We start from the raw sequence: 57,544 nt of genomic DNA on the forward strand, positions 1-57,544 counted from the left end.
TCTGGGTTTCATCCTCAATCCAATGGCCAGTCGGAGCATTCCAATCAGGACCTGGAGACAACGCTTTGGTTCTTTGTGTCAGCCAACCACACCACCTGGAGCCAGCAACTCGTATGGGTGGAGTATGTCCGGAACACCCTTCCCTGCTTGGCCACTGGGCTCTCGCCCTTCGAGTGCTCCGTGAGTTATCTGCCCCCGCTCTTCCTGGAGCAAGAGGAAGAGGTCAACATACCCTCGGCCCAGATTTTCATCCGCCACTGTCAGCGTACCTGGAATAGAGCTCGGTCCACTCTTCTCAAGACCACCTCCAGGTATCCTCGACAAGCAGACCGCCACCGAACCCCGGCTCCCCATTTTGTCTTGGGCAGAGGGTATGGCTGTCCACTCGGGATCTGCTCCTCTGGGTAGAGTCCCGCAAACGTTCCCCGTTTTATCGGCCCTTTCCCCATCTCCATGATCTTTAGCCCCTCTGCTGTCCGTCTTCTGTGCCCTGCACCCACCATATACATCCCACATTTCATGTATCAATAATTAAACCTCGGTCTCCTCTTTCCTGCCCTGATCCTGAGCCTGCTTGCCGTTCTGTACCTTACGGACTCTGCCCTGGATTACTGACCTCTGCCTGCCCTTGACCTGTCATTTGCCTGCCCCCTGTTTATGTAATAAACTTTTGTTATTTTTAACTGTCTGATAGGGGGTAGTCCACATCAGTAACACTTGCCACTGCAATAAAAAAATAAACCTTACATACAGTACCAGTCAAGGGTCTGGACACTCATTCAAGGGTTTTCCTTTATTTTTTTCATTTTTTTTATACATAGTAGAATAAAAGTGAAAAAATCTAAACTATGAAATAACACACATGGAATCATGTAGTAACCAAAAAAGTTTTAAACAAATAAACAAATAATAATCATATTTGAGAATTCTTCAAAGTAACCACCCTTTGCCTTGATGACAGCTTTGCAACACTCTTGGCATTCTCTCAACCAGCTTCATGAGGAATGCTTTTCCAACCTGAAATGCATTTCAATTAACAGGTGTTCCTTGTTAAAAGTTAATTTGTGGAATTTATGTCCTTCTTAATGCGTTTGAGCCAATCAGTTGTATTGGGACAAGGTAGGGGTAGTATACAGAAGATAGCCCTATTTGGTAAAAGACCAGGTCCATAATATGGCAAGAACTGCTCAAATACGAGAAACAACAGTCCATCATTACTTTAAGACACAAAGGTCAGTCAATTTGGAAAATGTTAAGTGCAGTCGCAACAATCATAAAGATCTATGATGAAACTGGCTCTCATGAGGACTGCCACAGGAAAGGAAGACCCAGAGTTACCTTTGCTGCAGAAGACAAGTTCATTAGAGTTAACTGCACCTCAGACTGCAGCCTAAATAAATGCTTAACAGAGTTCAAGTAACAGACACATCTCAACATCGTCTGTTCAGAGGAGACTGCATGAATCAGGCCTTCATGATCGAATTGCTACAAGGAAACCACTACTAAATAACACTAATAAGAATAAAAGACTTGCTTGGGCCAAGAAACACAAGCAATTAGACATTAGACCAGTGGAAATCTGTCCTTTGGGGTGACGAGTCCAAATTGTTCCAACTGCAGTGTCTTTGTGAGATGCACAGTAGGTGAACAGATGATCTCAGCATGTGTGGTTCCCACCGTGAAGCATGGAGGAGGAGGTGTGATGTAGTGGGGGTGGTTTGCTGGTGACACTATCAGTGATTTATTTAGAATTCACGGCACACTTAACCAGCATGGCTACCACAGCATCCCATCTGGTTTTAGTTTAGTGGGACTATTAATTGTATTTAAACAGGACAATGACCCAAAACACACCTTCAGGCTGTGTAAGGGTTATTTGACCAAGAAGGATAGTGATGGTGCTGCATCAGATAACCTGGCATCCACAATCCCCCCGACTTCAACCCAATTGAGATGGTTTAGGATGAGTTGGACCGCAGAGGGAAGGAAAAGCAGCCAACAATTGCTCAGCATATGTGGGAGCTCTTTCAAGACTGTTGGAAAAACATTTCTCCTGAAGCTGGTTGAGAGATTGCCAAGAGTGTGCAAAGCTGTCAAGACAATGGGGGGATACTTTGAAATGTATTTTGATTTGTTTATCACGTTTTTGGTTACTACATGATTCCATATGTGTTATTTCAGAGTTTTAATGTCTTCACTATTATTCTACAATGTAGAAAATAGTACAAATAAAGGAAAAACCCTAATTAAATGAGTAGCTGTGTCCAAACCTTTGACTGGTACTGTGTATGTATATATATATATATATTTATCAGTGGAGGCTGCTGTGGGGAGGACGTCTCATAATTATGGCTGGAATTGAGTAAATGGAATGGCATCAAACTCATGGACACCATGTGTTTCATGTATTTGCCAAACTTCCACGTATCCACTCATTACCAACAGCTAGTCCTCCCCAATAAAGGTGCCACCAACCTCCTGTGGTATATATATATATATCCATACTTTTGACTGGTACTGAACATAGTTACTAACTACCCCCTATCCCCCCTCCCTCCAGATATAAGCAGTTATTATAGAATGAATAACATTCTAACAACCACCAAAACCATGGATAATGTCAGATCTATTGCAACAATGCATCGTAAATAATAGTTCGCCACAAGAACTTTGTTTTGTTTGTTTTGCATGCATCTGTATAGGCTGTGAGGCTCGAGTCATGTGACTGTGACGTATTCCTTCGGGCCACTGTATATTGACCAGTGACAAACGCTGTTGGCAGTGCAGAAAAGACGAGAGAAGGTTGCTGGAGCTGTTCGGGAGATTTTATTGTTTTGCATTTGAACTAAAAAAAGGATTTTCGGCTAAGATATTTGTTTCCAACTTCAGCTACAGTGATAGCTAAGTTTGGAAAGGAGAAAGGGGAGCTTTGGCGTGCGTTTACCGACATTTTTATGCACAGTGTCTCCCATCGATAGCATTGCTTTACGAAGATAAATACATATTGGGCAAACGTTAATTATTTCCGGAAAAGTATTACAATGGATAACGCTGGATCTAAGAAACGTTGCTGTGGTAGGTCAATTTGACGTTTTCAGTTATTTTACAAGGACTCATTTAAACGGCATATTTGATCAATAAATTATGGCTGCCGATCTATTGACCACACAGGTGGCCATATGATATCAATAACAACGAATCGTAAACATTATTTTCCTTGCAGAATCGGTCCAAGAGTTCTTCACATCACCAAAGTTCCTTATTTACCTGGGACATGGCCTCTCGACATGGGTAAGTGAAACGAAGCCAAGAGAAACCATTTAAAGTATAATAAGGAGTAGGTAGGCCATCACCTTATTGCTCATGGTGGAGGGCCATTTGACAAAATATTTTAGCCTTTTTATGTTTAAGAATAGGTACACAATTGAAGGCGCTATAGGCTATTTCTCATCCAGTGGAGCGCATCTTGCGCGCGCTTAGTCTGGTTTGACAAGAATTGTTGATTAAAAAATGGTTGATCGGTAGACCCATGGATGGTTCGATATAGTGTGTAATATTCTATGTATACAATAGTTATTCTGTTATGGTATTTGTAAATAAGGTGCATGCGTTTGTTTAGGTAATGTTTATTTTGTGTAACAGTCCTTGGCAGTAGACCGTTATTAATTTATAAAGGGTATGATCACTTTATGCTCAGTAGCAAGGTCGGCATGATGGGCGAGCTTAGGGGGCCCTACCGTACCTCCTTGTCCATCTAGATAAAACATTCAATATTCATAATTTATTTGAGAAGATGCGCACCGACACAAAGACGCATCTGAGCGAGCGAAACAGGGCTCATCTGTCTCAGTATGTGTAACCCCAGCCTGGTCTGATAGACTAAACACAACATAGTACATGTAAATACATCTCATACGAAACGTAACATATCTTACTGAATGGAGTGTCTTGGATTTACGTACAAAATAATACGAAATGCTCTGAGAACAGCTTGGTATCTGATGCTGTCTGGACAAAAAGAGTATGGCATGTCATACTTATTTTTGTCCAGACAGCATCAGATACATTGGCTACACATAGGTTACACAGAGGGGAGCTGTTTCACTCGCTCGGATGCTTTCTTCGGTGACAGTTTCAGCCACTTGCGAATTGAACAGGGATGTAATGCTGCCTTTGCGCGGGGAGCAGGGCAGCCGTGGTCCCTGAATTTTTTATACATTTTTAATCAATTTGAGAATACACAGACCTGGTAAAAATACTTCTGGAGAATTAATTCAGATACATTCTAAATATATTACATTTACACTGAACAAAAATATAAACGCAACAATTAAAATTATGTTACTGACTTATAGTTCATATAATGAAATCAGTCAATTGAAATAAATTCATTAGGCCCTATTCTATGGATTTCATATGACTCGGGAGCCAGGCCCAGCCATTCAGAGTGTGTTTTTCCCCCACAAAAGGGCTTTATTACAGACAGAAATACTCCTCAGTTTCATCGGGTGTCTAGGTGGTTGATCTCAAACGATCCCGCAGGTGAATAAGCCAGATGTGGAGGTCCTAAGCTGGCGTGGTTACATGTGGTTTGTGGTCGAGGCCGGTTGGACGTACTACTAAATTCTCTAAAATGATGTTGGAGGCGGCATATGGTACAGAAATTAACGTACATTTCTCTGGCAGTAGCTCTGGTGGACATTCCTGCAGTCAGCATGCCAATTGCACGCTCCCTCAACTTGGGACATCTGTGGCATTGTGTTGTGTAACAAAACTGCACATTTTAGTGTCCTTTTAAGGTGCACCAGTGTAATGATCATGCTGTTTAATCAGTTTCTTGATATGCCACACTTGTCAGGTGGATGGATTATCTTGGCAAATGAGAAATGTTTGCTAACAGGGATGTAAACACATTTTTGCTCAACATTTGAGATAAATATTTTTTTTTTGTGGATGGAAAATTATGGGATCTTTTATTTCAGCTCATGAAACATGGGACCAACACTTTACATGTTCTGTTCAGTATAATTACCAAAATAATTCCACGAAAACTTGACCACTTCGAGCTGTAACAAAAACAGCCACAGACAACAAAAAAACTACCAGGGGTTGCTAAACCGTCTGTCCTCAAAACAGTTTGGGCTCGTGTATGACGCACTTGAACTCGCCCTGCTGTCTGTGTGCTGAGTTTACAGAAACGTACCACCTCTAATGCATATGCAGACAAACTGATCCACCGACGAAATCAAGGATCCAAATTCACAGTGCCTGCCTTGATGTTCATAAAACTCCACGGACCCACTCTTGCGCAGTGGGACCCAAAAGGATATGGGACCACTTGGTTATGGTGCTGTCCTTTCAGCACCATGATTTGACGCACACTCAAATTGCTTAAAATAAGTAGTAGTCCAACTCATCACTTATTATTATTATTATTATTATTACAAATGGAAGACTTTTACTTCTCACATTGGTGTGTGCTTAGTAAAGCTAGATCAAAGCTGAGTCAATGTCTCGCAAGATCACATGATGAATTAGTATTTTACATAACATAACTAAATATAATAGCATATACTGTAACCTAGTAGGCCAATATGTTACAACCAAAAACACATCCCTCATCATTTCTTATCCGAAGCTGAATAGTACATTTTTTCCCCCTCATTCGGCCAAAACTCATCAGCGCGCCTCACTTAGGCATTAAATATATGCTTTGATAGAAACAAAATAATCCTACATTTGACATTTTAGTCATTTAGCAGACCCTCTTATCCAGAACAACTTAGAGTTAGTGCATTTATCTTAAGATAGCTAGGTGGGACTACCATATATCTCAGTCAAAGGAAGTACATTTTTTCTCAATAAAGTAACTATCAACAAATTCAGTGCTAGTAGGGGGGAAAAGAGTCAAGTGCACGTGATAGTTCACGAAAGGGGGTGGGAGGTGCGAGGTGGGGGTGCTGTGGGATTATTTAATGTATTCTTTGAAGAGGTAGGGTTTCAGATGGGTTCAGAAGATGGGCAGGGACTCTACTGTCCTAGCTTTAGGGGGAAGCTGGTTCCACCATTGGGGTGCCAGGACAGAGAAGAGCTTTGACTGGGCTGGGCAGGAGCTTCCCTCCTGTAGGGATGGGAGGGCCAAGAGACCTGAGGTGGCAGAGCTGAGTACTCAGGTTGGAGTGTAGGGTTTGAGCATAGCAGTTGCTCTTGCTGCTCGGTAGACAAGTACCATGGTCTTGTAGTGGATGTGAGCTTCGACTGGAAGCCATTGGAGTGTGCAGAGGAGCGGGGTGACATGGGAGAACTTGGGAAGGTTGAGCACCAGGCGGGCTGCAGCGTTCTGATAAATTGCAGGTGTTTGATGGCACAAGCAGAGGGAGTCCAGCCACAGACGAGGTGCACTAGTCCAGACGGGAGATGACAAGTGTCTGGATTAGGATCTGTGCCTCTTTCTGTGTGAGGTAGGGTCGTACTCTACTGATGTTGTAGAGCATGGACCTGCAGGAGTGAGTCACTACTTTGATGTTTGCAGAGAATGACAGGGTGTTGTCCAGGGTCACGCCAAGGTTCTTTGCGCTCTGGGAGGGGACACTGTCGAGTTGATGGATTGTTCTTGGAGCGGGCAGGCCTTTCCCTTGTCGAGGTTGAGCCTGAGGTGGTGGGCCGACATCCAAGCTGAGATATCTGCCAGGCACGCAGAGATGCGTGTCGCTACCTGGGTGTCGGAAGGGGGCGAAGGAGAAAAGTAATTGAATGCCATCCGCATAGCAATGATAGCAGAGACAGTGTGAGGATATAATGGAGCCGAGTGACTTGGTGTATAGGGGAAGAGGAGAGGGCCTAGAACCGAGCCCAGGGGGACACCAGTAGTGAGACCACGTGATGCAGACTAGGGTTGGGCGGTATCTAGATTTTCATATCGTCATACCTTCCTTCTCTCATACCGGGATATAGGGTAATCCAGGCTTAGTAGACAATGGGGCGCCAAAAAAAGGCCATTGGGCGTCTATTGCCAAAATGCTTACAAAATTAGCACAAGTAAGGCACATTTCCATGGAGGCTGCTCGCGAAATATGCTAACAAGCGCAAACAAAAATTAACAAATTGCAGAGACAGGCAATCCAGCTCATAAAGTTATACATTTATACAGCCAAATGTCATTTTTGGTGAGTTTGGACATTTCCAAGCAAATGCGAATGATAGACATTGTGTAAATGAAAAGTATTGACACATGCTTGTCTGAAGGAAGAACAGTACTGGCTCAGGAGCAGCATGTGTAGGCTACACGCTGTGTCTGTGTGGAGCTGGAGTCAGTTTTTCAAGGAGGAAAAAAGATAAAACACAATAAATATCTTGCTGCGTTTTGTAAATGCAGATGTAAAATGCTTCCTATTGTAATTTTGGCATCCGACTCATTTTGTGCTTCAGTTGCACTTCTCCACTTGGATGAGAATTAACGAACAAGCATTCTTTTCTCAGTGTAGCCAGAAAACTTTTCGCCAATAAAATGCTAGATTAACCTTCCGCAAAACATTAGGAAATGTAGCTGGCTACATTCTTTCTATGATGAACATTAGAAATATGATGGCCATGAATTTTTTTTGCTAAAAAAACCTTGCTTATTCTTTGTAAACTAGTTTACCTGTGGCTGCCATCCATATAGCGTTGCACTTCAGAAAATGAAGCTATTTTCTGCCGAATGCATTGCACCAAGGTATATTCTGTGAAGGAAATCTATAGTTGCACGTCATCTCTATTGAAGGATAAATAACACTGTTGACTTTCCTTATAAAATGCAACCCCTGTCAATACACCGCTGGACTCACCTGCTGCCTTCTTTCATCCGCTGTACAAACACGTGACTGGCTCAAGTGTTCTGGGGAACTACAGTAAGCTTCATAATGTAAAATAATGTGACAGGTGAAATGAAGAATGCGATCTGCAGGTATTGAAAAACCATCCCGTGGCTATTTACAAATACTCCAGTATACAGCATACTGCCCAAGCCTAGTACAGAAACAGATCCTCTACACGTCACCTGGTAGGACTGGCCTGCCAAGTAGGATGCAATCCAAGAGTGTGCAGAGCCTGGGACGCCCAGCCCTGAGAGAGTGGAGAGGAGGAACTAATGGTTCACAGTGTCAAAGGCAGCGGCTAGATCTAGGAGGATGAGAACAGAGGAGTGAGAGTCAGCTTTGGCAGTGCGGAGAGCCTCTGTGACACAGAGAAGAGCAGTCTCGGCTGAGTGACCCGTCTCGAAGCCTAACTGGTTAGGGTCAAGAAGATTGTTCTGAGAGAGAGAGATAGCGAGAGAGTTGATCAGAGACAGCACACTCAAGTGTTTTGGAAAGAAAAGAAAGAAGGGATACCAGTCTGTCGTTTTTTAAGCGGTCAAGGTGTGCGATAGTTCTGTGCCAGTAGGGCCAGTGGAAACAATAAGCTGAGTGAATGAGGCCTGGATGTCGTCAACCTACTTTTCAAAGTGGTTGATAAAGGTGTCCGCAGAGAGGAAGGAATGAGGGGGAGGGGTGGAGGATTAAGGAGGGAGGAGAAGTTGGAAAAGAGTTTCCTAGGGTTAGCGGTAGAAGCTTGACATTTAGAGTGACAGAAAGTGGCTTTAGCAGATACAGAGGAAGGCCTACAAGAGAGGCTAACATTTTGTTAACACCATCTGCTTTCATTCGCTCACAAAACAGTCATTCAAGAAGATCTAAATGCATATTCCCATGAAACTGAAGTGATTGGCATGCAGTTTGGACATTTCACCGGTAAAACGTGAAGAATTACCCTTCTCAATTGACAGTGATGACTGATGACGGCCTATTTTAAAGTTAGGTAGGCTATGCCTAACTTGGTGTTTGAGGGTATTAAAAATATAAACATTTTCTTGAGATAATATGTGTGGGCATAGGCAGACGTTGCAATTGGAGGATGCATTTTATGCATAGGCCTATTCTACAATGATATTCAATAGGCTACACCTGTCGATACAAACTCTGATAGTGAAATTATGAAGTCTTTTTAAAAAAGTGTTCTTGCCACATTTAAAATGTAATATCGTTTTACAATTAAATGACATGTATTTACTATAAAAATACAAATAAATGTTTTAAATGCGCCCCCTACTGAAATCAAATGTCCATCCAACTGATTCCTTCTGGGGTCGGCCCTGCTTAGTAGTAGACAAGGATCATGTTTCTGCAAGCATTATTCATCGGCTATAGCCTAGTGTGCAGTGCATTTTAACAGCTGGCTGAAACAACAAAAGTTAACATGCATGTCTTTGTAGGGCGATCGTATGTGGAACTTCGCTGTAGCCGTATTTCTGGTGGGGCTGTATGGCAACAGCCTCCTGCTCACGGCTGTGTATGGACTGGTGGTGGCAGGGTCAGTGCTGCTCCTTGGAGCCATTATCGGTGACTGGGTTGACAAAAACCCAAGACTCAAAGGTATGCAGCCATAATTAGACCAAGTCTAAAGTTAGTGTTTCTGAACAGAACTGAATACATTGAACAGGAATGAACAATATACATTGTCAAAACATTACTTGATCATTCATTTTAAATGTTTGGGATTAGAATTTTTGGGGAATGTGTTAATTTAGATGGCAATTGGCATAATTCTCTATTCGAGACCATTCGAAGAACACATTGTGTCTTGAGGGAAATCTCCAATTGAGTGATTTACTCAGACATAAATAAACTGTTTGTGACCACCAACCCTATGTCTCTAATGCTTATCCTCTCATTTATAGTGGCCCAGACTTCGCTGGTTGTCCAGAATTTTTCTGTCATACTATGTGGGATCCTCTTGATGGTGGTTTTCCAGTTCAAAGAACAGATTGCAGAGTTATACAATGGATGGATTCTGGTAAGATTGCATTTCCTAGACTTTTCATACGGTCATGATCCTTAAGTGGTCATTTGCAGCGAAAGCATTTACCCGTTTGACAAGTACAACGTTCTATCCTAAGTCTACTATGATGTGAAATCCAGTGTGTCATTTCAACAACCTTTACATATCATTTGAGCTTCTGGACAGTAGCCTAGCCTACACATTGAACAAGGTAACAGTAAACATGTCGTCCCCCATGAATAATGCAGCGCCCCCTCCTTGGGCCAATTAGTCATATTATTCAAATTTACGTTACGTGGATTAATGCGAAAGAGGGGAAAAAACATGGTCAACATCAGACTGGCTGTATTTCTGTATAAGTTATATCTCTTGAAAACTTGATTGCTGACATGCAAAGCATTTTGGGACTCTATCAACAATGGACTAATGAAATAAATACCAAAATAGTTTTCTTTTAATTGTCAACTGTATCTGTATGGAATTACAGTGCCTATATATATATATAGTCTACACACACTTTAAAAATGTGCACCTTTTTGTGAATGGGCAGAGCTTAAAGAGCCTTATGGGAGACTTGTTTCTCATGAGGAGATGCATGTATGTACAAATTGTTTTCTATAGAAACTGACGGTCCTTTTATTAAAAAAATTAAATAAATGTACATTCTGCCAACAGAGTAAATAGACCAGTAGCTTACATAAAATATTTGACAGTTTAGGTAGGCTACGGTGTTGGTGAGCATTAGGAGCGCAACATCATTGTACTGTTTAATCTCAGAGCCTACACCAAGGCAGAGCAAAGAAACCCACTAATCTATTGATAAATAAAAAATGTAACAACAATTTGTCTTTTGCATAGAATTGTGGGCTGTAGCATTCATTCGCACACCGTTGTACGACCTGTCTGATTTATAACGGGAAACATACGTATGTCATGCGCCAAATTTGTAAATCTCAATTAAAAAAAAATTGGTACGCAGACTTCTCAGAAGTTGTTCAAAGTTTGGTGGGGGACAAAAAGACTCAATTTGCAGGAAATGTAATGGGCTCAGCTTATAGGTCCTTATGGGAAATGTGTTGCTCATTAGGAGATGCATATATGCACAGAATGTCATGACTGTTGCTCAAACGGGACAGGAGATATGCTTGTTCAAAGTTAGGAATATCCATTGATTACTATAGAGACTGATCCATAGCCCCCCCCCCCCCCCCCCACCCACCCACCCCAACCCACCCCCCACCCACCCACCCACCCACACAGGCAGGCTAGTGTCCTGCACGAGTTGCTAAATCAAATCAAGGAAAAACCTTTTGATTATTAAGATTATGCAAGGATTTGGCGGGAAACATGTTTGGCTTCTTGTAGAGGCTCTTTCTTTTGGTGAAATATGTAGACACAAATGAGCGGATTTCATTTATATTCTACAGCGAGACTTTGTCCCACGGAAGAAAAACTGTGCCTTGTTTTTATGGTCGATAGAAGAAGACTGTTGCAATAGCGAATGTTACAATCTGCTGGCTGCTACACTATCAGGATCATGAACAAAGTGTCTATCACGTGGTGTAGTCAGTGTATTGTGGGACAAATCGTGCATTTGTGAAGGGGCCTTTGGATTTTAAGGGGGAGTGGGGGCTGTGAGTTTTCTGGAGGTGCTGGTGAAACAGGAGATTGAGTGTCTTGTTCACGACTGTGTAGTCAGCAGGTTATTCTAGGGCCGTCATGTGAGGGAGAGAAATGCTGCCTGGCCAGTTGAGCCAGTCCATCTCTATTCCCCTGGTCAGAACAGCTGCAATTATAATGTACACAACAAAAACAAAAAACAAACAGCAGGCCTGTTTATTTCAGTCTCACGCTGGATTATGGCTGTAAACTGTTTCTAGATTAAATTATATGTTGAGGCCAACATTTTCATTGTATAAAGTACATTTGTACACGTTTTTTTTTTTTTTACCAAAGCAAACAAAAATGTATAGTTTTCTTGGTTTTCAGACATGCTGCTATATCCTGGTCATCTCCATAGCCAACATTGCTAATTTGGCCAGTACTGCCATGGCAATTACCATCCAGAGAGACTGGGTGGTGGTTGTGGCTGGACAGGACAGCAGCAAGCTCGCAGGTGAGTCTCCATGGGAAACTGGCCCTAAATCAATAGAGCTCATGTGAACGGACCTTTATCGTCTTGCAGTGGCGTGACCTTTGAACCCAATCACAGCTAAATCACTCATTTTTCTTTTAGAACTGTCCATTTCACCTTGGTTCACTAACGCTATGAATCAGATTTTTTTTACAGTAAAAATGCAACACTTCCGCACAGATAATCTCAAAGGAATGTGGCCATACACGCCATAAAGACTAACAGTTCATGAATGACCAGAACTGTGTGCTACATGTTGCTTGTCTGCACTAATGAAGTCAATTAACCGGAAGTGTATAACCTTCAGGAAACCTATAAAAATCCCTGACATTAATTAGTGGAAAAACCATCAAATAAGACTTTGGCTGTGTCCTATCATGTCACAGTCACTTAAAGCAGCTTCTCTACTTAAATCTGTCAATCAAGTCCTTTCAGATAAGGTTGTAAGGAAAGCAGATACAAATTAGAAGCCATGTTTGACTCCATGAACTTCTCCTGTCAGCAAATATTGTAATTCAGGGGAACGTGTAACTTAAGACAGGGTTAGGGTTGGGCGGTATCCAGATACTGTTCCTGCACCATACCTTTGGGATGCCCCAAACCCCCAAAAATGTTATGATTACTTTTCACAGTATTGAAAATCATACCGTCTATATTTAAAAATACCCTGGTATACGGTATACCACCCAAGCTTAGACAGGGTAAAGTAAAATATGAATTTATGTTTCCTGTGGACAATAATGTAATTATGCTCTTCTTTAATAGACATGAACGCCACAGTGCGGATCATCGACCAGCTGACCAACATCCTAGCACCCATGTTGGTGGGTCAGATCATGTCTTTTGGCTCAAACTTCATTGGTTGCGGCTTTATTGCGGGCTGGAACCTGTGCTCTATGTGCCTTGAGTACGGTCTGCTATGGAAGGTCTACCAGAAAACCCCGGCACTGGCCTTGAAGGCTGGCAAAAAAGAGGATGACCAGGAACTGAAACAACTTAACTTCCCGAAAGGTATGTTCTGGCCCTCAATGAACATCACTAACAGACATGTCTTAATGTCAATGAACATAAGTGTTGTAAGATCATTTTTGTCAAATATACATCTGTTGTTGAGGTGGTTAGTTGGGCTGGCCCTCCCTTAGAGAAATACAAAATTATGAGATCTATCTGTGTACGGTCTTGTGGCCCCAAAACAGTCAATCATGTATGTCTGTTCTTCCTCCTGTGGTCTGTAGAGCTAGAAAACGGCAAGGGCACAGTAGAGGGCTCCCAGCTCATGAACGAGATGGCTGTCGTCGAGGCCGACTCTCCCAAGAAGACGAGCTGCTGCTACCAGATAACAGAGCCCCTGCGCACCATCCGCGACGGCTGGGTGGCCTACTACAACCAGTCCATCTTCTTCGCAGGCATGTCGCTGTCCTTCCTCTACATGACGGTGCTGGGATTTGACTGCATCACCACGGGCTACGCCTACACCCAGGGCCTCAACGGCTCTGTGCTTAGCCTGCTGATGGGTGCCTCAGCCGTGTCAGGCATCTGTGGCACGGTGGCCTTCACCTGGGTTCGGAAGAAGTGTGGCCTAATCCGCACAGGCTTCATCTCGGGTGTGGTGCAACTCTCCTGCCTAGTTCTGTGCGTGGCGTCCGTCTTCGCACCGGGCAGCCCCTTCGACCTCAGCATTTCGCCCTTTCAGGACATCTACAGCCACCTGACCGGAGACAGCGGCAACTTACCAGAGGCCGACCATCCGGCTAGCATGCTGAACATCGATGGTCTGCTGGTCAACGGTTCGACTGCACTGCCCGCTGAAGAACTGCCGCCTCTGCAGTCCTACCTGTCAGTCAGCCTGCTGTTTGCAGGGGTTATTGCTGCTAGAATTGGTGAGTAACTCAAAAGTCCACACTGGGAAAAGTGCTTGATGAGTGCTGCTATGTCATGTGTTAACAGTTGGCGTATGAACTTTGTTGTATAAAAGGCACGCACCACTTGGAGGGAAGTTGGCTGCAGATCCGGTGTTAATGTCTCCACAGAGCAATATTGTCAACCTTTGATTCCAATATCAGCTGATAATTACAGTCATAGCGGTGATTTCCTGTTCCTATATCATTTTTATGTGGTCGTTTAAATGCCATTCTAAATGACTGCTGTGCTGCTGTTTTCCCCTCTGCAGGTCTATGGTCCTTTGACTTAACCGTGACCCAGCTCATCCAAGAGAATGTGATCGAGTCGGAGAGGGGGGTGATTAATGGTGTCCAGAACTCCATGAACTACCTCCTGGACCTGTTGCACTTTATCATGGTGATTCTGGCGCCCAACCCTGAGGCATTTGGCCTTCTCGTCATCCTCTCCGTCTCCTTCGTGGCCATGGGCCACATCATGTACTTCAGGTTTGCCTTCAAGAGCCTCGGGCGGCGCCTCTTCCTCTGCTGCTCGCCAGAGCAGAAGGCCCAGGCCCTCCCGGACTCTCCCTCCTCGCTTCCCACCACCGTGTAGCCCATTAAAGAGACGCTGTCCCTGCTAATAGCTCTACCTGCAGCCTGCAGTACACACTATTGTCCACTCCTCTTCCTGCCCGCTAGCTATCAACCTAAACATGCTTGCGTCTAGCCCCCACAGTGCCTAACCCTAGCATGTGCTGTCCTTTGCCATTGTGATATAGCATTAGCCGTTTTGCGGAAGGGGGAAGAGTAGTGCAGCCTCAGACACAGAGAAGCAACCCCTCACAGACAAAAAGCTCAGCTTGAATGAGGCCTTATAGAGAGGTGTCAAAAAATAAACATCACTTCTCCCTACTTCCAATATTTCAATCTAGCTGTCTTGTAATTCAAGGGGCTGCAGCTAGAGCTACAGAAAATGAGGGAGGAAAAATGCAGGTATTGCTTGCAGTTACTACGGTTACAGCCACATACTACTTAAGTATGTTCTGTGGTTCTAGTGGTGTTTGCATCTCATTACAGCTCTGCATCAGCCTCGCAGGATTTTCATTTCCACATTTGTTTCTCAGTAGTTCATTGTTACTATAGCCATTCATGTTAGCATTTGATAAAGTCTCAGTTACTTAAGCTTTAGTAATTGACAATGATTTAAATTACTGGTTTTACCAGTGAGAAACAGGTTCTTACTTATTTTGCTTAACGAGCCTGGGATAAAGTCTCTTTAATACATGGTTATAAGGGTTATGCAAATTATTTATTCAAGGAGTGCAGATACTGATAGATAGATAAATAGACTGAACAAAAATATAAACGCAACATGTAAAGTGTTGGTCCCATGTTTCATGACATGAAAAAAATATCCCAGACATTTTCCATATGCACAAAAATGCACAAATTTGTTTTCATCCCTGTTAGTGAGCCTTTCTCTTTTGCCAAGATAATCCATCCACCTGACAGTTGTGGCATATCAAGAAGCTTATTTAACAGTATGATCATTACACAGGTGCACCTTGTGCTTGGGACAATAAAAGTCCACTCTAAAATGTGCAGTTTTGTCACAACACAATGCCACAGATGTCTCAAGTTTGGAGGGAGTGTGCAATTGCATGTTGACTGCAGGAATGTCCACCAGAGCTGTGTTAATGTTAATTTATCTACCTTAAGCCACCTCCAACGTTGTTTTAGAGATTATGGCAGTACGCCACAACCACAGACCACGTGTAACCATGCCAGCCCAGGACACCCAGATCCGACTTCTTCACTTGCGGGATCGTCCGAGGGGGGAGGTGGGGTGCGGATGAGTATGTCTCTGTAATAAAGCCCTTTTGTGGGAAAAAAAATTCTGATTGGCTGTCTCCCCAGTAGGTTGGCCTGACTCCCAAGTGGGTGGGCCTATGCGGGCCTATGCCCTCACAGGCCCACTCATGGCTGTGCCCCTGCTCAGTTATGTGAAATAAATAGATTAGGGCCTAATCATTTTTTTTATTGACTGATTTCCTTATATGAACTGTAACTCAGCAAAGTCTTTGAAATTGTTGCATGTTGCATTTATATTTTTGTTCTGTATACACACACACACAGAGTACCAGTCAAAAGTTTCGACACAGCTACTCATTTAAGGGTTTTTATTGGTTTTTACTATTTTCTACATTGTAGAATAATAGTGAAGACATCAAAGCTATGAAATAACACATATGGAATCATGTAGTAACCAAAAAGGGTTTTAAAAAATCCAAATATATTTCATATTTGAGACTCTTCAAGTAGCCACCCTTTGCCTTGATGACAGCTTCGCACACTCTTGGCATTCTCTCAACCAGCTTCACCTGGAATGCTTTTCCAACAGTCTTGAAGGAGTTCCCACATATCATGAGCACTTCCTTCACTCATCCCAAACCATCTCAATTGGGTTGAGGTCAGGTGATTGTGGGGGCCAAGTCATCTGATGCAGCACTCCATCACTCTCCTTCTTGGTCAAATAGCCCTTACACAGCCTGGAGGTGTGCTCTGGGTCAATGATAGTCCCACTAAGTGCAAACCAGATGGCATGGCATATTGCTACAGAGTGCTGTGGTAGCCATGCAGGTTAAGTGTGCTTTGAATTCTAAATAAATCACAGACAGTCTCACCAGCTAAGCACCATCACACCTCCTCCATGGTTCACAGTGGGAACCACACATACAGAGATCATCCATTCACCTACTCTGTGTCTCACAAAGACATGGCGGTTGGAACCAAAAATCTCAAATTTGGACTCATCAGACCAAAAGACAGATTTCAACTGGTATCATGTCCATTGCATGTTACTTGAACTCTGTGAAGCATTTATTTGGGCTCCAATCTGAGGTGCAGTTAACTCTAATGAACTTACCCTCTGCAGCAGAGGTAACTCTGGGTCTTCCTTTCCTGTGGTGGTCCTCATGAGAGCTAGTTTCATCATAGCGCTTGATGGTGTTTGCGACTGCTCTTGAAGAAACTTTCAAAGTTCTTTACATTTTCCAGATTGACTGACCTTCATGGCTCAAAGTAATGATGGACAGTCATTTCTTTTTGCCTATTTGAGCTGTTCTTGTCATAATATGGACTTGGTTCTTTAACAAAAAGGGCTATCTTCTGTAATACCACCCCTACCTTGTCACAACACAGCTGATTGGCTATAATTCATTAAGAAGGAAAGACATTCCACAAATTAACTTTTAACAAGGTACACCTGTTAATTGATGACATGGCCTCCACAATCACCCAAACGCAACCCAATTTAGTTAGCTTGAGATGAGTTGGACCGCAGAGTGAACCAAAAGCAGACAACAATTGCTCAGTATATGTGCGAACTCCCTCAAGACTGTTGGAAAAGCATTCCTCATGAAGCTGGTTGAGAGAATGCCAAGTGTGCAAAGCTGTTATCAAGGCGAAGGGTGGCTACTTTGAAGAATCTGAAATATAAAATATATTTTGATTTGTTTGACACTTTTTTGGTTATGACATGATTCCATATGTGTTATTTCATAGTTTTGATGTCTTCACTATTATTCTACAATGTAGAAAATAGTAAAAAATAAAGAAACCCTGGAATGAGTAGGTGTGTCAACTTTTGACTGGTACTGTATATATATACTATTCTCAATGTATCATCAGTATTGTCTCTCAGCCATGGTGGTGCTGATATGCTAGTTATAGCGAACAACTAGAAAACTATGCATTCCCATTAACAATGTTTTCAATGACCAAAGTGGACATTCTTATACAGCTTAAAAGGAAGTGAGGGAAAACCTGTTGTTTTCCCTATGAGCATTCCAATTATTTTTTTGATGTGAAGTGAAAATGAATCTCGTATAGGTAGGCTCATTAACGCTTTTGTAGACACCTCGTGTACAGATGTCTAACCCCCCTTGCAATTGTTATACCTGTAGTTGTTTGTCATCATTGATTTATCTGTCTTCAAAGGTGATTTTTAATCGTGATTGTTACACAGGCACTTTAACTGATTCTACTATGTCCATAATAACGAAAACACCTTCAGGCAGTCCTACTGCATTTTGCACAAGGCCGAGCTGAAGGACTTTGCATTTACTGGCAGGCCCATGATAAAGGGCCATCATTACGCTAATCTTTGCCACAAATGCACACACAGCACAATCCTAAACCCAGACACCAGGTGTGAGCATGGAAAACCATACCACCCTTTTTCCTGTGGGCGGCTTTCAAAATCCTGCCAAGTTTACCTCAGATTTCCTTCTCTCTCCCCCCCTCCCTAAGTCCAGCAGACCTCCCCAACAGTGTTCCTCTGCCACAGTAGAAAGTCATCATGTTCAGGTTGTCTTAGCTGGCCACTAACTGCAATTACACCAACCGTGCTGTAGCCAGGCAAAACTGTCGGTTTGTAGCTCTTGGAGCTCTCCAACACCACTGTGAAGGTTTGCAGAAGCTTTATTTTTAAAACATGCTTCGACTCGATGTCATATGCACAGACTTCATGGTTATTACCTCTGCCCATGAAAAACCATTGCTGACCTGGAGGTGATTTGGTGAGGAAAATATTATGGTTGGAGAGAATAGACACGGCACTTTAAGAGAACAGTGAGGCCTTTCTTTAGCCCTGGGCGGTTGTACTAAAGGCTCCTGTAGGCTGAAGTGGAGTCAGACAGGTCTGCAGGTTTGTGGAACTGCAGCTGGTGTTCTATAGAGAAATGCCAGGAACTGAGCTCAATGTTAATGTTTGGCATGGATTACCCCCCAAAATGTAAAGTAAGCACATTCTTCAGAAGAGAGCCTTTTTCTCAGAACATTTATTCAGGAATATTTCATACAAGGCCATATCTTTTTCATACAAGTAACAATGGCCGCCAATCAATATTCACACTGTACTGGATGTAAAATAATTTGTTTATGACATCAGATTATGTTGTCGTCTTTAAATGTTGGAAGTCTTTTTTTTTGTACAACTTTTTAAAATGTTTTTATATACTAGTGTTAACAGTTGTTGCTAATGGAGAAGTTTTCTGAACAATTTGCTTGTGAAATTGTTCTCTGCCTCGTGTGTAGAAATCAATGCTCTCATGCATAAACCAAGAAAATCATACAACATGCCAATGGACTATACTGTCCATAATCTCCCATCATTGTAAAAATACATTAAAACCATTGTTTGATATAATCTTTGTTTAAATGTAATATGCAAGAATCACTTCACACTCCATGATAGTGGAGGACGTTTATACAGCTTGTTTTGCATGAGCTCTGAATTAAAAAGAAAATGTTTATACATTCTGTCTCATTAGTGTTTTTTTTATGTAATCACAGGAACCCAAGTCATTGTACTGTACAAGAAGATGGCAGTCATTTGGAGAGCCTCCCCCCCCCCCCAGTTGCTATTCACCTGTTCTCTAGCCAGGCCACCACTGTTAAGGGTCACATTCCATAGAGGGGTTAGTCACAATTGTTTTGCCCTAGAAGACTGACTGAGTTGTATGATCTGGACCTGTGTGCTCAGGGGCAAAAGACAAAGAGTGACCTGGTTTCACACAACATGAGTGATAGACTGTGGCCAGTAGGTGTTGGCTGGCTTTCATGGAGTTGTGTCAGCGCTGCCTTTCCCCCAAAATGCTCACAAGCTCTCCAAGAAGCCTGGTTCATTGTAGTGACACTCTCTCCCCCAACAGATTCAAAAGCTCCTCTTATTTTCTTTATATTTCCTGCTAACGGAACACTTGTCATTTTTGTGACCTGTTATACGCCGAGTATACCAACCATTAAGAACACTTGCCTAATATTGACACACTTTGCCTTATTGAACTGGAGGAACAGGAAAAAATGTGACCTCTTTCAGTGCCTAGTCAAGGCTTTAAGAGCATTCTTCCTCTTGAAGAACTGACCTAGGAACCGCAGTGCTTTTGAGAAAGTATTCACACCCTCTTGACTTTTTCCACATTTTGTTGTGTTACAGCCTGAATTTAAAATGGATTAAATTGGGATTGTTGGTCACTGGCCTACACACAACACACCATAATGTCAAACTGGGTTTATGTTTTTAGAATGATTGACTAATTAATGAAAAATGAACATCTTGAAATGTCTTGAGTCGATAAGTATTCAACCCCTTCGTTGTGTCAAAAATAAGTTCAGGAGTAAAAATGTGCTTAACAAGTCACATAAGTTGTATGGACTCACTATGTGTGCAATAATATTGTTTAACATGATTTTTAAATGACAACCTCATCTCTGTACCCCACACATACAATTATCTATAAAGGTCCCATCTGTCGAGCAGTGAACTTCAAACACAGATTCAACCACAACGACCAGAGGTTTTTCAAAACCTTGCAAAGAAGTGAACCTATTGGTAGATGGGTAATAAATAAATAATACATGAAATGTCCCTTTGAGCAAGGTAAAGTTATTAATTACACTTTGGAGGGCGTATCAACACACCCAGTCACAACAAAGATACAGGCATCCTTCCTAAGTCAGTTGCCGGAGAGGAAGGAAACCGCTCAGGGATTTCACCATGAGGCCAATGGTGACTTTAAAACAGTTACTGTACATGGCTGTGTTAGGAAACTGAGGATGGATCAACAACATTGTAGTTACTCCACACTACTAAACTAATTGACAGAGTTAGAAGGAAGCCTGTACAGAATAAAAAATATATTTCTAAACATGCATATTGTTTGCAACAGGGCTCTATAGAAATACTGCAAATCATTTGGCAAAGCAATTACACTTTTTGTGCTTCATACAAATTATGTTTGGGGCAAATCCAATAAAACACATTGAGTACCACTCTACATATTTTCAAGCATAGTGGTGGCATCATGTTATTGGTATGTTTGTAATCGTTAAGGACTGGGGTGTTTTTCAAGATACAAAATAAACTAAACTAATTGGAGCTAAGCACAGTCAAAATTAGAGAACAACCTGGTTTAGTCTGTTTTCTATCAGACAGATGTACCTTTCAGCAGAACAATAACCTAAAACACAAGGCCAAATATACACTGGAGTTGCTTACCAAGATGACAGAGAATGTTCCTGAGTGGCCGAGTTACTGCAGGTTTGAAGCAAGATTTGAAAAAAGTTGTCAAGCGACAATCAACAACCAATTTGACAGAGCTTGAAGAATGTCGAAAAGAATAATGGGCAAATATTGTACTACCCATGTGTGCAAACTCTCAGAGACCTACCCAGAAAGACTCACATCTGTAAATGCTGCCAAAGGTTATTCTAACACTCAGAGTGTGAATATTTACAGTGCATTTGGAAAGTATTCAGACCTCTTGACTTTTTCCACGTTTTATTACGTTACAGCCTTATTCTAAAATGTATTCAAATTGTTTTTTTTCCCTCCTCAGTCTACACAAAATACCACATAATGACAAAAAAAAAAAAAACGCATTTACATACATAATTGGACCCATTAACCAGTACTTTGTTGAAGCACCTTTAGCAGCGATTACAGCCTTGAGTCTTTTTGGGTAGGATGCTAAAAGCTTGGCACACCTGTATTTGGGGAATTTCTCCCATTCTTCTCTGCAGATCCTCTCAAGCTCTGTCAGGGTGGATGGGGAGCGTCACTGCACAGCTATTTTCAGGTCTCTCCAGAGATGTACGATCGGATTCTGGCTGGGCCACTCAAGGACATTCAGAGACTTGTCCCGAAGCAACTCCTGCGTTGTCTTGGCTGTGTGCTAGGGTCTTTGTCCTGTTAGAAGGTGAAGCTTCACCCCAGTCGGAAGTGCGGAGTAGGTTTTCATCAAGGATCTCTTTGTACTTTGCTCGGTTCATCTTTCCCTCGAATCTGACTAGTCTCCCAGTCCCTGCCGCTGAAAAACATCCCCACAGCATGATGCTGCCACCAACATGCTTCACCATAGGTATGGTGCCAGGTTACCTCCAGACGTGACGCTTGACGTGACGCAGGCCAAATAGTTCAATCTTGATTTCATCAGACCAGAGAATCTTGTTTCTCATGGTCTGTCCTTTAGGCAAACTCCAAGCGGGCTGCAATGTGCCTTTTACTGAGGAGTGGCTTCCGTCTGGCCACTCTACCATAAAGGCCCGATTGGTGGAGTTCTGCTAGATGGTTGTCCCATCTCCACAGAGGAACTCTGGAGCAGATTCAGGGTGACCATTGGGTTCTTGGTCACCTCCCCTGACCAAGGCCCTTCTCCTGATTGCTCAGTTTGGCCGGGCAGCCAGCTCTCGGAAGTCTTAGTGGTTCCAAACTTCTTTCATTTAAGAATGGGTGGAGGCCACTGTGTTCTTGGGGACCTTTTTTTTTGCTCGTCATTATGGAGTGTTGTGTGTAGTTTGATTACATACAGTGGGGAGAACAAGTATTTGATACACTGCCTATTTGGCAGGTTTTCCTACTTACAAAGCATGTAGAGGTCTATATTTTTTTTATCATAGGTACACTTCAACTGTGAGAGACTGAATCTAAAACAAAAATCCAGAAAATCACATTGTATGATTCTTAAGTAATGAATTAGCATTTTATTGCATGACATAAGTATTTGATACATCAGAAAAGCAGAACTTAATATTTGGTACAGAAACCTTTGTTTGCAATTACAGAGATCATACGTTTCCTGTAGTTCTTGACCAGGTTTGCACACACTGCAGCAGCGATTTTGGCCCACTCCTCCATACAGACCTTCTCCAGATCCTTCAGGTTTCGGGGCTGTCGCTGGGCAATACGGACTTTCAGCTCCCTCCAAAGATTTTCTATTGGGTTCAGGTCTGGAGACTGGCTAGGCCACTCCAGGACCGTGAGATGCTTCTTACGGAGCCACTCCTTAGTTGCCCTGGCTGTGTGTTTTGGGTCGTTGTCATGCTGGAAGACCCAGCCAAGACCCATCTTCAATGCTCTTACTGAGGGAAGGAGGATGTTGGCCAAGATCTCGCAATACATGGCCCCATCCATCCTCCCCTCAATACAGTGCAGTCGTCCTGTCCCCTTTGCAGAAAAGCATCCCCAAAGAATGATGTTTCACGGTTGGGATGAGGTTCTTGGGGTTGTACTCATTCTTCTTCTTCCTCCAAACACAGAGAATGGAGTTTAGACCAAAAGGCTCTATTTTTGTCTCATCAGACCACATTACCTTTTCCCATTCCTCCTCTGGATCATCCAGATGGTCATTGGCAAACTTCCGACCGGCCTGGACATGCGCTGGCTTGAGAAGGGGGACCTTGCGTGCGCTGCAGGACTTCAATCCATGACGGCATAGTGTGTTACTAATGGTTTTCTTTGAGACTGTGGTCCCAGCTCTCTTCAGGTCATTGACCAGGTCCTGCTGTGTAGTTCTGGGCTGATCCCTCACCTTCCTCATGATCATTGATGCCCCACAAGGTGAGATCCCAGCCTGGTGCAGGTCTACAATTTCATCCCTGATGTCCTTACACCCTGTCTGGTCTTGGCCATTGTGGAGAGGTTGGAGTCTGTTTGATTGAGTGTGTGGACAGGTGTCTTTTATACAGGTAACGAGTTGAGAACAGGAGGGCTTCTTAAAAGAAAAACTAACAGGTCTGTGAGAGCCGGAATTCTTACTGGTTGGTAGGTGATCAAATACTTATGTCATGCAATAAAATGCAAATGAATTACTTAAAAATCATACAATGTGATTTTCTGGATTTTTGTTTTAGATTCCGTCTCTCACGGTTGAAGTGTACCTATGATAAAAATTACAGACCTCTACATGCTTTGTAAGTAGGAAAACCTACAAAATTGGCAGTGTATCAAATACTTGTTCTCCCCACTGTGTATATAAATACCTGTTTATATACATATATATAAATCCATTTTGAATTCAGGCTGTAAATGTAGAATAAGTCAAGGGGTATGAATACTTTCTGAAGTCACCATACATTTACAGTCATTTAGCAGACACTTATGCATAGCAACTTATAGGAGCAATTTAGGTTAAGTGCCATGCTCTAGGGCACAGATTTTTCACAGTCGGCTCGGGGATTGGAACTAGCGACCTTTCTGCTCTTCACTGCTAGGCTACCAAACCCCCAATAACATTTACATCGATTTACAGCCACCCATGACGGCTACATCCATGAATACAGTTGCCAAATACATTTAAAACTCAGTGTTTCACAATTCCTGACATTTAATCCTAGTAAACATTCCCTGTCTTAGGTCAGGTAGGATCACCACCTTATTTTAAGAATGTGAAAATGTCAGAATAATAGTAGAGAGAATTATTTATTTCATCACATTCCCAGTGGGTCAGAAGTTTACATACACTCAATTAGTATTTGGTAGCATTGCCTTTAAGTTGTTTAACTTGGGTCAAACGTTTCGGGTAGCCTTCCACAAGTGTCCCACAATAAGTTGGGTGAATTTTGGCCCATTCCTCCTGACAGAGCTGGTGTAACGGAGTCAGGTTTGTAGGCCTCCTTGCTCGCACATTTTTTTCTCCAGTTCTGCCCACAAATTTCTATAGGATTAAGGTCAGGGCTTTGTGATGGCCACTCCAATACATTGACTTTGTTGTCATTAAGCCATTTTGCCACAACTTTGGGTCATTGTCCATTTGGAAGACCCATTTGGGACCAAGCTTTAACTTCCTGACTGATGTCTTGAGATGTTCCTTCAATATAGCCACATAATTTTCCTACCTCATGATGCCATCTATTTTGTTAAGTGCACCAGCCCCTCCTGCAGCAAAGCACCCCCACAACATGATGCTGCCACCCCTGTGCTTTACGGTTGGGATGGTGTTCTTCGGCTTGCAAGCCTCCCCCTTTTTCCTCCAAACATAATGGTCATTATGGCCAAAAAGTTCTATTATTGTTTCATCAGACCAGAGGACATTTCTCCAAAAAGTACATTTGTCCCCATGTGCAGTTGCAAACTGTAGTCTGGCAGTTTTGGAGCAGTGGCTTCTTTCTTGCTGAGCGGCCTTTCAGGTTATGTCGATATAGGACTAGTTTTACTGTGGATAGATATTTTGACCCCATTTCCTCCAGCATCTTCACAAGGTCCTTTGCTGTTGTTCTGGGATTCATTTGCACTTTTCGCACCAAAGTACGTTCATCTCTAGGAGACAGAACTTCCTGAGCGTTATGACGGCTGCGTGGTCCCATGGTGTTTATACTTGCGGACTATTGTTTGTACAGATGAATGTGGTACCTTCAGGCGTTTGGAAATTGCTACCAAGGATGAACCAGACTTGTGGAGGTCTACAATTTTTTTTTTTAGGTCTTGGCTGATTTCTTTTGATTTTCCCATGTCAAGCAAAGAGCCACTGAGTTGGAAGGTAGGCCTTGAAATACATCCACAGGTACACCTCCAATTGAATCAAATGATGTCAATTAGCCTATCAGAAGCTTCTAAAGCCATGACATAATTTTCAGGAATTTTCCAAGATGTTTAAAGGCAGTCAACTTAGTGTATGTAACCCACTGGAATTGTGATATTATTTCACTTATATTCTGTAAACAATTGTTGGGAAAATGACTTGTGTCATGCACAAAGTAGATGTCCTAACCGACTTGCCAAAACTATAGTTTGTTAACAAGGAATTTGTGGAATGGTTAAAAAAAAAAAAAAAAAATGTTTTAATGACTCCAACCTAAGCGTACGTAAACTTCCGACTTCAACTGTATAGGCAAACTGGAACATGTATATGCCAGCAACCTTGACACACAGTATGAATTAAATGAGTGATAAGTGAATCACTCTGCAAAACAAACACTACTGTACAGAGCTAGACATATTACAAAGTGATATTTAACTTTAAAATGGTTTTGATCCAGCAAAACTGAAACATTCTTGGGGCAATGCCAGAAACAAGAATGATACAGCACATTTGAAAACAGAAATATATTTATTATATGAAAATACAGCCTTTGTGAAAAGTGTGTGTGTTTGGGCTTGTTCACGCTTAACAGTCCAGTAGGCTGCTGAGCCAGCTGTGGTCAAATGTTTTAACTTTCCTCAGTTCCCTCTCTTGGGCTTTGGTGAGAGCTGGTGCCCCAAACTCCTCGGGTGGGCCCCATGCTGCCGATTCCCCCAGACGGGGGTCTGCTTCCCCTTCGGAGTCCTCTTCCTCTTTCTCCCTTTCCCCTTCTTCATGTTCTTTTTCCTCTCTTCAGCAATTTACAAAAAAACACATGTAAGTGGGGTGAGAGCCCTCATGACTAAGCAAGTATTCCAAAATATTAAAACAGTCAACATAAAATTTGATTATCCATAGTACTGTCTAGCATATGTGGGGAATTTTCTGACCCAAAGTGCATATCAGCCCACTTTCTCAAGGAAGTGAGATGTAGCATTTGTTACCGTACCTACAGTGCCTTCGGGAAAGTATTAAGACCCCTCGACTTTTCCACGTTAAGACTAATGTAACATTCTAAAAAATATATATTAAATCCTCAGCAATCTACACACAATGCCCCATGATGACAGAGCAAAAAAAAAAAACATTTTTTTTAATGTTTGCAAATTTATAAAATAAAATAGATACCTTATTTAAGTAAGTATTCAAACCCTTTGCTATGAGACTCAATTTAGCTCAGGTGGATCCTGTTTCCAGTGATCATCCTTGAGATGTTTGTAGTCCACCTGTGGTAAATTCAATTGGAGATAATTTGGTCCCGAAGTTGACAGTGCATGTCAGAGAAAAAACCAAGACATGAGGTTGAAGGAATTGTCCGTAGAGCTCAGAGACAGGATTGTGTTGAGGCACAGATCTGGGGAAGGGTACCAAAACATTTCTGCAGCACTGAAGGTCCCTAAGGACACAGTCGCCTCCATCATTCTTAAATGGACGTTTGGACCCACCAAAACAATTCCTAGAGCTGGCTGCCTGGCCAAATTGAGCAATAAATAGGGGGAGAAGGGCCTTGGTCAGGGAAGAACCCGATGGTCACTGACAGAGCTCTAGAGTTACTCTGTGGAGATGGGAGAACCTACCAGAAGGACAACCATCTCTGCAGCACTCCACCAATCGGGCCTTTATGGTAGAGTGGCCAGATGGAAGCCACTCCTCAGTAAAAGGCACATGACAGATCTCAGATCATGAGAAACAAGATTATCTGGTCTGATGAAACAAAGATTGAACTATTTTGCCTGAATGCCAAACGTCATGTCTGGAAGAAACCTGGCACCATCCCTACGGTGAAGCATGGTGGTGGCAGCATCATACTGTGGGGATGTTTTAAAGCAGCATGGACTGGGAGACTAGTCAGGATCGAAGGAAAGATGAACGGAGCAAAGTACAGAGATCCTTGATGAAAACCTGCTCCAGAGCGCCCAGGACCTCAGACTGGGGCGAAGAGTCACCTTGCAACAGGACAACAACCCTAAGCACACAGCCAAGAAAACACAGGATTGGCTTCGGGACAAGTCTCTGAATGTCCTTGAGTGGCGCAGCCAGAGCCCAGACTTGAACCTGATCAAACATCTCTGGAGAGACCTGAAAATAGCTGTGCAGCAACGCTCCCCATCCAACCTGACAGAGCTTGAGAGGATCTGCAGAAACTCCCCAAATACAGGTGTGCCAAGCATGTAGCGTAATACCCAAGAAGAATCAAGGCTGTATTCGCTGCCAAAGGTGCTACAACAAAGTACTGAGTAAATGGTCTGAAAACATATGTAAGTGAGATATTTCCATTTTTAATAAAAAATGTTTTGCTTTGTCATTATGGGGTATAGATTGTAGATCAATTTTAGAATAAGGCTGTAACGTAACAAAATATGGAAAAAGTCAAGGGGTCTGAATACTTTCCAAACGCAATGTATATAACCTGTTAGGTTTAAGATTATATTGACAGAACAAATTTGTACTTAAAAACAATGGGGGAGTCCACGAACTGAACTCTACCCACACACAAACCCGACACACACACCACGCGCACTGATAAAAGGTGTACTGTTGGGGGGGGGGGGTACTCGAAGACCAGGGTTGGAAAACACTTGTGCTAGGGTGTAAGGTCATCGACACCATACTACTTTGACCTCTCCATTGTTTTCAGGGGAATGTAGATGAACCTATTCAATTCTATGTCAACATATTCTGTTTTTTTGTGTGTTTTTTTAACTGTATGCCACAAATCATTATCTTGTCTGGAACAATAAACAAACTACTAGTAACTGGACTCACCTGGCAGAGGAGCTGGAGATGAGCAGGGAGCGGACAAACATGGCGCAGAGGAACGAGGCTGAAGGCAGGACGTGGGCTGGGGTGTGCAGCAGCTGAGGGAGAGAGAGCGGGAGAGGAGTGAGTTACGCAGAGGTCCTGATGCGTATTGCTCACCGACTATGCCCTTCAGGGCCAATGATCAATAACCTGGTCTAAAAAGTTACGCTGGGTTCTTGAGAGAATCAAGTAAGTGTTCCCTGTTTACCGTTACAATTATTAGCCAATAAAACATTTGATTAACTTTCTGATACCAATTCGTCTCACCTAGCATCTAAAGTGAGCTCAGTATATTCAGTAGTTCGCTGCTTGGAAGTATACGAATACTTGGCACATGCATTTAAGCATTCTAGCAAAGCTAAACATGAACTTTGAGGAACAACACTGCAGAATGTAGAAACACAAGGCTTATTTACAGGTCAGCAAATTAACAGCCAGTGAACATTGCATGAACACACACACACCTCCTTGATGGCAATGGAGCCCTGTGGGAGCTGAGTCCTTTCTGCCATGGGATTGGTCAGTGCTTCCTGCTTCTCCAGTTGCTGCCCTCTGTGTTTCCCTAACAACAGGTAGAACGGCGTCACGGCAACACTGTCGTCTACCATGAGCTGAAAAACCACCCCGAAAACAAAGAGTCAGAACTGACGCAGAGAATGCTATACATTGTCACAGAATATATATATATTTTTTTAAACTCAAATGAATGACAATACATTTTCGCAGCCGTTTTGGAACGAAATGGGATTGTACCTGTTTACTGGATGCCAACAGTCTGTCCTCTTCAGTCTTGGTGCTAAAAGTCAACAAATCCTATAAACGGATGTCAGACAGAACCTCTGTGGTTAGTTACCTGCCAGTGGAATAAGAAGTCAAACTCAAGCATACTCCTACACCCCAGATTAACAGTTTCCTTACTTTCAAATGTAATTTAGTAGTTTGGAGGAACTTCAAACATGTGGTGTGTCCAGTCCTTTCATTTACTAGTGGTGACAAAGGAAAGGAGACGAGGAGAGGACACCATGAGTCTGGAGACCGTGTGTATTACATGTATATATTCACCATGTGTTGGGTGAAGAAGTAGAGCTGGGATCTGTTGAGCCACTGGGTACGCTCCTCGCAGCTCTCCAGCATCTGGTCGCGCGGCGCGAAGACTGCATGCTGCACCTTGCCCGTGCACAAAGCCTTTTGGGAGTAGAGGGGCCGTGGCTCGCTGGGCTTGAACACAAACACTGGAGGGAGCAGAGGGCATATTGAGGAGTGAAGCCCATTTAACCTATTTAGACATGGTTGGGTCTACCGTACGACAAGTCTACAGCACATATTATACAATACCTAAGGGGACCCTGCCATGTGCAATTAGCTACGCTTTGGGCCCTTGGAGTGGGTGTGGCAAAACAATCTAAACCAAATGAGGCAAAATAGTTATGTTGGTACTGGCAGCTAGAACCAGAAACTAGGTAGTACTCACAGTCAGAGCTGCCAGATTGGCTGCAGAAGGCAGCCATGTTCTCAGACAGCGGGTCGGCCTGGAGCAGGCTTACGTCCATGGGGGTACTCCACTCCACTGAGAGAGAGAAGGGAAGAGAGAAACAAATGTAAAAAGAGAAAAGTTTACAGATTGAACAGATTTGTTTTATTTCTTAAGTCATGGATGTGTTGCTTATAGGACAGTTGCACACGAGCACACACGTCAGAGAGCCACTGTCTTACGTGAGCAGGTGAGGAGGTTCCAGCAGCAGAGTTGGTTCTTGGTGCTGGCCCCCAACAGGTACTTGGAACAGCTTAACCGTCCAAAACAAAGGTCCCTGTTGGATCAAAAGAGTGTTAACCTTCAAACCACGTTACCCGTCTCTTACCGTACTGTCAAAGTCCACCTGACCATACCACCACCCACCCTAAAAACATATTTCACAGGATTAGTGGCAAGAAGCTTTTCCACACCAGAGCTCCAACTACAAATGCAGTCACCTGAAATCATTTCAGTTCAGACCACATGTAAACACCAAACAGACAAATCCATAGGTGGTTACACAGACTATGAGCAGCTGGAATAACAATGCAGAGTCCCAGTGCTTGACTTCCACAGCCATCTGTACCAGCAATTGCTGAGCACATACGAGGCAGAGATATCCCTATTCAGTGCTGTGAGAAAGTATTTGCCCCCTTTCTAATTCTATACTTTTGCATACTGAATGTTATCAGATACATTTTGGCCCACTCTTCTTTAACTCAGCGACATTTGTGGGTTTTCAAGCATAAACTGCCTGTTTCAGGTCCTGCCACATCATCTCAATTGGGATTAGGTCTTGACTGACTAGGCCATTTCAAAACGTCAAAATTGTTCTTTAGCCATTTTCAAATCATGTAGACTTGTGTGTTTTCCATCATTCTCTTGCGGCGTGACCCAGCTGCGCTTCAGCTTACAGACGGATGACCTGACATTCTCCTGTAGAATTCTATGATACAGAGCAGAATTTAGGGTTCCTTCTATTAAGGCAAGTCGTCCAAGTCCTGAGGAAGCAAAGCATCCCCAAAACATCACACTAACACCGCAATGCAGAGAAGCAGAGCTGCCACAAGCATTTTGCTACACCAACAATAACATCTGCTAAACATGTGTATGTGACCAACAATTTTATTTGGTGCTTGACTGTTGGCGTAAGGTTCTTACTGTGGAATGCAGTGTTTGGTTTTCACTAGGCATAATGGGACCCATGTCATCCAAAAAAAAGTTATTACTTTTGACTCATCTGTCCATAGAACATTCTTCCAAGAGTCTTGTTGATCTGCCAGTTGCTTTTTTGGTTAAACTTGAGTCAACTTTTTTGGAAGTGATGGGTCCCATTATGTCTGGCGAAAACAAAACACCGCATTCTACAGTACGAACATCATAGCAACGGTCTCGACCCCGCCCTGTGCAACTGGGTACTGGACTTCCTGACGGGCCGCCCCCAGGTGGTGAGGGTAGGCAACAACATCTCCTCCCCGCTGATCCTCAACACTGGGGCCCCACAAGGGTGCGTTCTGAGCCCTCTCCTGTACTCCCTGTTCACCCACGACTGCGTGGCCACGCACGCCTCCAACTCAATCATCAAGTTTGCGGACGACAACAGTGGTAGGCTTGATTACCAACAACGACGAGACGGCCTACAGGGAGGAGGTGAGGGCCCTCGGAGTGTGGTGTCAGGAAAATAACCTCACACTCAACGTCAACAAAACTAAGGAGATGATTGTGGACTTCAGGAAACAGCAGAGGGAACACCCCCCCCCCATCCACATCGATGGAACAGTAGTGGAGAGGGTAGCAAGTTTTAAGTTCCTCGGCATACACATCACAGACAAACTGAATTGGTCCACTCACACAGACAGCATCGTGAGGAAGGCGCAGCAGCGCCTCTTCAACCTCAGGAGGCTGAAGAAATTCGGCTTGTCACCAAAAGCACACAAACTTCTACAGATGCACAATCGAGAGCATCCTGGCGGGCTGTATCACCGCCTGGTATGGCAACTGCACCGCCCTCAACCGTAAGGCTCTCCAGAGGGTAGTGAGGTCTGCACAACGCATCACCGGGGGCAAACTACCTGCCCTCCAGGACACCTACACCACCCGATGCTACAGGAAGGCCATAAAGATCATCAAGGACATCAACCACCCGAGCCACTGCCTGTTCACCCCGCTGTCATCCAGAAGGCGAGGTCAGTACAGGTGCATCAAAGCTGGGACCGAGAGACTGAAAAACAGCTTCTATCTCAAGGCCATCAGACTGTTAAACAGCCACCACTAACATTGAGTGGCTACTGCCAACACACTGTCAATGCCACTGACTCTACTCCAGCCACTTTAATCATGGGAATTGATGGGAAATGATGTAAATATATCACTAGCCACTTTAAACAATGCTACCTTATATAATGTTACTTACCCTACATTATTCATCTCATATGCATACGTAGATACTGTACTCTATATCATCGACTGCATCCTTATGTAATACATGTATCACTAGCCACTTTAACTATGCCACTTGGTTTACATACTCATCTCATATGTATATACTGTACTCGATATCATCTACCGTATCTTGCCTATGCTGCTCTGTACCATCACTCATTCATATATCCTTATGTACATATTCTTTATCCCCTTACACTGTGTATAAGACAGTAGTTTTTTTTGGAATTGTTAGTTAGATCACTTGTTCGTTATTACTGCATTGTCGGAACTAGAAGCACAAGCATTTCGCTACACTCGCATTAACATCTGCTAACCATGTGTATGTGACAAATAAATTTGATTTGATTTGATTTGGAAGTGTGATGTTTTGGGGATACTTTGCTACCTCGGGACTTGGACGACTTGCCTTAATAGAAGAAACCATGAGTTCCGCTCTGTATCAGAGAATTCCACAGGAGAATTTCAGGCCATCCAACAGTGAGCTGAAGCACAGCTGGGTAATGCAGCAAGACAATGATCCAAAACACACAATCAAGTCTACATGAAAATGGTTAAAAAGCAACAAATTTGAAGTTTTGGAATGGCCTAGTCAAAGTCCAGACCTAATCCCAATTGAGATCTAGTGGCAGGACTTGAAATGAACAGTTCATGCTTGAAAAGCCACAAATGTCACAGAGTTAAAGAAGCAAGAGTAGGCAAAAATTTATCCACAGCAATGTGAAAGACTGATCAACAACTACAGGAAGCATTTGGTTGCAGTCATTGCAGCAAAAGGTTGCACAACCACTTATTGAGTGTACGGGGGAAATGACCTTTTCAGACAGTGGAATTGGGTGTTGCATAACTTATTTAAATAAATAAATAAACTACATACACTGAACAAAAATAAACACAACATGTAAAGTGTTGGTCCCATATTTCCTGAGCTGAAAAGGATTCCAGAATTTTTCCATACGCACAAAAAGCTTCTCAATTTTGGTTACACAACTGTGCTTATATCCATGTTAGTGAACATTTCTCCTTTGCCAAGATAATACATCCACCGGACAGGTGTGGCATATCAAGCAGCTGATTAAACAGAATGATCATTGCACAGATGCACTTTGTGCTGGGGACAAAAAAAAAAAAAGGCCACTAAAATGTCACAACAATGCCACAGATGTCTCAAGTTGAGGGAGCGAGCAATTGGCATGCTGACTGCAGGAATGTCCATCAGAGCTGTTGCCAGAGAATGTTATATTAATATCTCTACCCTAAGCCACCTCCAATGTCATTTTAGAGAATTTGGTAGTACGTCCAACCGGCCTCACAACCAGGTGTGTCCATGCCAGCCCAGGACATCCACATCTGGCTTCTTCACCTGCGGGATCGTCAAACTCATTCTGATTGGCTGGGCCTGGCTCCCAAATGGGTGGTCCAATGCCCTCCCAGGCCCACTGGTGGCTGCGTTCCTGCCCAGTCATGTGAGATCCATAGATTAGGGCCTAATGAATTTAATTGATTTCCTTATATGAACCGTAACTCTGTAAAATCATTGCAATTGTTGTGTTTATATTTTTGTTCAGTATAAGTATCAATTTGTTTTATTTGTAAACGCAGCTTCCCTTTATCTAATATTAGGTTTTGGTTGAAGATCTGATAATTCAGTATAAAAAAATATGCAAAAATAGAGAAAATCAGAAAGGGAGCAAATTTCATCCTGATTTTAGGCAAAGGATGTAAAAAAAAAAATCTGAGTGATGTATAGTTGACTATCACTGTACGCAATGGCTTGGGGCCATTGTGAATACCAGCATTAAAACCAGTGTGTAGTCATTTGCAGGCTGCAGCTAAGAAGCTTTGGCAAGCAATTGAATAAGACAACACCAAATACAAATTGTCTGCACTCACTGACCTAAGGAGAGGGGAGAGGGGGCTGACTTGGCAAGATATTAGAGTAGAGGCTGACACTCAATGTTGCGCAGCAGGTTCTGTCTCCCAGGCTGACACGGCTGGCCAATAGAACTTGTTTTTTTTGTATGTTCCCGATCTGTTGCCATGAAGAACAGTCGTTTTGTGCAAATAATACAGACTTACAGTTCCTTCAGAAAGTATTCATACCCCTCAACTTATTCCACATTGTTGTTTTACTGCCTGAATTCAAAATGGATTCAATCTTTTTTTCTCCTTTCACACATCTACACTCAATGGCCCATATTGACAAAGTGAAAATATGTTTAGAAATCTTTGCACATTTATTGAAAATGAAATACAGATCTCATTTACTTAAGTATTCACACCAGAGTCAATACATGTTACAAACACCCGTGGCAGTGATTAGAGCTGTGTGTGTCTTTCTGGCTATGTCTAAGAGCTTTGCACACCTGGATTATACAATATTTGCACATTCTTTTCAAAATTCTTCAAGCTCTGTCAAGTTGGTTGTTAAAAATTGCTAGGCAGCCATTTTCAGCTAAGTCTTGCTATAGATTTTCTGGCCAATTTAAGTCAAAACTGCAACTAGGCCACTCAGGGACATTTAATGTCATCTTGGTAAGCAATTCCATATTTATGTATATTTACTCGTGTTCTAGGTTATTATCCTGCTAAAAGGGGAATGTCTCCCAGCGTTTGTTGGAAAGCAGACAATTCTTTTACCAGAAAACTGTAGAGTCTTTGCGGATGACAAGCATACCCATTACGCGATGCAGCCAACATGCTTGAAAATATGAAAATATGAAGAATTTTCAAAGTCTGCTGCCTCAGTTTGTATGATGGCAATTTGCATATACTCCAGAATGTTATGAAGAGTGATCAGATGAATTGCAATTAATTGCAAAGTCCCTCTTTGCCCTGCAAATGAACTGAATCCCCCAAAAACATTTCCACTGCATTTCAGCCCTGTCACAAAAGGACCAGCTGACATGTCAGTGATTCTCTCGTTAACACAGGTGTGAGTGTTGACGAGGACAAGTCTGGAGATCACTCGGTCATGCAGATTGAGTTCAAATAACAGACTGGAAGCTTAAAAAGGAGGGTGGTGCTTAAATCATTGTTCTTCCTCTGTCAACCATGGTTACCTGCAAGGAAACACATGCAGTCATCATTGCTTTCCACAAAAAGGGCTTCACAGGCAAGGATATTGCTGCCAGTAAGATTGCACCTAAATAAACCATTTATCAGATCATCAAGAACTTCAAGGAGAGTGGTTCAATTGTCGTGAAGGCTTCAGGGAGCCAAAGAAAGTCCAGCAAGCGCCAGGACTATCTCCTAAAGTTGATTCAGCTGCGGGATCGAGGCACCAGCAGTACAGAGTTTGCTCAGGAATGGCAGCAGGCGGGTGAGTGAGGCGAAGACTTTGAGGATGGCCTGGTGTCAAAAAGGGCAGCAAATAAACCACTTTTCTCCAGGAAAAAACAGAGACAGATGTATATTCTGCAAAAGGTACAGGGATTGGACTGCTGAGGAATGGGGTAAAGTAATTTTCTCTGATGAATTCCCTTTCCGATTGTTTGGGGCATCCGGAAAAAAAGCTTGTCCGGAGAAGACAAGGTGAGCGCTACAATCAGTCCTGTGTCATGCCAACAGTAAAGCATCCTGAGACCATTCATGTGTGGGGTTGCTTCTCAGCCAAGGGAGTGGGCTCACTCACAATTTTGCCAAAGAACACAGCCATGAATAAAGAATGGTACCAACACATCCTCCAAGAGCAACTTCTCCCAACCATCCAGGAACAGTTTGGTGACGAACAATGCCTTTTCCAGCATGATAGTTATCATTTTTGCCTTATGGCAAGGTGCTCTTAGTGGCTCGGGGAACAAAACATCAATATTTTGTGTCCATGGCCAGGAAACTCCCAGACCTTAATCCCACTGAGAACTTATGGTCAATCCTCAAGAGGCGGGTGGACAAACAAAAGCACACAAATTCTGACAAACCCCAAGCATTGATTATGCAAGAATGGGCTGCCATCAGTCAGAATGTGGCCCAGAAGTTAATTGACAGCATGCCAGGGTGAATTGCAGAGGTTTTGAAAAAGGGTCAACACTGCAAATATTGACTCTTTGCATCAACTTCATGTAATTGTCAATAAAAGCCTTTGACACTTATGAAATGCTTGTAATTATACTTCAGTATTCCATAGTAACATCTGACAAAAATATCTTAAGACACTGAAGCAGCAGACTTTGTGAAAATGAGTATCTGTGTCATTCTCAAAACTTTTGGCCACGACTGTACAATGTTGATCCATCCTCAGTTATTTCCCATCGCCGCTATTAAACTCTAACTAAAGTCATCATTGGCCTCATGGTGAAATCCCTGAGTGGTTTCCTTCCTCTCCGGCAACTGAGTTAGGAAGGACGCCTGTATCTTTGTAGTGACTGGGTGTATACCATCCAAAGTGTAATTAATAACTCCATGTTCAAAAGGATATTCAATATCTGTTTTTTCCCCCTCTTTCTTTTACCCATTACCAATAGGTGCCCTTCTTTGTGAGGCATTGGAAAACATCCCTGGTCTTTGTGGTTGAAACTGTGTTTGAAATTCACTGCTCGACAGAGGGACCTTAATTGTATGTGTGGGGTAGAGATGAGGTAGTCATTCAAAAATCATGTTACACACTATTATTGCACACAGTGAGTCCATGCAACTTATTTGAGTTAAGCAAATGTGTACTCCTGAACTTTAGGCTTGCCATAAAGGGATTAAATGCTTTGACTCAAGACATTTAACTTTGTCATTTGATTCATTTCTAAAAACATAATTACACATGGTAAAGTGGTAAAGGGGTATGGATACTTTCTGAAGGAACTGTAAGTACCACATAGGGTGTTACACAAGTAAACAACGGAAATGTGAACCCAAGTTCATATCACGAGTCATAACTGTTGGTTTAACACTAGGAGAGTCAAGAGTTTTATTGACTCAAAATGGACTTACTTTTTAAATAACGCAGCCATTTTTTAAGTCATGTCCTCCTGTCCTCGACTTTTCCTAAGTAAGTCTATATAACACACAGTTGTTGTTAGAATTGTAATGTCACGAACACAATGTGTTATAAGCAGTTAAGAGGACATGTGATTTACAGCCAGTTATTTCACTGGTAGTCAGCCTGTCCAGCTGATGGTCCGTTGACACTCAACCTAAACTATATTAAAACTAAATTTCACACAGAGTTAGCCTACAGACAAGATTAAACTGACAATAGTCTAATGGAAAAGAATATATTCAACTGTGTATGAAGAATCTGATGAACAGCTTGGAATAGACATGAATTGCAGCAGCAAAAAGGGACATTATTCTACAGAGTAGAAGCAGGTAAGACTATACTATCAGAAAGAGCAGGTTCCGCCATTTCTAAAACCACCTCTCCTTGCCAAACAACTCTTACAAATGACCCCTTGAGCTCCATTTCGAAATATAACTTTTTGGCAGAATTACCATGATTTCAGGCGCTCCCGGTGTGCACTGCAACACTCCAAAGCATAGTAATATATTTTGGACTCATACATTATGCCACTCTGTTCTTTTGAAATGCATACTGTGCCTTAAGACTTGCCCTTAACAAATGAATAATGAATGATCGTTGCTATGGTTGTTTATTTAATAGATTTTAACACTTGAATTGTGGCGTTTGTGTTTCTTCGTTTGTACATAAACTAATAAAAATGCTGGTGGTCCAACGAGGCCTAGGCTTTTCTAGTGTTAGGCCATCATGTTTGTTGACAGATTGCTATATCCGCTAACATTTGTTTATTGTTAGCAAAGTTGTTGAAACGTCTGCTCGTTTCACTGGTCGTGTGTGTTTGTATCAGTGTGTGAATGTTTGTAAGTGTGTGTGATTTCTGACCTGATGGCCCCTGGGGGCTGGGACAGAGTGGTGAGTAGCTCCCAGGAAGCGGGGCTCCACACGGTCACCACTTCCTGGAAGCCGACGGACAAAAGGGAGCCGTCAGCCGAGAAGGAGCAGCAACCGGGCTTCAGGAGATGATACCCACCCACAAAGTCACATGCCCAGAAGCCCTCTGCTGGTCGTCATACGCATACAGAGAAAGGAAAAGCCAGGGAGAACGTTAGAGCACCAGTTTGATTTGGCTCATCGGTGCCTTGATTGGGCAAATCATGTGTCGGTGAATAATAACTAGCAGGTCTCAAGGACCTATTACATAGGAAGACTTGCCAAATCCTGGCCATCAGGCTCAACAATCCAAACCAAAAACCCATAGAAAGAACCACCTCGGGACTACTTACCGTTGGCGTCTGAGTGGTCTGCCAGCAGCCAGGCTTTGAAGTGGCCGTCGAGGCTAGTGGTCACCAGCATGGTGGTCTCTGGGGAGGGGCTGAAGAACATGGCTGTAATCTGGTCCTCGTGGGGAGCTGTCACTGTGGTGTTCAGCACAAAACTACAGAGGGGGACAAGTTAGGGTGGAGAGTGGGTGAAAGATGGAAACCACATACTTAAAACATATCACAAATGGAGCAGCGTTATAGCCAAATGTGTGAACAGCAATAACTAAGGGGCTTGTTATTGACGAGCAGGAAAACAATGCCATGACATGTTGATATGAAGACATGTACAACATGCAACCAGGCTTATAAATAAATAGTACCTCTGAGTTAGCTCGTCGTACGCCCACAGCTTCAAAGTGATCTCCAGCTCAGCGCCTTTTTTTCTCCTCTCCTCCACGGTAGCAAGCCAGTTGCCGCGGGCGTCGAATGCCGCGTTGACCACCTCAAACTGGTCCAGACCCTCCTCGTGGATGTACTCCTGCTGTACTATTTCCAACTGAAGGTAGAAGAGAAAGAGTAAAATCATTTTCATTAACTTGATTGGTCAATAAGAGTTCATTCATTATCAAATAGTTACATGTTTTGTTCATGACAAATGAAATAAAAATGACTTGAATATCCATTCTAGTCATTCCATTTCTACAAGTCATGTGACAAAGTTCAAGAACATTCCTAGGTCGCTGCCTTGCCCAAGTTTACAAGGACAGCGTATGGTGGTTTTAAATTGACAGCTCCTGTAGACAGAAAGGCGTGCATACGTTGTAGAGTTGCTTGTCGCGGTGGAGAGAGTAGAACTGCAGGTGCCCCGGTTTCCCATTAAGCACCAAAGCTTTACTGCGCGGGTCAATGATTAGGTTTGTCCACACACCATCACCTTTAACCAGCCCCTGGATGACGGCCGACACTTTGACACAACTCTGAATGATTGTGATCTCTTGAGAGGGGAACAGAGAAAAAGGGAGGGAAAAAACCCCAGAAAGAAAGAATGGTTAGGACTACAGATTGAATATTCCTAAAATCTTTCTAGCAGTTGACAAAAGGAACGTACATAGAATGAAAACATATGGCCACTGTACCCTGTAAATGTGAGACTTAGGACCCTGACCAGATTTAAGCATCCTTCCATGAAGAATCACTGATCTAACATGATTGGATAGGTGCAAGCATGGATTCGGCACACAGCAATGACCAATCCAGTCATGTCAGATCAGTGATTACTTCAAGGGAGGGAGGAGAGATGAACCGTGAAATTCTTGTAACAGGCTGTAATAGTCCTTACTGTTGTCAGAGTGCGAGGTGGAGAACAAGGAACCGTCAGGTGACACGGCGATGTGTGTGATGGCGGCGCCCAGGCGGGGTAAGAAGTCTTTCTGGTTCTCCTGTGTGTAATGCCAATGGACCAGCACGGACTCTATGCCCCCACTCAGAAGATTAGTGCCTACAGAAAAGGAAACAAAGAGAGTCACGCCACTGGTCAAAATCCTTCCACCATGAAAACAGTTGGCATAGAGCAGTTGTCCAACTACATTCAGCCGCGGGAAGATTTTCTCTTGAGTTGACGGTCGGGGGCCCGGAACGTCATGAATAATTTGTACACTCCAAATTTTAATCGCAATTATGACAAAAACAAATAATTTCAAACCTCGATTGCATTGGGACACGAACGCATATAATAATTTGTATGGCATTTTTCATTAGTTCTCAAAATATAAACATACATTTAGAATCAAGGCAGGTAAAATAGCCATAGTGGGCTAGGCACTAAATACATTTTAGATTGGGACTAGGACAATGAAAGAGCATATAGAAGTGGGTTAAGGCCATTAAAAACAATTTGATCAAGCGGCTCTCAGATGGTCAGGGAGAGCATTTCATAGGAGAGGCACAAGGGAGCAGAAGCCTCGGTCCCCGTAGTTCAGAGACGTGTCTTGGGGACTTGAAGCAGTAGGGAGTGGCTAGAATGCCTCCATTATGTGTTAAAATACTTGGGAACAGATTTCCTAAATTAAAAATCGATTTCAGCTCATTTCCGGCTGATTTTACAGTCTTATGTCCATCAACGAAATATGTATGTATTCAGAAACCTACCCCTTTTCAAAATGTTGTTAGACTTATCCTAAAATGTCCGAAATGACATTTTATCATCATCCACACAATACCCCATAATGACAAAGCAAAAACAGGCTATGAAATCTGCAAATTTATTTAAAAAATGTTTTTCCATAAAAGTATTCAGACCCTTTGCTATGAGACACGAAATTGAGTTCAGGTGCATCCTGTTTCCATTGACCATCCTTGAGATGTTTCTACAACTTGATTGGAGTCCACCTGTTGTAAATTGAAATGATTGGACATTTGTAAAAAAGGCACACACCGATCTATATAAAAAGGTCCCACAGTTGACAGTGCATGTCAGAACAAGAACCAAAAGAGCATAGAGGTCGAAGGAATTGTCCGTAGAGCTCCGAGACAGGAATGTTTCGAGGCACACGTCTAGGGAAGGGTACCAAACCATTACTGCAGCATTGAAGGTCCCCAAGAACACAGTTAAAAATGGAAGTTAGGTACCACCAAGACTTCCTAAAGCTGGCCGCCCGGGCCAAACTGAGCAATCAGGGGAGAAAGGCCTTGGTCAGGGAGTTTGCAAAAAGACACCTTAAAGGACTCGCAGACCATGAGAAACAAAATTCTCTGGTCTGATGAAACCAAGATTGAACTCTTTGGCCTGAATGTCAAGCGCCACATCTGGAGGAAACCAGGCACCGCCCAGCTGGCCAAAACCATCCCTACAATGAAGCTGTGGGGATGTTTTTCAGCGAAAGGGAGACTAGTCAGGATTGAGGGAAAGATGAACAGAGTAAAGACTGGGGTGAAGGTTCACCTTGCAACAGGAAAACAACCCTAAGCAAACAGCCAAGAAAATGCAGGATGTCCTTGAGTGGCCCAGCCAGAGCCTGGACTTGAACCTGATCGAAACATCTCTGGAGAGACCTGAAAATAGCTGTGCAGCAACGCTCTCAATCCAACCTGAGAGAGTTTGAGAGGATCTGCAGAGAGGAATGGAAGAAACTCCCCAAATACAGTTGTGCCAAGCTTGTAAGTGCTTCAACAAAGTGCAGAGTAAAGGGTCCGAATACTAATGTAAATGTAATTGAATACACCACAGATGCAGAAACAGCTCAAGGATGATCAATGGAAACAGGAAGCACTGGAGCTCAATTTTGAGTCTCATAGCAAAGGGTCTGAATACTTATTTACATAAAGATATGTTTTTATTATTAAAACATTTGCAAACATTTCTAAAAACCTGTTTTTGCTTTGTCACTATGGGGTATTGCATGTAGCTTGAGGGGAAAAATGTAATCCATTTTAGAATACGGCTGTAATGTAACAAAATGTGGTAAAAGGGAATGTCTGAATACTTTCCAAATGCACTGTGCACACACACAGTACCAGTCAAAAAAGTTGACACCTACTCATTCAAGGATTTCTTTATTTTTACTATTTTCTACATTGTAGAATAGTGAAGACATCAAAACTATGAAATAACACATATGGAATCATGTAGTAACCAAAAGTGTTAAATCAAAATATTTTATATTTGAGATTCTTCAAAGTAGCCACATTTGCACACTCTTGGCATTCTCACAACCAGCTTCATGAGGTAGTCACCTGGAATGCATTTCAATTAACAGGTGTGCCTTGTTAAAATTACATTTGTGGAATTTCTTTACTTCTTAATGCGGTTCAGCCAATCAGTAGTGTTGTGACAAGGTAGGGGTGGCAAACAGAAGATAGCCCTATTTGGTAAAGAACCAAGTCCATATAATGGCAAGAACAGCTCAAATAAGCAAAGAGAAACGACAGTCCATCATTACTGAAAGACATGAAGGTCAGTCAATACGGAAAATGTCAAGAACGTTCAAGAGTGCAGTCGCAAAAACCATCAAGTGCTATGATGAAACTCTCATGTCTCTCATGAGGACCACCACAGGAAAGGCGGAGACCCGGAGTTACCTCTGCTGCAGAGGATAAGTTCATTAGCGTTAACTGCACCTCAGATTGGAGCCCAAATAAATGCTTCAGAGTTCAAGTAACAGTCACATCTCAACATCAATTGTTCAGAGACCGTGAAATCAGGACTTCATGGTCAAATTATACTGATGCACCGCTGACATTTTTTTGGCCGATGCCCAATATTTTCCTTTCCTTCCTTAACATTTTAGTACAGTTAAATAGTTAACACACGGACACAGCGGTCAAAGGCACTGCATCTCAGTGCAAGAGACGTCACTATAGTACCTGGTTCGAATCCAGATGGTATCACATCCGGCCGTGATTGGGAGTCCCATAAGGCTGCGCACAATTGGCCCAGCATCGTCTGGGTTAGGCCATCATTGTAATTAAGTTTTTGTTCTTAACCAACTTGCCTAGTTAAATAAAGGTCACACACACACTGACCAAAAATATATATTTTTTGTATTGCCTTTAAATTGTTTAACTTGGGTCAAACGTTTCCGGTAGCCTTTCACAAGCTTCCCACAATAAGTTGGGTGAATTTTGGCCCATTCCTCCTGACAGAGCTGGTGTAACTGAGTCAGGTTTGTAGGCCTCCTCGCTCGCACACGCTTCTACCGTTCTGCCCACAAATTTTCAATGGGATTGAGGTCAAGAATTTGTGATGGCCACTCCAATACCTTGACTTTGTTGTCCTTAAGTCATTTTGCCACAACTTTGTAAGCATGCTTGGGGTCATTGTCCATTTGGAAGAACCATTTGCGACCAAGCTTTAACTTCCTGACTGATATCTTGAGATGTTTTTCATTCAATATATCCACAATTTTCCTCCCTCATGATGCCATCTATTTTGTGAAGTGCACCAGTCCCTCCTGCAGCAAAGCACCCCCACAACATGGTGCTGCCACCCCTATGCTTCACGGTTGGGATGGTTTTCTTCGGCTTGCAAGCTTCCCCCCTTTTCCAACAAACATAATGATGGTCATTATGGCCAAACAGTTCTATTTTTGTTTCATCAGACAAGAGGACATTTATCCAAAAAGTATGATCTTTGTCCCCATGTCCCATTGCAAACCGTAGTCTGGCTTTTAAATAGAGGTTTTGGAGCAGTGGCTTCTTCCCTGCTGAACGGCCTTTCAGGTTGTATCGATTTTGGACTCGTTTCACTGTGGATATAGATACTTTTGTACCGGTTTCCTCCAGCATCTTCACAAGGTTCTTTGCTGTTGTTCTGGGATTGATTTGCACTTTTCGCACCAAAGAACGTTCATCTCTAGGAGACAGAACGCGTCTCCTTCCTGAGCGGTATGACGGCTGCGTGGTCCCATGGTGTTAATACTTGCGTACCATTGTTTGTACAGATGAACGTGGTACCTTCCGGCATTTGGAAATTGCTCCCAAGGATGAACCAGACCTGTGGAGGTCTGCAATTGTGTTTCTGAAGTCTTGGCTGATTTCTTTTGATTTTCCCATGATGTCAAGCATAGAGGCACTGAGTTGGAAGGTAGGCCTTGAAATACATCCACATGGACACCTCCAATTGACTCAAATGATGTCAATTAGCCTATCAGAAGCTTCTAAAGCCATGACATAATTTTCTGGAATTTTCCAAGCGGTTTAAAGGCAGTCAACTTAGTGTATGTAAATTTCTGACCCACTGGAATTGTGATACAGCGATTTATATGTAAACAATTGTTGGAAAAATTACTTGTGTCATGCACAAATTAATGTCCTAACCGACTTGCCAAAAAATAAAATATATTTAACTTTTTTTTTTTTTGCTCATTAGACTTGAGGGGGCAAATAAAATCAACCTGCCACCTATTGGGGAACCCTGGCATAGAGTGATCAGAGATGATATGTCTAGGTATAATTCAACAGTTATATTACCTTCTGGGGTGAAGCACAGTGTGTTGACAGCACCGTGGTGCCAGTGCAAGGTGGAGTATGTGTACTCCTTCTTCTGGTTGAAGTTTCTCCTATGAAGACAGGGAAAGAACATTGACTGTGAGTGATGCCAATCAAGTGTTTCCCCTAGATTTGGTCTTTGGTGAGGCCATGTTTGGGCATGGTTTAAGTTCTTCAAGGATCACTCACCACATGCGAATCTTGCCATCTTCGTGACCTGTGGCAATACAGTCCTCTTTAGGGTGGCACGAAACGCAGGTGAAGGCATTCTTGGCCCCTTTCTTCATCCCTGACTTCAGGGAAAACCTGTGGGGCACAGAAACAAACAATTGAATGAGTACTATGACAAAGTCATGAGCAATGTTATTTGGGCAATGTCAAATATGGACAATGTCAAAAATACTGTCATGTAATGAATCCTTATGAGGCTTATTAGTTCCCTTTTACAGATAAGGGGTAGCTCAGAACAATGGAGAGGGCTGGCTGAATTCTCACTCCTGACTACAGACAAGCAGAAAGGCCACTCATCCAACAGATAAGCTGCCGTTCAGCGTGGTTGGACTTGTGTTGCTCAAACACTAACCAGAGAGACAAAACCACACATTACCATTCATGCCTACTGTCATTGAAGGGGACAGTCTCCTGATGTGCGAGAATGGTGTTTACCTGTAGGACTTCTGCTTCTTGAAGAAAAATACCTCAAGCTGTAAACCTTTGACGGAAGCTATGTATTCACCCTGTGAGAAAGAAACAAGAGGTGCATTATATTCATTAGCGCACAGTGTTGTAAATGGTGTTCAAGGGGGTCCCTCCCCGTTTCAGCCTGTTTGTTTCCTAGGAGTACACCCAAAGTTTCAAGTAAAAAAAACTGGTGTCAATGTTGAAGGCGATAATAAAACATGTCATGCCTTTTGCTAAAATCAACAGTGTGCAAACTATGACAAGAGTGTGCATAAAGATTGTTGTAATGTCTCCTGCAAAAGCAATCATTATGGTTTAAGTGTTACCCTTGGCTAAGTCATTTGCTGCCAGAGACTTGTTTGCTACTGGAGTACCTGGTATACGAAGTATAGGCCTACTACACATACCTCTCTGCCAAAGGAGGCAGCCCCAGCGTGGGGGCTGACATCACAGAGCACGGCCGAGAGCTCTCGCGCTTCCACTTCCTGGTCCCCACTGTGGGGCAGATGAACAGCTACCAGCTGGAACAGCTCTGAAGACACACCACATGTGTGTCAGATGTCACCCTCTTCAACATTCTGCACCATTTTGTTGTGCAACTACAAAGAAATCACCTTTGACTTGAAAGAACAAAGCCATCTTGTCTATTTCAGATTTTCTCATTGATCGAGACAGGCGAGTGTCAACATGACATTTGGCACTTTTGGGGTGGACACCCAGCTGTCTCAATCAATGAGAGACGATATGAAACAGACAAGATAGCAGCGTACACATTGTTGGATTACTTAATGGATTTAAAATGTAATAACGGATCATTTTCTACATTCTAATAAACCCCTTGTAACTAGACATGGACGTTTAGAAGACGTGGTGTCTTCCAAGTCGGGATTTGAGGAAGTATCGCCAAGGTTGGTCTAAAATTGTCTGTGCTGTGCTTTACATTACCTACTGTGTAACGGCTGTACGGAAGCGTTCACATAGCACCGCCTTTTCAAAGTGTAGCTATTCTTACCGGAGCTTTTGTAATCTGCCATGGGAACGACGAGAAAAACAACTCCTCCATGTTTTTCCGAGACGTAAATGGAGTAGATTGGGTACCCGATAATGAAGGTCTGAAATGTATCATAGTAAGTCATTTAATATTAAGCACATGAAGAAAACAGGAAGCAGTGATTAAAACTGACTTTGGTAAAGAATGCTGCTGTAGCAGTACCTTGATGAGGATGGCATCCGTGAAGTCCCACAATCGCACAGTGCCATCTGCTGAACACGAGTATACCTGCAAGAGAGTGCGACAATGTCATGTGTACACTCAAAACATACCAATGTGCAAACACTCCTCAAGACACCCAACCATTGGAGCGACAACAAACCATGTTTCTTTAGACATAAACATGTTGCTGATCAAAGTTCGAAGACACATATGTAGCAACTGTATTTGACAAACCTGCAGATGGTTTGAAGGGTTGAGAACAACGCCTGTCACCAGGTCAGTGTGTCCCTGCAAATCATGGACGTATTCCTCTGTGCTGGTACTGTACACGTTCACGGACTCCCCCGCGGCACACAAAAGGAACCTGCCGAAAACGACCGGATTGAAATCAGTTTACAGACTACGGTTATTCCAGATTCAATGTAACGTTAACTAGATTGGAGCGGCAGGTAGCCTAGTGGTTAGAGAATTGGGCCAGAAACCGAAAGGTTGCTAGATCGAATCCCCCGAGGTAAAAATCTGTCGTTCTGCCCCTGAACAAGGCAGTTAAACCACTGTTCCTAGGCCGTCATCGAAAATAAGAATTTGTTCTTAACTGACTTCCCTAGTTAAATAAATATGGAAAAGAAAAGATGCCTGCTAGTTCATCGTAAAAAAAAAAAAAACTAGCTAAATAGCAAATGCATGTTTAGCTATTTAGCTAACGTAAACATGCCGGTAAAGTAAGCTAACGTAAACATGCCGGTAAAGTAAGCTAACGTTACATGTTAATTCATAGTATAGTAGCCAGATAGCTAACGTTCCCTTAGTTGAATCGGTGGTTTCTAGAATTCTGTTTCTCTAACGTAGAGAATACTGACTGCTACGTATACTGCTAGAATATTAGCTATGATAGCTAGCTCACGTTAGTTGTACAGTAACAAGTTAGCTAGCCACAGTAGCTAACCATGACTACAATGTGACATATTTAGTTCAGATTTAGCTAATGTCTGCTGCAATCAATACATACGTACCTGGAATCATTTGTAATAACTGGCTCCCTGAAGTTTATTTTGCTGCCACCACGGTGAACCATGCGGATCTCTGCGTGCTCCACCATCTTTCCGAATTTCAACTATGAACCTTCGCATCTGAACCACACGTGGCGATCTTCTGTTCTTGTTTATTCACAACTGGTGCTTAGTCGCCCTCAAGCGTTCTACTTAAATTACTGCATATGTATATACAGTAGCAGTCAAAAGTTTGGACACCCTTCGTTCAAGGGTTTTTCTTGATTTGTACTATTTTCTACATTGTAGAATAATAGTGAAGACATCAAAACTATGAAATAACACATATGGAATCATGTAGTAACCAAAAAAGTGTTCAACAAATAAAAATATATTTGAGATTCTTCGAGGTAGCCACACTTTGCCTTGATGACAGCTTTGCACACTCTTGGAATTCTCTCAACCAGCTTCACCTCGAATGCTCTTCCAACAGTCTTGAAGGAGTTCCCACATATGCTGAGCACTTGTTGGCTGCTTTTCCACTCTGCGATCCAACATCCTAAATCATCTCAATTGGGTTGAGGTCGGGGGATTGTGGAGGTCAAGTCATCTGATGCAGCACTCCATCACTCTCCTTCTTGGTCAAATAGCCCTTACACAGCCTAGAGGTGTGTTGGGCCATTGCCCTGTTGAAAAACAAACTATAATCCCACTAAGCGCAAACCAGATGGCATATCCCTGCAGAATGCTGTGGTAGCCATGCTGGTTAAGTGTGCATTTAACTCTAAATAAATCACTAAATGTTACTAGCAAAGCACCCCCACACCATCGCACCTCCTCCTCCATACTTCATGGTGGGAACCACATATGCGGATATCATCCGTTCACTTACTCTGCATCTGACAAAGACACGGTGGTTGGAACTAAAAATCTCAAATTTGGACTCATCAGACCAAAGGACAGATTTTCACCTGTCTAATATCCATTACTTGTGTTTCTTGGCCCAAGCAAGTCTCTTCTTATTATTGGTGTCCTTTAGCAAGTGGTTTCTTTGCAGCAATTCGGCCATGAAGGCCTGATTCACACAGTCTCCTCTGAACAGTTGATGTTGAGATGTGTCTGTTATTTGAACTCTGTGAAGCATTTATTTGGGCTGCAATTTCTGATGCTGGTAACTCTAATGAACTTGTCCTCTGCAGCAGAGGTAACTCTGGGTCTCCTTTTCCTGTGGCGGTCCTCATGAGAGTCACTGGTGTCGAGAGGAGTAGTCGCAGGTTTAGAATTACTACATTTATTTAAGCACCATAGATCGGGATGAAACAAAATATATCTTCATAAACAAAAAGGCAGAGAGCGAACCCAAAGTGCAAAATATAAAGTACTCAGGAAATAGGAGAGATTCCTCTCTGAAAACAAGTAACATTTACAATGATTGAGACAGACAAATGGCAGAGGGAGTATTAATACAGTGATAGAGTGGGGACTGGAACCGGGTGTGTGTAATGATGACGAGACAAGTCTGGGGTTGAGGAGTGAAGGGCGTTTGCCAGCAGTAGATTCGGCAGCAGCTAGAAGGCTGGCAATGCTGAATGCCTGAGCTGGACAGGAGGGGTAGCCAAAGCGAAGGCTGGTGTGACAGTAACCCCCCCCCCCCCCTCTGAGGCAGGGCTCCCCGGAGCCGCCTATGGAACCCAGCACTGCTCTTCGGGACCATATCCCTCCCAGTCGACCAGGTACTGGAGAAGCCACCCATGATGCTGTGAGTCCAACAGGCTGCGGTCGGAGTACGCCGGGGGCCCCTCGATGTCCAAGGGAGGGGGAGGTGCATCATGGGGTCTAGCACTAGCCAAGGGACCAGCTGCCACTGGCTGCCACTGGCTTTCTAGGAAGGGCCTGCCCTTCCAGCCCCACAAACCGCAGGCTCAGCTTCCGGCAGGGCACGCTCTTTGTAGAAAGCCAGTCCCTGTCACCGGGGTGAAAGACCGGGGCCACACTGCAGTGACGATCGGCCTGCACCTTCTGCCAGAGGGCAACGCGCTGGAGACGGGTGTGCGCAGTGTTCCATACCTCCTCGACGCACCGGAATCAATCGTCCACCACAGGAGTCTCAATCTGACTCCGGTGCCAGGGCCGGCTGATAGCCTAGAACACACTGAAAGGGTGTGAGGTTAGTGGAGGAGTGACAGAGGGAGTTCTGTGCGTATTTTGCCGAAGGCAGAAACGCAGCCCACTTCCTCTACTGGTCCTGACCGTAACTACAAAGGTACCTACCCAGTTCCTGATTTACCCGTTCCACCTCCCCATTTGATTGGGGACGGTACCCGGAGGTGAGGCTGACCGTGACCCTCAGTCGTTCCATGAAGGCCTTCCAGACACGGGAGGTGAACTGAGGACCACGGTCAGACACGATGTCCTCTGGGATCCAGTAGTGCCGGATGACGTGAGAGAAGAGAGCCTCGGCGGTCTGCAAGGCCATAGGGAGACCAGGCAGAGGAATCAAAGGATGGGCTTTGGAAAACCGGTCCATAACGACCAGGATGGTGTTACGTAGATACGCCCCTTTGGACAGTGGGCAGGTGAGAGCTGCGCATGGAGCATAAGGCTGTAACGTAACAAAATGTGGAAAAAGTCAAGGGGTCTGAATACTTCCCGAAAGCACTATATCTTGAAAACTTGATTGCTGTGAATTTTTGGGGGGACTATGTCAAAGATTTTTGGATTCAGTTTTTCTTTAATTCTGCTTTGCACACAGGTCCCTTCACATATGTGGAATTCACTGGGATGGAAGTTCAGGGGATATCTCACCAGTGGCAATGTTATGAAATGAACCAGAGTGAGTGTCTCAAAGGCCTGTTAGACCAGGGCTCTTGACATGCTTTCAACCCGATTATCATCCAGTGTCTGAAAATAAATGACTGAGGAGTATGTCCAAACTTCTGTTGTAGTATTAGTATGCAACGTCATGTGAATGATTTTTTAATTGTTATGTGTGTTGGTGTGCCTTCTTGTGGTAAAAAAAAGGATGCAATGGAGGCAATTAAGAATTGGCAGGATGGACCCTGTAAGTCCCGTAATCTCTTAAAGTAAGCCTTTATTATTTTATAAAATATTGAATTTGGCCTTTACTACTATAGCCAATAGAAAAGCATTGAATAATACATTCATCAATGGCAAAAAAGACAGTCCAAATATAAATCATAAGGTATAAGGTTTTGAAGTGTCTGTCCTATATCTAGGAGATACTGTATATATATATATTTGACCCCTTCTTTTTGTTGGCACAAAACTACCTCCATACTTCCATTCATACAGTATGTATGGTTTCCTTTAGATGAATCCCGTGACACTTGTGGGGGTCGTTAGTTTGTAGGTCAAACCGTTTCGGACACTACAGATGTCTTTGTGAGAAGACCGATTTTCAGAATGTCTCCTGGTCTGACAAAGAGTGCTGTAGCTCTGCCACTTTCCACCACAGATGCGGAAGGCAGACATAGGCAAATGAGGTGGATTGACACAAAGCCCATGCAAAAACAGTCATCTAGCTTTAACTGATGGAATAATATACAGGAAAAAAAAATATATATATATATATTTGACTTTTACCCCTTTTTCTCCACAATTTCATGGTATCCAATTGGTAGTTGCAACTCCCGTACGGACTCGGGAGAGGCAAAGGTTGAGAGCTGTGCGTCTTCCGAAACACAACCCAACCAAGCCACACTGCTTCTTGACACAATGCCCGCTTAACCCGGAAGCCAGCCACACCATTGTGTCAGAGGAAACCTGCGGACTCTCCTTCACTGCAGCCGACGTGAGTAAAACATTTAAACGTGTTAACCCTCGCAAGGCTGCAGGCCCAGGCGGCATAACCAGCCGCGTCCTCAGAGCATGTGCATGGACATGCTTCAAGAGGGCCACCATTGTTCCTGTTCCCAAGAAAGCTAAGGTAACTGAGCTAAACTACTACCGCCCCGTAGCACTCACTTCCGTCATCATGAAGTGCTTTAAAGAGACTAATCAAGCACCATATCACCTCCACCCTACCCGACACCCTAGACCCACTCCAATTTGCTTACCGTCCCAATAGGTCCACAGACGACGCAATCGACACCACACTGAATACTTCCCTAAACCCATCTGGACAAGAGGAATACTTATGTGAGAATGCTGTTCATCAACTACAGCTCAGCATTTAACACCACAGTACCCTCCAAACTCGTCATCAAGCTGGGACCCTGGGTCTCGACCCCGCCCTGTGCAACTTGGGTACTGGACTTCCTGACGGACCGCCCCCAGGTGGTGAGGGTAGATAACAACATCTCCACCCCACTGATCCTCATCACTGGGGCCCCACAAGGGTGCATTCTGAGCCATCTCCTGTACTCCCTGTTCACCCACGACTGCGTGGCCATGCACGCCTCCAACTCAATCATCAAGTTTGCAGACGACACTACAGTGGTAGGCTTGATTACCAACAACGACGAGACAGCCTACTGGGAGGAGGTGAGGGCCCTCGGAGTGTGGTGTCAGGAAAATAACCTCACACTCAACATCAACAAAACAAAGGAGATGATCGTGGACTTCAGGAAACAGCAGAGGGAGCACCCCCCTATCCACATCGACGGGACAGTAGTGAAGACAGTGTCTCCTGACCCCTCCTGTCTCAGCCTCCAGTATTTATGCTGCAGTAGTTTATGTGTCGGGGGGCTGGGGTCAGTTTGTTATATCTGGAGTACTTCTCCTGTCCTATTCGGTGTCCTGTGTGAATCTAAGTGTGCGTTCTCTAATTCTCTCCTTCTCTCTTTCTTTCTCTCTCTCGGAGGACCTGAGCCCTAGGACCATGCCCCAGGACTACCTGACATGATGACTCCTTGCTGTCCCCAGTCCACCTGGCCATGCTGCTGCTCCAGTTTCAACTTCCACCTGACTGTGCTGCTGCTCTAGTTTCAACTGTTCTGCCTTATTATTATTCGACCATGCTGGTCATTTATGAACATTTGAACATCTTGGCCATGTTCTGTTATAATCTCCACCCGGCACAGCCAGAAGAGGACTGGCCACCCCACATAGCCTGGTTCCTCTCTAGGTTTCTTCCTAGGTATTGGCCTTTCTAGGGAGTTTTTCCTAGCCACCGTGCTTCTACACCTGCATTGCTTGCTGTTTGGGGTTTTAGGCTGGGTTTCTGTACAGCACTTTGAGATATCAGCTGATGTACGAAGGGCTATATAAATAAATTTGATTTGATTTGATTTGAAGAGGGTAGTAAGTTTTAAGTTCCTTGGCGTACACATCATTGACAAACTGAATTGGTCAACCCACACAGACAGCGTGGTGAAGAAGGCTCAGCTGTGCCTCTTCAACCTCAGGAGGCTGAAGAAATTTGGCTTGTCACCAAAAGCACTCAAACTTTTACAGATGCACAATCGAGAGCATGCTGTCGGGCTGTATCGCTGCCTGGTACGGCAACTGCTCCGCCCACAACTGTAAGGCTCTCCAGAGGGTAGTGAGGTCTGCACAACGCATCACAGGGGGCAAACTACCTGCCCTCCAGGACACCTATACCACCCGATGTCACAGGAAGGCAATAAAGATCATCAAGGACAACAACCACCCGAGCCACTGCCTGTTCACCCCGCTATCATCCAGAAGGCGAGGTCAGTACAGGGACCGAGAGACTGAAAAACAGCTTCTATCTCAAGGCCATCAGACTGTTAAACAGCCACCACTAACATTGAGTGGCTGCTGCCAACATACTGACTCGACTCCAACCACTTTAATATTGGAAAAATGTATGTAAAAAATGTATCACTAGCCAGTTTAAACAATGCCACTTAATATAATGTTTACATACCCTATATTACTCTTCTCATATGTATATACTGTACTCTATACCATCTACTGCATCTTGCCATCTTTATGTAATACATGTATCACTAGCCACTTTAAACAATGCCAGTTCTATGTTTTGTACGGATATCTCCAGTATCCGTTAAGTCTCTGAAAGGAGATCATCTAGCACAAGCCTGAAGGTCTGCAAAAGCGGCAGCTGTCACGTCTACTCCCGCTCCCCCTCTCCGGGGCTCGTCGTCGCCAGTTTATGCATTATTACGCACACCTGCCACCATCGTTACACGTACCTGCGCTTCATGAAACTTACCTGGACTCACCTGGACGTGTCAAAGGTGAACGCCATAATCTCGGTGGCCATCAACTCCCATCTCTGGGTGAATGTCCCCTTTCATTTTTGCCAGTGGCGGTTTCTCCAGCACCAAGGTGGTTGAGGAGATGGTGTCTTCTTGACCTTTCAGATGCTCACTCATGAACAGTGCATGGAGCAGAGTGTTGTTCTCGTAAAAGTTTTGAGATGATAAAACCGAGTGCAATATCAAAGGTGCCAAATCTAGCATTAGTCTGTCAACAAAGTATGGACACTACTCACTGAGGAATTTCAGACCAAGGCAACTGAAACAATCAAGGAGACTGTCAAAAGTCACTAGCCACTTTTTAAGTATGCTCTCTCTAATTCTCTCTTTCTCTCTCTCTTGGAGGATCTGAGACCTAGGACCATGCCTCAAGACTACCTGGCATGATGACTCCTCGTTGTCCACCTGGCCGTGCTGCTGCTCCAGTTTCAACTGTTCTGCCTGGGGCTATGGAACCCTGACCTGTTCACTGTGATTATTTTTATTTGACCATGCTGGTCATTTATGAACATTTGAACATCTTGGTCATGTTCTGTTATAATCTCCACCCGGCACAACCAGAATAGAACTGGCCACCCCTCATAGCCTGGTTCCTCTCTAGGTTTCTTCATTGGTTTTGGCCTTTCTAGGGAGTTTTTCCTAGCCACCGTGCTTTTACACCTGCATTGCTTACTGTTTGGGGTTTTAGGCTGGGTTTCTGTACAGCACTTTGAGATATCAGCTGATGTAAGAAGGGCTATATAAATAAATTTGATTATAGATATTAAGAAACTGCCTGTTCTGTGGTACCAGACAAAGGCTAGAATGGCAGTAAGTAAAGACCTGAGATCTGTCAACCACCCTACAAAAAGCTTACTGGGAGACTGACGCTTCTAAATGACTGGACATATTTGTGACAGATGTGGTGACTACTGTCAGTCATGTGCCTGCATGACCTGAACAATCTCAGAATTTCAAAAGTGAGCACCCTTTCTGCTGCTCATATTATTTATCATAGATTTTGAGAAATGCTGAGGCGGTTTCTCACTCCCTGCCAACAGTCTGTAAAGATGATGCGACACCCAAACAGGCTCCCAGTGAGTTTAGATTCTCAGGTGTCTTGAAGCAGTGACTCTCTGGAAACCAGACCTTCAAACCTGCACCAAGGATCTCATTAGTCAGATCCTCACTCTGTATCCGCTGAGGAATGCCTAAAAGGCGATACAGAAGACCTGTCTAAGCTTTTGGATGATGTTGTTTCTCAGATTCACGTCCTTGCTGCATCCAGATCATATTCATCTTTTGATGGCTGTGCTGTCAATACACAGGCCTCTTTGCATGATGAGATCAACAATAATGAAGGGAAAGTATCCACAGCCTTTGTCAAACTCTTCACTGAGGAGTTTCGAACTAAAGCTTCATGTGGTTGGTGGGATCCTTCAACCAAGGTTGATTGACATTCTATATATGAGCCTTTATGGTAGAAGTGCAGGGATTTGTGTCCAATAATAATGGTGATGCTATAGATGTCAATCTTTCAAAAGATCTGTAACGCCATCTTCATCCACCTCTTCACACCAGTTCTGCAGCCTCCAACATTGTCATAACCCTCGCTAAAGACCTTGTGCTTCACCCAGATGACTAAATTGTCTGTTGTAGTGTCTTGCCATTCAGAGACCCCTGTCAGCTTCAAGCCTTCCTGTCAATGTTCACAACAGGGCCAATGTGAAAGAAAATTTGGACAGGCACTGTTAACCTTTTCAACTGTGTGTTCACCAAGGTTAAGGAATGTCTTTGCCCAGCAACAACTGTTCCTCCTAGATAATGTGTCTGAGGCTCCCAAACATGCTGAATCTGTATGCAGAACTCCTACACAACTAAGTGGCAGTGAATATGAAGGCAGCCAGACCAGCATGGCAACTCATTTCAAACCCTTAATAGGTCAGACTCTAATGGCAATCCAGAGGAGTGTGTCCAAGTCAGAGGTAGGTCTCTGTTCCATCGTGGGATCCACGTTGGAGGAGGTTGAAATGGTGAGTACAGACAGTAGGCATGACCTGGGGACACATCACATGTCATCCACAAAGACCTCCCTCATTGCCCAGGCCCTCTGTCTGGCAGTAGCAGACCCAATTGTGGAACTTTCGATATTGATTTTTTAGGAGAAGTGGAATCCAAGATTGATGACAAAGATGTGGAGATGTCTAGTCTCTGTGCAACCATCAGTCATGGACTCTGCCACAAATATGACTTAAAGCAATCGAGACAATGCCGATGATACATCTTTCCCAAATCTGCCATTTGACGCCACAAGCAATGACTACACCTCTTTGATCATTTTACTGATTGTTAGATTGTTATCAAAGATTAGTCCTGTCACATTACTGGAATCCTTTGACATTGGTGAAACATCAAGAGTTCTAACAAATAGGATTCTATCAGTTCTGTAGCACCCCAGGCCTTGAACCACTCAAGCTTACGCCCAGAATCTCTGGAAAATCTAAGTTTTTCAAGACTGTGTCCAAAGGGCTTCTTCAAAAATGTGGGTTAGAAGATGCTCCAGATTGCAACGAAGTCAACGGATTCTGCATTATGATGCCCAGGTCAAGTCATTAACTAGGGAACTACTAACCAAATGCAATGAGGCTAGCTCTTCACCTCCCTCCATGACTCAGTTGTCCTGAGACAATGCACTTGGTATTGAGGTAGGTAATTCTGGGCCTCCAACGACTGGTGAAAAGGGAGCAAGATCCAACTTTCTCTGTGGACTCTACCCAAAGGTACACGAGTCATAAAAATATATAGATAGTATGATGGTAAACACTAGTGCTACGCCTTTTGTGTGCGATTTCACCCACTGTACAAATGACTGAAAGCTGGGTAACAAACAAAGGTCACGAACCAATGTACTCCAACTTCCCAGAACCAGACCTCTGCCGTCAGTGAAGCGGGTACATCAATACACTTAAATGTACTTCTCATAAATTGAGGGTGTGCCTTAGGCACAACTGTTACAGTATAAGCTATCGCAGCATCCACATTAGGAGATAACATTTATGTATATTTTGATTGCTCCTTCAAAAACAATATGCTCAAGGGTTTATCTTACCTACATTTGTAAATTATGTAGAATATTAAAATAAAATGATTAATACAATACAAAATTCTTCACATTTGTGGACTGTTTTGAATGCCCATGTGGCCAGGGAGACACCAACCTTACCTTAGGTCCGGGGCCAGCTCTATCTTGATTCCTTTTTGTCGGTGAGCCCAAGCGAATTATGTTCAAATGGTGACGAAAAACTACAAACAGGCATGTCCAAACTAAAAATTCAAAACCAAACAAAAGGCCTCAGCCTCCAAACCAACCCGATGTACTAATCAACCAGGCTCAGCATCTGGACAAGGTTGCGGCTCCCACTGGGGGAATGGAGTGTGGTAGTAAACTGTAGTGTGCTGTCTGACCCAATCAGTAACACATTTTTATTTGTATTTATTTTCAGCAATTGTTAGACGATCAAGATGCCTGCCGAACAAAGTGTATGCTCCACCAAGGAAGTGTTCACTCATTGCTAGGGTGTTATCAGCAATGGGCAACACCCTGTCTAGTCCTTTACTTCCTGCTCTAACATGAGGACCACCTAATCTATATTTCAAAATATATATATTTTTAAATAAACCTGATATGACCTGAATTCGTCTTGAGTGTTTTTCCCAAAACATTATTGTTTAAAATGTAACCTTTATTTAAATAGGCAAGTTAGCTAAGAACAAATTTTTATTTACAATACAGCCTACTGGGGAACAGTGGGTTAACTGCCTTGTTCAGGGGCAGAGCAACAGATTTGACTTTGTCAGCTCAGGGATATAATCCAGCAACCTTTCGGTTACTGGCCCAATGCTCTAACCACTAGCCTACCTGCCGCCCCATGCGCCAAATACAACCGATGTAGACCTTACCGGGAAGTGCTGACTTACAAGCCCTTGATCAACATTGCAGTTAACAATTTTTTCTTAAAATATTTACAAAATAAAAGGGCAACAATAACGAGGCTATATACAGGGGGTGGGTGTACAGGTTAGTTGAGGTAATATGTACATGTAGGTAGGGGTAAAGTGACTGTGCATATAATAAAGGGCGAGTAGCAGCAGGGTTGAAGGGAGGGGGAGTCAATGTAAATATTCAGAGTAGTCATTTGATTAGCTGTTCAGCAGTCTTATGGCTTGTGAGTGGAAGCTGTTAAGAAGCCTTTTGT

The 57,544-nt window shown here is 43.3% G+C and overlaps 2 protein-coding genes across 3 annotated transcripts; one reads left to right on the plus strand and one right to left on the minus strand.

Annotated features, from left to right (window-relative positions):
* The first annotated feature begins 2,773 nt into the window (after positions 1-2,773).
* On the plus strand, positions 2,774-19,188 carry LOC109902431 (solute carrier family 40 member 1). The gene is made up of 8 exons (XM_020498778.2): positions 2,774-3,075; positions 3,224-3,291; positions 9,290-9,449; positions 9,755-9,870; positions 11,845-11,971; positions 12,755-13,000; positions 13,225-13,869; positions 14,160-19,188. Exons 1-8 carry the CDS (start codon positions 3,042-3,044, stop codon positions 14,480-14,482), a joined length of 1,719 nt encoding a protein of 572 aa, XP_020354367.1. The 5' UTR covers positions 2,774-3,041; the 3' UTR covers positions 14,483-19,188.
* A 6,550-nt stretch (positions 19,189-25,738) lies between these two features.
* On the minus strand, positions 25,739-47,289 carry LOC109865716 (WD repeat-containing protein 75). 2 transcript variants are annotated; one of them, XM_020454114.2, is made up of 20 exons: positions 47,131-47,289; positions 46,352-46,481; positions 46,118-46,183; positions 45,917-46,016; positions 45,312-45,436; positions 44,890-44,960; positions 44,413-44,529; positions 44,206-44,294; positions 39,578-39,736; positions 39,057-39,232; positions 38,619-38,794; positions 38,260-38,411; positions 37,859-38,033; positions 29,784-29,878; positions 29,542-29,637; positions 29,133-29,302; positions 28,824-28,883; positions 28,535-28,681; positions 28,035-28,126; positions 25,739-26,019 (listed from the first exon to the last, which is right to left on the minus strand). In XM_020454114.2, the coding sequence occupies exons 1-20, from the start codon at positions 47,214-47,216 to the stop codon at positions 25,815-25,817; spliced, it is 2,487 nt and encodes an 828-aa protein (XP_020309703.1). In that variant the 5' UTR covers positions 47,217-47,289; the 3' UTR covers positions 25,739-25,814. The 2 variants fall into 2 exon arrangements, with proteins under 2 accessions (XP_020309703.1, XP_020309694.1); XM_020454105.2 differs by having other exon boundaries at positions 37,859-38,036; positions 47,131-47,274.
* Positions 47,290-57,544: the final 10,255 nt, after the last annotated feature.

This window comes from Oncorhynchus kisutch, linkage group LG2 (genome assembly GCF_002021735.2).
Source record: "Oncorhynchus kisutch isolate 150728-3 linkage group LG2, Okis_V2, whole genome shotgun sequence".
Classification (NCBI taxonomy): domain Eukaryota; kingdom Metazoa; phylum Chordata; class Actinopteri; order Salmoniformes; family Salmonidae; genus Oncorhynchus; species Oncorhynchus kisutch.

Bases quoted from the DNA above. Each gene is read 5' to 3' on its own strand.
- LOC109902431 (XM_020498778.2), top strand. From the start codon at position 3,042: ATGGATAACGCTGGATCTAAGAAACGTTGCTGTG. The intron at 11,972-12,754 runs GTGAGTCTCCAT...CTTCTTTAATAG, and splicing joins GGACAGCAGCAAGCTCGCAG to ACATGAACGCCACAGTGCGG. The intron at 13,870-14,159 runs GTGAGTAACTCA...TCCCCTCTGCAG, and splicing joins GGTTATTGCTGCTAGAATTG to GTCTATGGTCCTTTGACTTA.
- LOC109865716 (XM_020454105.2), bottom strand. From the start codon at position 47,216: ATGGTGGAGCACGCAGAGATCCGCATGGTTCACCGTGGTGGCAGCAAA. The intron at 38,795-39,056 runs GTATGCACGCCT...TTCTACCTTCAG, and splicing joins GCGACAAGCAACTCTACAAC to TTGGAAATAGTACAGCAGGA. The intron at 29,879-37,858 runs GTCAGAAATCAC...TTGATCCAACAG, and splicing joins CAGCCCCCAGGGGCCATCAG to GGACCTTTGTTTTGGACGGT.